General features: G+C 37.3%; 1 protein-coding gene and 3 long non-coding RNA genes across 17 annotated transcripts; all 4 read right to left on the bottom strand.

The window, feature by feature from the left end:
• Window positions 1-30246: 30246 nt before the first annotated feature.
• On the bottom strand, window positions 30247-37148 carry LOC122194431 (uncharacterized). Of its 4 annotated transcripts, none has more exons than XR_008224838.1 (6): window positions 36304-37148; window positions 36022-36098; window positions 35863-35945; window positions 35123-35210; window positions 34836-34903; window positions 30247-30431 (listed from the first exon to the last, which is right to left on the bottom strand). It is a non-coding gene; the product is annotated as an uncharacterized LOC122194431 (long non-coding RNA). The 4 variants fall into 4 exon arrangements; XR_008224837.1 differs by having other exon boundaries at window positions 36022-36128; window positions 36304-37144; XR_006184424.2 differs by having other exon boundaries at window positions 36022-37139.
• Window positions 37149-37874: 726 nt separating this feature from the next.
• LOC111876951 (uncharacterized) lies at window positions 37875-41887 on the bottom strand. Of its 10 annotated transcripts, none has more exons than XR_006184425.2 (4): window positions 40690-41887; window positions 40496-40577; window positions 38444-40391; window positions 37875-38361 (listed from the first exon to the last, which is right to left on the bottom strand). It is a non-coding gene; the product is annotated as an uncharacterized LOC111876951 (long non-coding RNA). The 10 variants fall into 10 exon arrangements; XR_006184426.2 differs by having other exon boundaries at window positions 38464-40391; XR_006184427.2 differs by having other exon boundaries at window positions 37875-39210; window positions 39306-40391; window positions 40690-41886.
• Window positions 41888-42612: 725 nt separating this feature from the next.
• LOC111876950 (uncharacterized) lies at window positions 42613-44974 on the bottom strand. Of its 2 annotated transcripts, XR_002845151.2 has the most exons (5): window positions 44545-44974; window positions 44399-44466; window positions 44143-44216; window positions 43567-43651; window positions 42613-42814 (listed from the first exon to the last, which is right to left on the bottom strand). It is a non-coding gene; the product is annotated as an uncharacterized LOC111876950 (long non-coding RNA). The 2 variants fall into 2 exon arrangements; XR_006184433.2 differs by lacking the exon at window positions 42613-42814 and having other exon boundaries at window positions 42991-43651.
• Window positions 44975-45296: 322 nt separating this feature from the next.
• LOC111876949 (putative disease resistance protein At4g19050) lies at window positions 45297-55985 on the bottom strand. The gene is made up of 4 exons (XM_023873502.3): window positions 55958-55985; window positions 55716-55763; window positions 45696-49818; window positions 45297-45621 (listed from the first exon to the last, which is right to left on the bottom strand). The coding sequence occupies exons 2-3, from the start codon at window positions 55734-55736 to the stop codon at window positions 45718-45720; spliced, it is 4122 nt and encodes a 1373-aa protein (XP_023729270.2). The 5' UTR covers window positions 55737-55763; window positions 55958-55985; the 3' UTR covers window positions 45297-45621; window positions 45696-45717.
• Between the last annotated feature and the right edge of the window lie 16104 nt (window positions 55986-72089).

The following is a 72089-nucleotide window of genomic DNA, read 5'->3' as shown; positions in this document are numbered from 1 at the left end:
AGGATTTTGAGAGCATTGACCTACTTCAAAGGTTTTTATGGGTATTTCATGATGAATTGGTTGAAGAGTCACAGTGCTTTTGACGATAGTCTGTGGTAAGGAAGATTTGACTACCATAGAGTAAGTCTGAGTTGAGACTTTTGTGGAACACTTGATGATAGGCAATTAAGCTGATTGTGGTCCATGACTGCATTGAGAAACACTACGGTATGATAGTAAAGCGGGAAAGTCCATTGAGACTTCGGGACCTTCTATGACAATTTCCTCATCGACAACCGATGAAGTCTGATAATTGGGATAGATTGTGCCACTGATAGGGATTTGGTCACTTAAGTGACCGGAAAATTCAGGCATAATTTCCTCAATGACACAATTGTTACTCAGGTTATGAAGTCTACCGAAGTGAGCTCTGATATCTTCGGGAAAGGTTTTGTCATTTATTGGGAAATGGAAGTCTCGATCAGGAGGGACATAAAGTTGATCTTTGTTAAACCAGGGTGAGGAAACCTTTGCGGTAGGATATCCATTGGACTAACCCCAATTATAGGTGTTATCTACGGTTCCATTGTTCACAAGATTTTTAATAGCTTCACTTTCATTGAACAATTTTTCTATTAAAAGATTTAAACGTACAATCTTACTCTGAGCTAAGTCTCTTTGGTTCAAAGCTATTTCTAATTGTGTTTCACTCAACATTCTTGCATCTTTCTCTAACTCTAAGTCCTTTTCTAACATAGCTACTTTGAGTCTTTTATTATCCAGTCGTCCTCTTACGTGAAACATCTCTTGGGATGCTATGTTCTTCTCATCTAGAGCTTTGTTATAGTCTCTAAGGACGGCAACACATGTGTCATTAAGATTGTCTATGAAGGGTTGACAGTCATGCATGCTATAATTTAGAGTTTGAATCATGAGATTTACCTGTTCAATGATGCTTAGAGTCCCATCCTTTTCCATGCAATAGTAGGTCTTTTCCAGCTTTGTAGACCCATCGTCATCCGCAGTTTCCAGCATGCAAATTTTGCCTTTTCCCTTGACATTGCTGATGTCTTCATCTTCATCTCCGGATGACCAAACTTGATGGTCCATTTTTACATGAGCTACGTTTGCCCTTGCTTTTTCCTTTCCCTCCAATTCTTGAGCCATTCTAAGGTAGAATGTTATATCTTTCACAATATTAGCTTTGCAGTCTTTTGCAAAGTGATTATCCTTGTTGCACTCGTGACAAATTACAACATCACTTTTATCTTCTGAAGAGGTACTGGAGTCAGTTGAATTAATGGGCTTCGGTGCCTCTTTGGGTTGAGTGGTCTGAGGTTGTGATGGTGGATGAGGTTTTTTGGGATATCTAGAGTGATTATTCTGAGGGATGAAGTAGCGGTTGAATGGAGGTTTGTTGAACTGTTGATTTTATGAAAAGAAGGAGGTGGTGGCCGGTTGAGTTGTTGGCTAACAAGAGCAATAGCATTCTGAAATTCTTCTTCATCATCATTCTCTGAGTCAACTTCGTATGACTGCGGAGGATTGTTATATGAGGGAGAGTAAGATTGAGTATGTGGAGCTTGTGCTATAAGAGCAAGTGGTCCTCCGAATTCAGCACATTTTTTTAGTACAATGGATTCTGGTGCTTGCAGTTCACCGTAGAGCTTATAGAGAGATAAAGAATGGATCTTTCTATCTCCTTGGACTATCATCTTAGCAGTCATCTAGTGTCTTCCCAAACCATTGAGAAACTGAAGATTTATCTCATGGTTGCTTCGGATCGTGCCAGCATTAGATAACTTAGTGACAATTAGGTTGAAGCTTTTGAAAGAGTCTTCCAAACTTTCGCCAGTATGATCTTTGAAATTGTTGAACTCATTGAGTGCGGTTGTGAACTTCTTATCTTGTGCTTGTTCAGTACCTGATATAAGTTTTTGAGAACATCCCAGATCTCTTTTGCTGATTTGCAGTTTATGATGATGTTGAAGTTGCCAGGAGCAACTCCACAAGAAATTTCATAAAAAGCAACAGCTCCATTTTCCATTTATCAAGATCGTCTTTGGTGGGACGATTCAGGGCTGGTTGTCCTCCTCCTAGTCTAGCTGTGGCACTGTCGGTTTGAACTGGTGTAAGAATAGGGACATGTGGCCCTTCTTCTACAGATTGCCATACATCTCTTCCAAGTCTCCTTAAGTATCTTTCCATCCTCTGAGACCAGTGATGATATTTGTTTGCCACCAATATTGGGGCTCTATTAGAACCACAAACACTGTTGGAAACATTGAGAGATAATTCTTGTGCCATATTTCCTTGTTTTGAAAATGTTTTTTCTTTTTTTGAGAAATGAGCTTCAGTGGTATAGAAGGCCTTTTGAAAATCAGATTTTTGCTTCAAAAAGCAACCACTTTGGCTCTGATACCAATTGTTGAGAGAAAAACTTGAGTCACACTTGAACAAACGCTAGAACAAGTGATAATGCGGAATAAAGTTTAACTCAAAGGATCGTTAAAGCTCAACAATAATAATAAGTTAGAAAGTTAGAAAGTTAGAGAGTTAAATGCGGAAATATAAGAAAATATAAAAGACAGCAAGTATTATATAAAGTATACACCTAAGTTGATTCGTAACAAGGAATGAAATCATACCAAGTTAGTAAGTGAGATCAAACTTAGTGATTAAGTCAAGGAAGAATTGCTCCGAAGAGAGATTTCAAATAGTTAGGATTATATTTAAGTTATGAGTAAGAAGAGAGTAAGATGAGAGATAAGATTCAAGATATGTAGAGATGTATTTTCATTTAATAGAGAGAACTCTATTTATAGAGTGTTGAAGATTACAAAATTCCTATATGTTAAATGTTGCCACGCAGGGCACATTGGATAAAAGAAAGTACTTCTAGAAAAACAGATAAAAGACTAATACTAAGTGTTGATGACAGTGGTTGCGGTATTTGCCTGCGATGCTGAGCTTTACTGTGGTTATTGAATACAGCTTCAGATCTCTTTTAAGTTTAAGAGGGTCACTTTTATGTTTCAACAAGCATTCTTAAGTACATGCGGAGGACTAAGGAGTGGTTCCTTATCCTCGGTGGGAGTGATGAATTAAGAGTGTGAGGATATAGTGACCCCAGTTTTCAGACCGACCGAGACAATTTCGGCTCCCAGTCGAGCTGGGTCATTCCCCTGGATGGAGGAGCAGTGACTTGTAAAAGTTCCAAGCAGGAGACCGTAGCTAATTCAACGTGCGAATCAGAGTAAATAGCATTGAGCAAAGCGTCGAAGGAGGCAATATGGAAAAAGAACTTTGTCGGAGACCTTGGAGTTGTACCTACCATAAATGAGCCTATGGAGATTTTCTGTGATAACGAAGGTGTGGTCGCCTTAACCAAGGAACCGAGGGATCACGGAAAATATAAGCATATCGACATAAAATATCACTTCATCAGACATTAGGCAGAAGAGGGACTCCTCGTAGTGAAGAGGGTATCGTCGGAAGAGAACCGAGCAGATCCCCTTACGAAGGGACTGAGTAGCGTTATGCACTTGCAGCATGCTAAGAGTATTGGGTTGACGGACGATATTAGTTATATTGATTAGATAGCTATTTAGAAACTTGTAATTGATAAAATGTAATTGACACTTGATGATGAAATAAAGTAGTTTTATTTATGTGTAAAGTTACTATCATGTGTCAATTTTTACTATTGTTTTGTTTTGCATGTTTTGACATGCAGAATAATAAGATTATTCAAAACTAACCACAGTCGATCATACTTTGGAAGTAGGTATTGAGGCAAGGATGTCATGAATTGGCTTGTAGATTGTCTAAGCGTTTTGACATAGCAAAAGTTTGCTGCAACGTTCATGAGTGCTTTTGAAATAAGATTTGAGTATTGGATTAAACCCGCGCTCACATGAAGCATTTCATGGAATTAATCACGAGTGATTGTGAGACGATAATATCATATAGTCTTTAATCCGATATATATGATTTGTTGTTTACAAGTTGGTTGTGCATTGATAATGCGTAAACTCATCAGTAACTTGGTGTTATAAAATGCATTGTTGTGTACAATTTAATGAGTAAATAGTACAAGAATACAAGTCAAATTTTATATGTTCCTTTTATCCTAGGATGATTAAAAGCGATATCTTGGGCCCCTAGATGATTTTGTGTTGACTTATGTGCCAGGCCCGGTTAGGACACATTTGCCGCGTCATTGTTGCGATATATTTGGAGTTTAGCAATAATTGTTGCGAGCATGACACTCGACACCTTTGTCGCTTCCCTCTCATGAGCATCATATTGATCGATTTCTTCAGGAGTAGCAGTGTTATGGTCAATCTCCTTTAGCTCCTTGTCGAGAACATACTCCTTGTCCTTGTAGTGGGTGACCATTCAACTGTTGCAAATTCAATCATTAAAATTGGATCCATCAAAGACCACCCTCCCACACAAGTTCATGAGAGAGAAAGAGCCAGAAGGGTTGGAGTTGTTTGAGGTAGACATCTAAAAAAAGAAAAGAGATGAGGGATGCTGCAATCCAATTGTAAAATATTTGAAGGTAGGTATATGACGATTTACCAATTTCCACAATGAAAAATGAAAAAGAATATTAAGTTTTAAATGAATTTGAAATTCCTAGATTCTTTTGAGATTCATTGAAGTTTTTAATGGCATGTTTAAATCTCGATTATGCCCTTCAAGTTTGTGACTGGGATACCGAGGATCACAAACAAGGTGTGAATAACCATGCAAATGTGCTTGGTACTCTCGATGTCATTTCTCACCTAATCAATGTGTCGGTTAACCACACACGCTCCATTGATCTATGATACATACCGAGCTACCCTTTTCCACTCTTGCTAATCCAAATTAGTGTGCTGGTTAACCACACATGCTCCACTAACAACTTGGCAAGGTGCGAAGTGAAATTTTATGGAATAGCATCAATTTCACATTTTTCCTATAGTAACTAAGATTGAGAATTTGTGAAAAAAAATTAGTTACTTTATAAATCATTATACTTATTAATGAGGAAATAGTTAGTCCTATCCTACCCGTTCGGATAACGACCATGCACTAGTCACGAGTGCGGTGGGTAAGAGTGGATACCAAATGACAGTCATTTTACATGCCGCTTCTTTAAACACCCCTTATGGATCAGCTTCGTGAATGATGCCTACTAATAGTAAGACTGACTTGTCTTATACATATATATAATGATTAATCTTTTAATATTAAAATAGTATAAGGGTTGAATTTTAAACTTTTAAAATTCTAGAGTTTGGAATTTTAATATTTCAAAATTAAAACTTTTTAATTAAAATTTAAATTCCAAAACATGAGGGAAATTTTTGAAACTTTTCAAAATACCTTTTAGATCAAATTTGAAAAATAATTAAGTAATCATATAATTAATATTTAGAACATAATTTGATCAAATCCACTTTCAAAACAAGATAATTCAAATCAAATAATACAAATAATTAATTTTATCATATAAACTAGAAAATTATCTTATAATATGACAATGATCTTCTAATTGGATGAGGATATTCATTACCATATAATAAAAATCGAATTTTATTTGTTAAAAATATTTTTGGTAATTATCTCAATCCAATTCTGGTCAAAATCCTGAAAAATCTACCGACTGACGAGCCAACTCGCCGAGTCAAACTGTGGACTCGTCGAGTAGCCCTGACTCATCGAGTTCATTAGAGGAATCGACGAGTTCATCGGTAGATTGCAAGATTTCGACTTTTCCAGCTATGAAAAATTAAGCAATGCATCAAATACAATAGAAAAATGACCTAGGCTCTGATACCACTGATGGGTTATGAGCAATGCATCATTCCAATGGTGCACATGTAAGTCTAAAGCTTTGCATCTAGATTTTTCTCTAATTGTACATGCAATAATCATCCAAATCTATAACCCTAATCTAGAATGCATAAATCAAAATTTGTATTCAAAACAAAGTTAGAATCTTACCTTTCAATTGTAGCTAGCTTGATGTTCAACCTTTGAGAACTTAGCACCTCAAATGCGATTCCTCTAATAGATCACAAACACCAAGAGCAAGTTGGAAGAATGAGAGAGAGAGAGAGAGAGAGAGATAACAAAAATTGGCTAGTACTCTTCTTAGGGTTTAAGTGCCGATTTTAGGAGTCCCATGGGCTCTTTATATAGCTGAGCAACTAGGGTTTCATCCAAAACCCTAATTCAGTTGCTTAGTCCTTAATCAGCCAATAGGATCCTTCCAGAAGGCCCCTTGGATGAATTTTATGTTCACTCCCACGTAGATTTGGTCCATTACTTCCTTATGGATCCTAAGCCCAACTTTGTAACTATCTTGTAATTACATTATCAGTCCCCATAATTTAATTAAACTCTTTTGACCACAAAATTGATTCTAAATTAATTCTTGACACAAATTAATTAAATAATATGATTTCTCCTTCAATATATTATTCCTATAATATATTGATAAATCATAATTAACCTCTTTCTCCATAATTCATCCATTCAAGTTGTTATGGTGAAGGCAACCCAAAGGACCATGCTACTATCTGGTCAAGTACATACCAAATATAATTTTGAACTTAGACACTAATCCAACAGTCTCCCACTTAGATAAGTCTAATAACAATAAATGCAAGTACGACTTCAAAATCTGGTTAGCAATCGTATCTCTCAAAAGCTATTGTCAAACACTTACACGTCCTATAGATAAGGGATCATGTAGTCCTCCATTCTTAAGATATCACGCAAAAAAATACATGGAACATAGTCATACTTATTGTCAAGCAATTTGTTTCCCGATTTCTGATTTGTCTGACATAGAACTTAACTGAACACATCAACTTAGCCCTGACCGGGTGAGAACTATTGGATAGTGTCTATGTTCATAACTATATTTGGTATGTACTTGACCTGCTAGTAGCATGGTCCTTTTAGGTTGCCTTCACCATAGCAACTTGACTGGATGAATTATGAAGAAAGAGGTTAATTATGATTTATTAACATATTATAGGAACAATATATTAAAGGAGAAATCATATTATTTAATTAATAATTTTCAAGAATTAATTTAGAATTATTTTCGTGGTCAAAAGAGATTAATTAAATTAAGGGGATTGATATTATAATTATAAGATAGTTACAAAGTTGGGTTTAGATCCATAAGGAAGCAATTGATGAAATCTATAAGGTCTTTAAACGGATCTTTACCAATGATCAAGCAACAAACAATCAATAGCAATCACAATAGAAGTAGAAGAAGAAAAGAAATCATGCTTGCACACGTTTATTGCATAAAACGTCTAGTACAACTCGATAGAATGGACCGTGAACTCTATGGCATCAACAACTAGACAAAGACCTACAACTCCTCTATTTATACAAGACTTGAGCCGCAAACTGGGTTTACGGCCGTAAACTCACTCTTGGCCATAAACTGCTAAACAACTCCCAAAACACACTAAAAACTCATGATGAACTATTAAAATTAAAGCATATACCAAACCATTAACTGGACCCTTCAATCTCCCCCTTGGTTTTGTGCTAGCTTGGACTCAATCTTTTTATCAATCACCAGCACATCAGATTTTCCCATAGCTCCATACCACATCTCTTTTCTGATAATGTCAGCAACCATGGCAGTGTACTCCTTAGCAATTGGCTCAAAAATGTCTTCAGCAACCTTGATCTGATGAAGAGAGAGCTGATGTATATCCCACTTTCCGAACCGCAGCAAATCTCTCTTATCATATAAGCAGATACAACCCTCTTTAAGCTTGATGACAGCAGAAGCTGTAGTCTCATCAAACACCCAGTATTGCATGGATTGTAGAGATCCATCTGGATGGTTCTGAAGGACAGGAATCTGCTTTACTTGAGTAGTAGCGGGCCACATCACTGACCGAAGTGGCTGATTTGTTTTGGGATCAATGACACTCGGGTAAATCTTGATGATAGACTCTGCATTCTTCATTGAGGGAAAGCCCTTAGCCACTTGATCTTCCAAAAATGTCTTGAACTGAGTCGCCTTGGGATTATTTGATGGATTTGAGAAAGGAGCATTAGACAACTCCATAAGAGCAATCCTAGTCAAAGAGTGAAAATCGTGAGCATCTTTGTACAGTTCAGTATTGCCACTCTTTCTTTTCACGATCCACATGTTCATAGTGTCATGGAATCCCCATGAAATGATCCCTGACCTATCACCATAAAGGTCTCTGAAACGATTTTCTCCCAGATCCGTAAAGGTGATCTTTGGTAGATCCCAGGGAGCATTCTGATCTGAGCTCCTTTTGAATAAAAATTGACCCTTTTCAGCTGACTTGGCCAATTTAGCACGTTTCAATGCCACTACATTTGGAGCCTGCGCCGGTTCCTTGTCAAAACAATCAACAACGGTGGTTGTTCTTGTAGGTTGTGGAACTATGGGAGCATCTTGATTAGGAAGATAGATCTTTGGCTCATCGACAGATGACTTGAATTTGTCGCCAAAATCTTCTTCCAACTTCTTCTTTAGATCGTATTAGCTGGCGGTCAACAAACCAAAATGTGTCTGAAGATCAGTAATCTGCTTCGTCTTCAGAGCTTTATCTTCAAGAAGTTCGACAACTTGAATATTGAGCTTTGCATTTTCAGTTTGAAGGTCTGCAACCTTGATATCCAGCTCAATATTTTTCTGATCTAAATCAGCATTTTTATGATTCAGTGCATCGATCTCCTTCTGAAGTCCAAGTATTGAAGGATTCTCTTTTCCTGAGCTGCCATCCCCAATAGAAATTCGTTTGCCACGTGAGGGAGGCATTGTGAATTGTTCTTTGGCCAAATGCCTGGCTAGCCTCACAGAAGCAGCATCATGGTCTGGCATGGGAGGAGAGAAACCTGTGGGGAAGGAAGAGCCACCAGCTTAATAGAAGGTGCTAGGACCTTCACTAACGGGTTCAGATGAAACAATGGCGGAGTAGTTGTTGGTGGAGTTGTAAAGCTTTGAAATACACCCGAATCAGGAATTCCCTGTCTAGGGTCAAGTCTTCGTCTCTTTATTGGAGGTTGAGAGGCCTGCGAGGTTGTGTGATCACTTTCCAATGGCTCAGATGTAGGTGGAACAACATCAAGGGGAGGAATCCCTAACACTGTCACCATAGGAATTGCTATTTCCGCCATTGGATTGGTAAGAGGAGGCGTGGCTTCGAGAACATCTTCATTTTCCCTTATCTATGTTGCTGGATAAGCAACTTCATCTATATTGCCAAGTAGCGTGTTGAGGTTTTCACCGGTCATGAAGTCTTCATTACTACCAAAATTTAAAGGAATTTCATCCTTATCGAACCCAGTAAGATCGAGGTCTTCATACAAATCAGTCTCCGTTCTGCTTTTTGAAGACCGCTCATTATAATCACTTTGGACCTGAACAAATGTCAGTTCATGTTCCTCAGCTACTTGTGCATTAGGAGCTGGAGTTTCTTCTTCTTCAGCACAATCCGACACTGTAATAACATCATCTTCCGAAATTACTCTCTCAGAAGAAGTAGGCTCAGATGACATTTTCTGAATTTCACAAGAGGATGTAATCCTTAGAAAGCGACCTCGCTCTTGCTATTCTGCTTAATAAGACCAATATTGTGTGGGCCTAACGACTTCATATCTAGTGTGTCTCCCTCTTTGACAATCTCCGGAAATTGGGTGTTAATGAACAACTAAACAAACCTAGGATATAGCAAGAAAGAATCTCTGGTCTCCCGGTTTATAGCATTGATGTTTACTATGAACTCATCCAATATAAACTTTAAGAAGTTGAAGTCGATTCCTGCAGCAAGTGAAACAACTGCCCCTGTGTTCCTCTGCGAGATCTCATCAGCACTTGACCTTCTGCCCGAGATACAGCTCACAAATACATGAGCCAAGAATCTCCAGCAGGGTGGCAGAAGCTTTTTCACAGTGGGAGGATAGATGCCTTCATACCCCATCTTTTTGAGAATCTTTTCCACATCTTCAATCCCGATTTCAGTAGGAAAACCAGGTTGATCATTAATCAGCAATGTTTCTATGATGTACTGCTCAGTGATCATAATCTTGCATCCTTTCACAATAGCTCCAACGGTAACTGCTCCATTGTCTCTTGTCATCTTAGTAGTCTGCCAGAACTCCCTGACAATCTTCTGATAGATGACTGGGTTCACAGTAATGGCAGAGGCTTGGCAGCATTCTCTCAGCCTGTAGATCATCGACCTGAAATCTCCATAAGCAGCAGGAGGATCATCCAATACAATAGCCAAGTTATGCATGTCAGCAAACTTCAAACTTGCCATTGATCTTTGATTTGGACTAAACGATTTTGCAAAAACACACAAAAAAATTTCGAGGATGAGAGAGAGTAGAGAGGGTTTGTGGCCGGAAGGATGAAAAGTGAGGTGGAAAGGGTTTCCAACAGTAAACTCCACCTTTTATACCACTTTTGAATTTTACCTGTCTCCCACACAGTATAAGGCACATTCCAAATCCAAATTAATTTTTCAAGAATAAAGCCTTTTGAGGATTTTAAAATTAAAATAAAATTAAAATTAAACTAAAAATAAAATAAAATAATTTCTAAAATTTAAGAATTAAAAAAAAATTAAATTTTTGACAATTATAAAAATAAAATAAAATAAAATAAAAATGAGATAAAATAAATACAGACAAAAATTTATCTCAAAACTCACTGAAAATAATTTTGTGATACTGGGATCAAAGTTGTTACACAGCCTTAATTCACTTGTCGGTACCTTCGTCTTCACGTATTTGTTTGGTCGATCGCCAGTATTGTGGTCCACTTAAACAAGAAAATTTGTGAAAGAATTAGGACATACCATTAGTTACAAGACAAAGTGATCCGAAGTTCCTAGATAATATTTCTTAAGGACCATTCAGCTGACGACGACCATGGATATTGTTGTCCACCTAAATTGAGCAACGAGATCTATAGACAATCTGTAAGTGTTCAATTTAAATTGTGTTGGATCATGTTTCCCACTTCCTGATATGCTCCAGTAATCAAGGACTTCCAGAATACTCCTTACATCGGGTGAGCTGACAATTATTAATAGAGAAGATAAATTTAGAATGCATATGCTATACACCCAGGTCGGATCTCTTTCAATCACGCAGAAGGTGAAACATATGACTAACTGAAGTCTTAGAGGGATTGAGAAAAAGAATGATGCATATACTGTGTACCAGGTCGGATTGTGAGTCACACAAAGGAGACAATATATGGCTAACAGATAGAAAGAATTGCATAGATAGAAGATGCAGAGAAATAGAGTTGCATATGCTACAGTCCAGGTTGGATCTCTCGATCACGCAAAGGAAGCAACATATGACTAACAGACAGATAGAGAGAAAACAATTTTCTACAGACCTAATTTATCGGAATTCACCAGTCACCCCATCAATACCAGAATTAAGGACAAAATCCGCACATCGAGGAAAAGTTAATCCACGGTTCCAGATACAAGTTCTTTTAATGTGACAAGTATATTCCCATATATATCTCCCTGCTCAACATATCCAAGCGTCATATTGTCAGGCTAAAGGGATTTAACTAGGTCAAGATTTGTCAAGTCTATGAATTCCTTAAGTTCAACTTTGCCTAGTCAAGTCCATTTAGAATCTTTCGTGCCTACCAGCGCATCAAACACAGAGCATAGACAATTTAATTTTGGGTACGTTATCGGATTGCCTGTTATCACTTGATAATATCACTTCCCGACACATCACCTATAAACAACACTATTAGCAACATATTTTTGATTTTCTGATTTTTAATGTTTTTGGATTTTTGAAAAATTTCAATTTTTTTGGTTTTTGGTTATTTCTCCCCCTAAATTTGTGCATGGTTGAGAATGAAATTAATAAAATGCGCAAATTTAAACTAACATAAAACAAAAATTTAATCCTCAACACGAATCATTTTCAAAAATCTCACAAGCACATCGAATCGAGCTTTGTTAAAAGGCTTGGTGAACAGATCCGCCATATTATTAGCAGTGGGAACCTGTTCCAGCTGGATGAGCGAGCGCTCATAACAATCTCTGATAAAATGAATTTTGATATGAATGTGCTTGGTTTTGGAATGTTGGACATGATTTTTAGTAATTTGAATCGCGGCCTCATTATCACAGTGAATGGGGGTTTCTAGATAATTCAAATCGTAGTCCAACAGCTGATGTTGGATCCAGATAACTTGAGAGCAACAAGCAGATGCAGCAACATATTCCGCTTCTGCTATTGTGGAGGAGACGGTATGTTGTTTCTTGCACTGCCACGACACCAGCCTATCTCCAAGGAATTGGCACCCTCCTGATGTGGGTTTCCTGTCAAGCTCATAGCCTCCATAATTACTATCAGCAAAAGCATATAAATCAAATTCAGAATTCTTCGAATACCAAAGACCCAATTTTGGGCTGCCTTTGATATACCGAAAAATCGTTTTGACAACAATAAGATGTGAAAGTTTAGGATTAGCCTGATAGCGAGCGCATTGACAAAGTGCAAACATGATGTCGGGACGACTTGTAGTAAGATACATCAATGATCCGATCATCGAACTATAGTGTGTCTGATCTACGGATTCGTTATCAATATATGGATTCAGCAGGGGTCTTTCAGCCATTCATGTCGATGCAGGTTTTGCGTCTTGAAACCCAAACTTCTCAAGAATATCGTCCACATACTTAGCTTGATGGACCGGGATTCCAGTTGAATTTTGTTTGACCTGAAGCCCCAGAAACATGGTCATTTCTCCCAATGAACTCATCTCAAACCTCTTTTTCATCACGCCTTCAAACTCTTTGCATAGCTGTGGTAGACCCAAAAATAATGTCATCAACGTAGATCTGGACTAGAATCTGATCATTACCAACATGCTTGATGAGTAAATTTTGATTGATAGTGCCACAAGAGTATCCATGCTTGAGTAAGTGCTTTGTGAAAGTCGCATACCACACTCCAAGAGCTTGATGTAACCCATACAAGGCCTTGTCCAACTTGTAGACATGATTAGGAAGCTTTGAATTAACGAACCCAGGGGGTTGATCAACGTAGATTTCTTCCTTCACCTTACCATAAAAGAAGGCAGTCTTGACATCCAATTGGTAAACCGTGAATTTCATGTAGGAAGCATATGCAAGGAAGATACGAATAGCCTCCAAGCGAGCCACGAGAGCATAAACCTTAGTATAATCAAGACCCTCAACTTGTTGAAACCCGCGAACCACCAACCTTGATTTATTGCGCACTATTACACCAGAATCATCCTGCTTGTTTCGATAGACCCAACGTGTGTCAAGAGACCTTTTGCCCTTTGGTAACTCAACCAATTTCCAAACTCCAAGCTTTTCAAATTGATTTAGCTCTTCATGCATCGCATCTACCTAGTTGGGCTCATTCAAAGCCATTTCAATGTTCTTGGGCTCTATTTGAGATGTAAAGCAAGAGTACAGACATGCATTGACATCTCCACTCTGACTTCTGGTTTTAACTCCATCACCCAGTTGACCAATGACGTTTTTGATCGGATGATCGCGTTGAATTCCTAAGGGTGTCTCTTAGTCGATATCATTGAATGAAACAGGAAGGGTATGAATGTTGAAACCTCCATCATTTGCTGATTGATCCACATTAGATGAATCTACTACAAACTCATTAACAATTCCTTCAGGAAAGAGTAGTTCCATAAAAGTTGGAGTGACAGTGGAATCATTTCTAGACATGAACTCTCTTTCAATAGGGGTAAGAGGTGTAGCGTCAGCATCAAGAGTTTCCTTTTGAACTTTAAACTCTGGAATATCAAGTCGAACAGAGGGCTCCCCCTCAGATGGAGCAGAGGACTCCCCCTTAACCGTTGGAGGTCTGTAAACAACTTCTTCGTCTTCGTCTTCAGAAACAATCTTCGAACCAGAAGAGGATCCATTTGAACCATCTGAAGACACATTTAAGGATTTGAAAAGTGATGTGTAATCAAATAACTAGTCAAGACCCACTCGAGCATCTGTTTCATTCTCCTCCAACCAGCGCACGTCATAGGATTCGACAATCTTCTTAGTCTTCTTGTTGTAAACCCTATATGCGGTGTACGTAGCATACCCTACAAAATAACAATCATCGGCTTTGGCATTGAATTTAGGGTTGGATTCCAGGTGAAGAAGGGTGCAAGGGCAGCCAAATACATGGAAATGACTGAGTGAAGGCTTGTGACCGTATAGAATCTCGTACGGTGTCTTCATCTGAGCTTTGTTGATTAAAACGCGATTCTGCACGTATCAATCTTTGTTAATCGCCTTGGCCCAAAAGAAAACAGGTAATTTAGAATCACATAGCATTGTCCTTGCAGCATCTTTTAAAGTTCTATTTCTCCTTTTAGCAACACCATTTTGTTGGGGCGTATGAGTTGAGTTGTATTGACGCACGATCCCCTTTTCTGCGCAAAAATGGTCAAGAACCGCATTCTTGAACTTAGTTCCATTGTCAGTATGAAGCGCCTTCACCTGGTTGTTCGTTTGATTCTCAATCATCACAAAGAACTTCTTTATCAAATCAGCAACCCCATCTTTGTTAGATAAGAAGAAGACCCACGTAAAACAAGAGAAATCATCGATCACAACTAGACAGTATGAACTTCTGTTGATGCTCAGGATGTTGACCAGACCAAATAAGTCCATATGCAATAATTGGAGGACCTGACTGATTGAGTTGACTTGCTTTGGCAGGTGTGGTTTTCTATGATGTTTTCCTTGGGCACAGGACACACACTTCTTAAATGTAATAATGTCTCTGACAGGTAAGCCTCAGACCATCTCATTCTTAGCAAGGCTATTTAGGTTTTTCGCATTAGTATGATCGAGTCGTCGGTGCCACAGCATTGCGTTTTGTTTGGAGACTTTTGAAAATAGGCAAGTGACTTGTTCAGGAATGTTAATGTTCATGTCAATAATGTAAGCAATCCCATCCTGCTTAGATTTGATGAGAATCCACTCTTCCGGGATGACAATGCCTGGCTTGAGAATCATGCATTCTTTATTGGGAAAATGGGTAGAATAGCATTTGTCGCAAATTTGGGAAACACTCAACAAGTTATGCTTTAACTCGGGAGAAAAGTTGTCATTTTCAAAGCTTAGCACTCCATTTGTAACGGTTCCTCTCTAAGTGATATTGCCAACATCTCCGTCCGCGAAGGAAACATATCCCCCATTAAAAGATTGAATGTCGTTCAATTTGGAGATGTCTCCTGTCATATGCCGGGAGCAGCCGATGTCGACGTACCAAGGTCTAACGACATTCCTCCGCAACTGTCCTTGCAAAATGAGCGGGATCATTTAGATTTGGGAATCTAGGTCATCACTATCCTAGGTTGCCTTTTCACTTTGTTTGATGTATCTTTTAAAGTTTTCAATTTTGAATCCTCATTTCTGATCACTTCAGAGGACGATGATGATGCATTGGAATTGATTTGGGAATCCAATGATATTTAGGTTTTATAACATTCTCAGGTGGTTTTCAAATAGGTTTCTTATTAGTTTGCACTGAGCCTCTGGATGTTCTACTAGAAGTGGTTGAAGATCTAGAACTGCTCTTTGACGAAACCAATCTTGGCGAAGCCTTGTTCGGTTTTGGAAACTATTTGGATCTTTGTTATGAAAAAGCTTTTTATTCTTTTGAAAAACAGCCCTTTTTCTACTTCGATCATCTTTCCAATCATCATTTCGAGAACGAGTTCTTGAGGATTTTCTAATTAAAGACCTTCCTCGAGATTCGTTCTCTCCTTTTGGTGACATATAGTTCACAAAGATCCTATTTAGACAATCTTAACTATATGACCACCAACACCACAATTAAAACAAATCTATTTATTATTTGAACTTCTACTACATTTCTCAAATTTATTTTCTTGACAGACACTCTTGCTCTTCTCAGAAGAACATGCATGAGAAATAGGTTGTGAGATAAGTGAGGGTGCCTCAGATGGTGTGACTTGTGTAATTGATGGGTTTTCATGAGAATCACAAGCATCAGAATTACCAAACAGTTCATCAAACATATCAAAGAAATTAAATTCAACGGTAGCAGATATGGAAGCATCACACGAAACATTCTCAGTTTTAATATCAGAAACAAAAACTTTTTCATTTGAAACAAAAATATCAGAATCATAAACAGAAACAGAATCTCCAACTTCACGCTTTGCCTGATCTAAGGATTGATCTGCAGGGGAAGTAGAAACATTAGTACTTTCAACATTAATAAATCCTCTCGAAACAAAACCAGATGGCTTGCCGTAAACCATGAATGGTTTGTTGGCAATCTCATCTTTGGATAGGGGTTTATACTGATATGTGTGATTATAAGGAGGAGGTACACTATCGTATCCTAAACCCTTTTGTTGGTTTCGTTTGAACTGCATACAGTGATCAATCATGTTGGCAACTACCTCGCTTGATCCATCAAATTTTCTAAAATCAAAATTTGTAGTTTCAAATTGTCTCTTTAATGTATCAAGCTCAGTAATTAAGTCATCATTTTGTCTCATAACGTAATCATAAAGTTCACATTTTTCACTGTATTCTGTCTAAATTCTCTTAAAGTCCTTTATTTTTGTTTCTAACTGAGCCTTAAGGGGTTTTGTTCTTTCCTGTGTTGATAGCCCTAATATCCAAGGTCATCTACTTGTCTACGTAATAATTGAATTTCATCATGAAGAAGTTTAACATATTCATTACATGACTAAGAACAAGAAGGTAGATTTACCTCACTCTTCCTGGGCTCGGAAGTAGATTACACCATCCGAGCAAACTGCAGCTCCATCATTTCTGTGTCAGGATCAGCTGCATCATTCTTCAGGGGAGCATCATCAATTTAAGCTAGGTGAGCATTTTCTGGTCGTGAAATATTCAAAGCCTAAATCTGGTCCTCCCAGTCAAAGGATTGGGCGACCATAGCAGTCTCACCATTAACCACAGCACTTTCACGATTGTTTCCCACAACAACCATTGTCCTATTGTTGTTCATCCTATGATCTGGTTTTGGACACTCACGAGCAAAGTGACCCGGCTCGTGGCAGTTGAAACATCACAGCATGCCCTTGTTGAATCCCACCTTCTTGTCAGCATTCATGCCCCAGTTGTTCTTCCCTTTCTTTTTAGCAAACTGCTTGGCCCTAAAAATAGCCATCGCAATCTGCCATTTAATGCCCATCTCTTCCACGTCTTCTGGTTGAATCTGATCCAGGTCAGCAAATGATGGCTAAGGTGGAAGCTCTCCAGCTACAAAAGCATTGTAACAGTTAACAAGCCCAGTGGCTAGAGCCAGATTTTCATCAGTGTCTTTTGACTTTGAGGAAGAGGCTACAACTGGCACATTTGGAGGGGGAACAACTTGTGTAGTGACAAATGGCTGGATTTGAGAATGAGGAATGGATGATGCAACAGCGAAGGTCTGAATCTGAGGTTGTTGAGCAACAAAAGCTTGACCTGAGGAAGACATGATTGATGAGAGAGAATTGTTGGATGAGATTATAAGATTTGCAGTTGAGTACGAGTTCACATGTTTAATCTCTCTCTCTTTGTCATCAATATCACAAGCTTTGATGATCGTCATGATTTCAGCAAGAGTGACGCGATTCAGATCCTTGGTCTTATTAATCACAACAACATTCTTGTCCCATGACCTAGGAAGAGCATTCAGAAGCTTCTTGTTAATCTCTGACTTGGTCAAGAAAATCCCAGATATATTCATGTCAGTGGTGAGAGTTATGAACCGCTACAGCTGTGCCTCAAGAGTCTCTCCGGGAATGTAGTTGAACATATTGAACTTTTGTCGCAACATGTCCTGGCGACTCTCCTTCATATCTTCATTGCCTTCATATACCTTAATTAGGGCTTCCCACAAATCTTTAGTTGAAGTATACTCTCGGAAACCTTGAGCAATATCAGGAGATAATGCCATGGTTAGAGTGGCTAAAGCCCTTTCCTGTTCTTCCACCTTTTCAAACTCTTCATCTGTGTCGTTTTAAACAGCTTTGTCAATCACTTGTCCTCCAAATGTCATAGTGATTCTAACAGGACCTCTGATGATGCTTCTACAGAATTTAAAGTCTTTCATTTTAATTTACTTTTCAATCCTGTATTTCCACTCAAGAAAACCATCTACAGACATCAGTCTTGGAATACGCGTAGTTGTGCCCATGACAGTATCAAGTTCGTGAAAGTGGGTTTGACTTTGAGATTCCATTAGAAATTAAAGCAAAATAATGTCAGAAAGGAGTTTACGGTTGATGTGATTACGACCGTAAACTGCATTTACGGTTGATGAGTTTACGATCGTAAATCACGTTTACAGTTGATGTGTTTAGGACCGTAAACTGCGTTTATGGTTGATTTGTTTACGGATTGGATGTTTACTGTAACAACCCGAAGTTGTTCATCGCCGAAAAACCGTTCTACCCGATTAACTCGTCGGAAATCGAAATGTCCCGTTATCGTTTTTGGGCTTAGTTAACTAAAAATTATATATTCATTTTCATTCAATGAGGGTCCAAATCATCTAGGAACTCATGAATTTAGCCCAAAACATTTATTTCTTAAGTTTTAGAAATACCCTCGTTGGGTGACAAAAACTCAATCGGGTGCGACCCAAAGCATCGTTTAAGACCGGTATCGGGTAGAATTCCTCCGTGTCCAAGTTTTAGGGACTATATAAGAGTGTTTAAACACTCATTTGAAGCTTTTTCCTTCTCTCTCTACTCTCTCTCTAACCTCTCTCCTAAATCCAAAGATTAAGTGTCCAAAACTCAATTTTAAGGCCTCAAATCCTTAAGGTACCTTCCTAGCCTTAATCTATAGCATGTTTAGCTTCCAAATTTGACATTTAATCAAGAAATTGGACATTTTATGTGAGTTTACGGCCCAGGAGGCAGCCTAGGCCGTAAACACCATTTAGAAGGGTTTTTAGCCCTTAAACTCCTTCCTAGACTTGTTTGGACTTTAGATATGGCTAAGGGACTTCAAGATATGGACTTAGAACACCTAAAACTATAATTTTGTGGACTTTGAAGGAGTTTACGGCCAAGGCATAAGCTTGGGCCGTAAACTCAAGTTAATGGGGTTTTTCATGCCCTTAAACCCTTCCAAATCACCCCTACAGCTTAAATATGAATTATAGGACCTTGGTATTAGCATTTGGACACTTGAAACATGAATTTTGAGGGATATAGATGAGTTTACGGCCAAGAATAGTGCTTGGGCCGTAAACTCCCCAAAACTTAGCATAAAATCAATTCTAAGGTGTTAGAAAGCCATCCAACACCACCAAAAGCCTTGGAATAAATCAAGGGACCAACCAAAAATACTTTGAAGGCCTTAAACACATATTTTATGGGGTTTATAAGAGTTTACGGCCAAGACATGTTCTTGGGCCGTAAACTCCAAAAATTTTAGTGTTAGAATGCAATCTACACACCCCTAAGGCCCTTAGATGAATTTTAGAAGTCCATTCATGCATGTTTTAGGCCTTGAAACACCTTATAGCACCATATAATAGAGTTTACGGCCAAGGAGCCATGCTAGGCCGTAAACTCCCATATAAAGGGTCTATTTTATGTTTTAAAACTATTCCAAGTCCCTAAACCAAGTCTAGAAATTATTCCCTAAGTGTATGAAGTCATTTAGCACCTTAAACCACACCCACCATGAGTTTACGGCCGTAAACTCATGGGGAATGGGTGTTTTGGACCAAAAACTCTTGTATAAGTTTACTCATGGGGAGTAAACTCAAGTCCCAAGTCCCTAGTGTCATTTCTCATCCTTAAACGCCACCCGGGTCCCTCCAAACACTCGTATCGGAGTGTTTTCGCGACTTGAAGCAATTATCCCTATCCAACAATTAATCTAAGTCCTAATTAGATACAAATGTGTATCTTTACATTATAATTAGGAATCTCGTGTATTTGCAAGCCCCGGATCAACTCTTAACATCCAAATCGTCCTACTTCTCGTCCGGTGAGTTCATACCCCTACGCCTTTTTCACTGTTTTTAACTGTTTTCAGGGGGGGAATACAAGCAAACCAAAACTGTTTTCAAAACATAACTTTTATGTATTACAAATAATATCTGGCAACCTTACAAACTCTTTTACTCCTTATGTATTATGTTGAGCATAAGGAATGATTTTCAATTACAACTAAATGGATTTTAGTTAAGAAAATAAACAATCTAATCAAATTATTATGGGAATAATTTGGGGTTCTATGTTACTCTTTATATCAAGTATTGATACCTGTATTAAGTCATTAGATAAACTATGTCTGGTTCAGTTTATCTCTACACCATTCGAATGTTTTGCCAGATAGTCTCATTGTATGTAACTATTTTCACTGAATCGTGTCTTAAAGTCTTTGTATGTTTGTTATCGTATGAGAATCCTGTGAATAGTTTAATACTAGTTTGTGAGATAGTCACTACCCTTTATGGATGATCAAGTAAATCCTCTCCGGAAGTGTAACCAGAGTCTCCTGGAGGGAGAGCGAAGAGTTTGTGAATAGATCTATTCGGGACTGACAATCCCACACCTTAACTGCTAGCTACAGTTAGGCGGGCACGCCTGGGGTGACAAATTCTGGATATCATTCGACGTCTGACTAACGTCAAGGAGGTCTCGTTGTCGTATCAGTATGGTTACCCGACTCACAATACGTATTAATATAACTTATTCACAGCTAGGGTTTGTTTAGAATTTATATCTTGTTCGGGATGGTAATCCCATGGTCTTGTATCTATATCTCATTCGGGATGGTATTCCCATGGTTTTATGTCTATATCTCGTTCGGGATGATAATCCCATGATCTTGTGTCTATATTTCGTTCGGGATGGCAATCCCATGGTTTTGAAACTAAATCTTATACGGGATGATAATCCCATGATTTTATCAAGCTATCTTATATCTACTTTCGGGATAGTAATCCCATGGTTTTATCGAATTATCTTATAACTGGTTCGGGATGTAGTCCCAAGGTTTTCAAAATACTTTCTATTTACAGTTTGTCTAAATTATAGTTTTGTGTATTAAGCTATACTATGTGCTATCTAATCAATCTTACAATTAGGAAAATATGGGATTTTCCTGGGGTTAACATTATATCTGTAACAGAACTGTAACGAAAGGTAACTTAACTACTTTACATAAGAAAATATGGGATTTTCTTGGATATCAAATCTTTTCAGAAAACTAAAGGAAATCGATACATTTTCATAAAACAAAACCGCTTATGAACTCACCAGCTTTATGCTGATTTTCAAACCGCTTGTATTCTCAGGTCCAAGTTAGACAGGTATCCGGCGATATCTTTTGGTGAAGTCGGAGTGCTCTGAAGACTCGTCTCTTTTGTTCATATGATATATGTATAACTTTTGTACAATTTACTTTTGAACCAAATGTAAACTTTCATATATATGTAATGTAATGGTTGTTTACTATGATTACTATGTACATTGGATTTGATACACAACATGGAGTCAACCCCGGGAACGTTTCCGCCTTTGGTTTTCGGGGTGTGACAGATTGGTATCAAAGCCCTTGTTTATAGTGAACAGAGTATACCAAACCTTACATGGTATAAAACTATAAACATTAAGGGGCCTAAGTGCTCTGAACTAAAAGTATCCTACAATATATAAGTATTTTCAAAAGTATTTAAGTATGCCGAGCCGTTGAAATCCATAACTATAAGTAGAACAAAACATAAGTAAATGGGTGTTGTAAGCTGCGGTTAAACCTGAGCAGTTATGTAGTCGTGTCTAGGGTCAATATAGCCTGGCCAACTATATTCATTCGAGACACGGCCAACATGTGTTTGGGAGTAACTGTGGCATGCGGCATACCTAAAACTTACCTAATATTCCAAACAACAAATCGTCGCTGCAGCGAACCATGAAATACTATGGGAGTATTTCTCGAGCCGATCCTTTGTAGAAAATCCTCGTATACGCGTTATTCCTTAACCATTCCTCTAGCGATAAAATGTTCTATCTTGGTAACTTCTTCCTGCTTTATCGCTTAGTATGATGCTATATTTGCCATGATAAGATATCTCCTGTCCCATATCTCTTGATTCAATTCAGAGGACTTATGATCCTCTCTTTCCTGATCTTGTTAGATCACGATGCCTCCAAGAAAGAGACCCAGCTCAACGAACAACAACAATCCTCCTTTTCAACTTGATCTTGCATCGCTTTAGACAGTTCTGACTGCTGCAATGGTAGCAGCCATGTCGCAAATGAACTCTAGAAATTCAGGAAGTGATCCCCAAAATCCAGAAGATAGCCAGGGACACCAAAAAGGGGGTTCCTATAAGGACTTCATGAACGCAAAACCGACATTCTTCGATGGCACAGGGGGTGTCATTGCTTTAACCCGATGGTTCGAGAGAATCGAATCAATCTTTGAGATATGTGGCTGTTCGGAGTCTGATAGAGTCAAGTTTGCCGCCTGTACCTTCCTAGACAAAGCCCTGACTTGGTGGAATAGCCGAGTCAAATCCTTAACTTTACCTGTAGCCAATGCTATGGGTTGGGAAGCTATGAAGGAGCTTCTTCTCGCAGAGTATTGCCCTCGGGGCGAGCTTCAGAAGCTAGAACATGAACTATGGAACCTTAAGATGAAGGGTTCTGACATAACTGCTTATACCTCAAGATTCGACGATCTGGCCCTACTTTGTCCGGGAATGGTTACCCCGGAAAGTAAAAAGATAGAGAGATTCATCTGGGGGTTGACCCAGCCAACAAAGGGGAATGTCTTGGCTGCGAAGCCAGACACTTATGACAGTGCTAAGTGCCTTGCGAAAATCCTGATAGATCATGAAGACGACTCTGATGAAGAAGCTACTACCCCTGAGCCAGTCACTAGTGGAGGAGGAAGTAAAAAGAAATCCTGGAACAAACGGAAGGCCCAGAGTACGCAAGGGTCTTCTAAGAAACAGCAAACGGTAGCAGTCCATGCTGCTACTGCCCCTGTTGCTGTTTCAGCTGTAGGTTCCACAGCTCAAACTCCCGCCAGTGGATACACTGGTACCCTTCCTTGGTGTGGTAAGTGTAACTACCACCACCGCACTCCTGGACCATGTCGCGAAAGGATCTGCGACAACTGTGGCAGTAAGGGCCATCTTGCGCGAACCTGTAGAAAACCAGCGAAGCCAACGAACCAATCATCCGGAGCGGGAATCAGTCCGGCTTGCTATAATTGTGGTGAAGCTGGGCACTTCAAAAGGAATTGTCCCAAGACAGCTACAACCACAGATCCCTCTGCTGCCGCAGGTATATCTCTCTTTGAAAATTCTTATACTTAGAACTCTTTTTGATTTTGGGTGCAAAAGGGAAATCTGTTATCTATCTATTCGAACGTTTTCTAAACTCAATCCTTCGTATGTAATCGAGACGACTAACTAGTGAGATAGAGAACACTAACTTCATATTTATAGATTGAATCCTTGGTCCGGAGGACTGTTCTGTTTCATTCGATTTATAAAGGGGGAAAAACTTTCCATGAAAATACTTTGATGCCATGTTTAACCAGAAATGACCGAGTTTTCGTTCGCGTTGTTATCTTTACTTTCGAAAGGACCACTCGTTAGATCTTTTTCTCGACCCGATTCTCGTGATCTTCGGCATCAAACTTTCGTATCATTCTATGCATTAGAACTCAAAAGTTTTCCCAATGTAAATTATCACGCATCCCTTGTTTCTGTGATTATTGAGAAACGGGAAGTTAGCAACTATTCCCTCTAAATGTCTATCCCGAAGGATTCCCGGGAGTTTCTTCCGAGCACCTAGTTAGTCTCACCTCAAACCTTTCGAGATCTTCGTAGAAGATCGATTCAGCAACTTTCAGGTTTCGGAAGCCCTTTGAGCTTGGTAATATCTATCTAGACCATCACGTCTCGAATCCTTAGAAACGTCGGCCCAACGAAACCCTAGTGAATCCTTTGAGGAAACCGAAGTCATTCAGGGTTGGAACTTCCACGGGAAAGCAGATTGATATCGTGAATTAAGAGAGAGTCAAGCAACGAAACCAAGACATGTTCCGATAATGAGAATTCGTTAGAACGCCCAACAGAGACCTGATTCCACTTGGGGAAGTGAAGATCCAAGGCAACAAATCCATTCGTATCTCATTCCAATCCATGACCTGTATCTTATCCTTTGAATTTCGGGACAAAATTCCCTCTAACGGGGGGATAATGTAACAACCCGAAGTTGTTCATCGCCGAAAAACCGTTCTACCCGATTAACTCGTCGGAAATCGAAATGTCCCGTTATCGTTTTTGGGCTTAGTTAACTAAAAATTATATATTCATTTTCATTCAATGAGGGTCCAAATCATCTAGGAACTCATGAATTTAGCCCAAAACATTTATTTCTTAAGTTTTAGAAATACCCTCGTTGGGTGACGAAAACTCAATCGGGTGCGACCCAAAGCATCGTTTAAGACCGGTATCGGGTAGAATTCCTCCGTGTCCAAGTTTTAGGGACTATATAAGAGTGTTTAAACACTCATTTGAAGCTTTTTCCTTCTCTCTCTACTCTCTCTCTAACCTCTCTCCTAAATCCAAAGATTAAGTGTCCAAAACTCAATTTTAAGGCCTCAAATCCTTAAGGTACCTTCCTAGCCTTAATCTATAGCATGTTTAGCTTCCAAATTTGACATTTAATCAAGAAATTGGACATTTTATGTGAGTTTACGGCCCAGGAGGCAGCCTAGGCCGTAAACACCATTTAGAAGGGTTTTTAGCCCTTAAACTCCTTCCTAGACTTGTTTGGACTTTAGATATGGCTAAGGGACTTCAAGATATGGACTTAGAACACCTAAAACTATAATTTTGTGGACTTTGAAGGAGTTTACGGCCAAGGCATAAGCTTGGGCCGTAAACTCAAGTTAATGGGGTTTATCATGCCCTTAAACCCTTCCAAATCACCCCTACAGCTTAAATATGAATTATAGGACCTTGGTATTAGCATTTGGACACTTGAAACATGAATTTTGAGGGATATAGATGAGTTTACGGCCAAGAATAGTGCTTGGGCCGTAAACTCCCCAAAACTTAGCATAAAATCAATTCTAAGGTGTTAGAAAGCCATCCAACACCACCAAAAGCCTTGGAATAAATCAAGGGACCAACCAAAAATACTTTGAAGGCCTTAAACACATATTTTATGGGGTTTATAAGAGTTTACGGCCAAGACATGTTCTTGGGCCGTAAACTCCAAAAATTTTAGTGTTAGAATGCAATCTACACACCCCTAAGGCCCTTAGATGAATTTTAGAAGTCCATTCATGCATGTTTTAGGCCTTGAAACACCTTATAGCACCATATAATAGAGTTTACGGCCAAGGAGCCATGCTAGGCCGTAAACTCCCATATAAAGGGTCTATTTTATGTTTTAAAACTATTCCAAGTCCCTAAACCAAGTCTAGAAATTATTCCCTAAGTGTATGAAGTCATTTAGCACCTTAAACCACACCCACCATGAGTTTACGGCCGTAAACTCATGGGGAATGGGTGTTTTGGACCAAAAACTCTTGTATAAGTTTACTCATGGGGAGTAAACTCAAGTCCCAAGTCCCTAGTGTCATTTCCCATCCTTAAACGCCACCCGGGTCCCTCCAAACACTCGTATCGGAGTGTTTTCGCGACTTGAAGCAATTATCCCTATCCAACAATTAATCTAAGTCCTAATTAGATACAAATGTGTATCTTTACATTATAATTAGGAATCTCGTGTATTTGCAAGCCCCGGATCAACTCTTAACATCCAAATCGTCCTACTTCTCGTCCGGTGAGTTCATACCCCTACGCCTTTTTCACTGTTTTTAACTGTTTTCAGGGGGGGAATACAAGCAAACCAAAACTGTTTTCAAAACATAACTTTTATGTATTACAAATAATATCTGGCAACCTTACAAACTCTTTTACTCCTTATGTATTATGTTGAGCATAAGGAATGATTTTCAATTACAACTAAATGGATTTTAGTTAAGAAAATAAACAATCTAATCAAATTATTATGGGAATAATTTGGGGTTCTATGTTACTCTTTATATCAAGTATTGATACCTGTATTAAGTCATTAGATAAACTATGTCTGGTTCAGTTTATCTCTACACCATTCGAATGTTTTGCCAGATAGTCTCATTGTATGTAACTATTTTCACTGAATCGTGTCTTAAAGTCTTTGTATGTTTGTTATCGTATGAGAATCCTGTGAATAGTTTAATACTAGTTTGTGAGATAGTCACTACCCTTTATGGATGATCAAGAGTTTGTGAATAGATCTATTCGGGACTGACAATCCCACACCTTAACTGCTAGCTACAGTTAGGCGGGCACGCCTGGGGTGACAAATTCTGGATATCATTCGACGTCTGACTAACGTCAAGGAGGTCTCGTTGTCGTATCAGTATGGTTACCCGACTCACAATACGTATTAATATAACTTATTCACAGCTAGGGTTTGTTTAGAATTTATATCTTGTTCGGGATGGTAATCCCATGGTCTTGTATCTATATCTCATTCAGGATGGTATTCCCATGGTTTTATGTTTATATCTCGTTCGGGATGATAATCCCATGATCTTGTGTCTATATTTCGTTCGGGATGGCAATCCCATGGTTTTGAAACTAAATCTTATACGGGATGATAATCCCATGATTTTATCAAGCTATCTTATATCTACTTTCGGGATAGTAATCCCATGGTTTTATCGAATTATCTTATAACTGGTTCGGGATGTAGTCCCAAGGTTTTCAAAATACTTTCTATTTACAGTTTGTCTAAATTATAGTTTTGTGTATTAAGCTATACTATGTGCTATCTAATCAATCTTACAATTAGGAAAATATGGGATTTTCCTGGGGTTAACATTATATCTGTAACAGAACTGTAACGAAAGATAACTTAACTACTTTACATAAGAAAATATGGGATTTTCTTGGATATCAAATCTTTTCAGAAAACTAAAGGAAATCGATACATTTTCATAAAACAAAACCGCTTATGAACTCACCAGCTTTATGCTGATTTTCAAACCGCTTGTATTCTCAGGTCCAAGTTAGACAGGTATCCGGCGATATCTTTTGGTGAAGTCGGAGTGCTCTGAAGACTCGTCTCTTTTGTTCATATGATATATGTATAACTTTTGTACAATTTACTTTTGAACCAAATGTAAACTTTCATATATATGTAATGTAATGGTTGTTTACTATGATTACTATGTACATTGGATTTGATACACAACATGGAGTCAACCCCGGGAACGTTTCCGCCTTTGGTTTTCGGGGTGTGACATTTACGGTTTAAGTGTTTATGGTTATTGAATTTTAGTTTACGGTTAACGAAGTTGCTCTGTTTACAGTCCAAGAACACAGTTTACGGTTGACTAATGTTCTTGAGTTTACAGCCGTAAACTGAGTTTACGGTCGGCAATAAACTCCCAGAAGTTCTTCGAAAACACGATTTTGGAGTAGATTCAATCCTTTTAACCACAAAAACACCAAAACCAATCTCGAACAGTAAAGAATGTCAGTCTAAACAACCGAAAACTCGATTGAATGAAGCATTGCACCGGTTTCGCTCTGATACCAATTGTAAGGTCCTAAAACGGATCTTTACCAATGATCAAGCAACAAACAATCAATAGCAATCACAATAGAAGTAGAAGAAGAAAAGAAATCAAGCTTGCACATGTTTATTGCATAAAACGTCTGGTACAACCCAACAGAATGGACCATGAACTCTATGGCATCAACAACTAGACAAAGACCTACAACTCCTCTATTTATACAATACTTGGGCCGCAAACTGGGTTTACGGCTATAAACAGGTTTACGGCCGTAAACTCACTCTTGGCCGTAAACTGCTAAACAACTCCCAAAACACACTAAAAACTCATAATGAACTATTACAATGAAAGCCTAGACCAAACCATTAACTAGTCCCTTCAAAATCTATGTTGGAGTCCACATAGAATTTATCCAAGGGGTCTTTTGGAAGGATCCTATGGGCTGCTTAAGGATTAAGCAAATGGATTAGGGTTTTGACTGAAACCCTAGTTGCTCGGCTATATAAAGACCCCATGGGACTCCTAAAATCGACACATGTACCCTAAGAAGAGTACCAATCGATTTTGTGATCCCTCCCTCTCTCTCTCTCTCTCTCTCTCATTCTTCCAACTTGCGCTTGGTGTTTGAGATCTATTAGAGGCATCACATTTGTGGTGCTAAGCTCTCAAAGGTTCAAGATCAAGCTAGCTACAATTGAAAGGTAATCATCTAACTTTGTATTGGTACTAAATTTCGATTTATGCATGCTAGATTAGGGTTATAGCTTTGGATAATGGGTTTTGAGCATTACATCAATCCTATGGTGTATATGCAACCCTAAAGCTTTGGTTCTAGGTTTTCTCTAATTGTACATGCAATAATCATCCAAAGTTATACCCCTAATCTAGCATGCATAAATCAAACTTTGTATTCAAAACAAATTTAGAATCTTACCTTTCAATTGTAGCTAGCTTGATCTTCAACTTTTGAGAACTTAGCACCTCAAATGTGATGCCTCTAATAGATCACAAACACCAAGAGCAATGGAAGAATATTGGAGAGAGGCTAGGGATCACAAAAATCGGTTGGTAATCTTCTTAGGGTTTAAGTGGAGAAAATAAGAGTCCCAAGGGTTCCTTATATAGTTGAGCTGCTACGGTTTCAGTCAAAACCCTAATCTGATTGCTTACAATTTAAGCAGTCCACAGAATCCTTCCAGAAGGCCCCTATGAATGATTTCTACGTGGGATTCGTCATAGAATCCGTCCATCCCTTCTTTAGGGATCCTAAGCCCAACTTTGTAACTATCTTATATTGACATTATCAGTCCCCTTAATTTAATTAATCTCTTTTGACCACAAAATTAATTATTGACCAATATTATTTAAATAATATGATTATATATATATATATATATATATATATATATATATATATATATATATATATATATATATATATATATATATATTATCCCTATAGTATATTAATAAATCATAATTAACCTCTTTCTCCATAATTCATCCAGTCAAGTTATTTTGGTGAAGGAAACCTAAAAGGACCATGCTACTATCAAGTCAAGTACATACCAAATATAGTTATGGGTTTAGACACTAATCCAACAGTCTCCCACTTAGATAAGTCTAATAACTATAAATGCAAGTATAACATCAAAATCCAATTGGCAATCATAGCTCTCAAAAGTCGTTCTCGACTCTGACACCTCCTATAGATAAGGGATCATGTAGTCCTCCGTTCTCAAGATATCATGTGGACAAATACATGGAACATAGTCATACTTATTTTCCAGCAGTTTGTTCCCAATTTCTGATTTGTCGGACATAGAACTTAATTGAACACATCAACCCAGTCCTGACCATCCTGACACATAAGTTAACACAAAATCATCAAGGGGCCCAAGATATCGCTTTTAACCTCTTAGGATAAAAGGAACAGATAAACTTCGACTTATATTCTTGTACAATTTACCCATTAAATTGTACACAACAATACCTTTTATAACATCAATTTACTGATGAATTTACATTTTATCAATGCATAACCAACTCTTAAACAACAACTCATATATCTTAGTTTCAAGACTATATGATATTATCGTCTCACAATCACTCGTGATTAATTCCATGAAGTGTTTTATGTGAGCGTGGGTTTAATCCAATATTCAAATCTTATTTCAGGAGCACTAATGAACGTTGCGGCAAACCTTTGCTATGTCTAAACGCTTAGACAATCTACAAGCTAATTAATGACAGTCTTGTGTCAATACCTACTTCCAAAGTATGATCGACTGTGGATAATTTTGAATAATCTTATTATTCTGAAAGTCAAAACATGCAAAATGAAACAATAGTAAACAATTGACACAAAACAGTAACTTTACTCATAAATAAAACTCCTTTATTTAATTATCAAATGTCAATTAGATTTTATCTATTACAAGTTTCTAAATAGCTATCTAATCAGTAAAACTAATATCGTCCTTCAGCCCAATACTCCTACCATGTTGCAAGTGCTTAACCCTACTCAGTCCCTTTGTTAGGGGATCTTTGGGGTTCTCCTCTGACGATACCCTCTTCTGTAACGACCCAAAAATCATGACTAAAAATTTCTTTTAAAACATTACTAAAATAGATTTATAACAACATATCATAAGTCAAACATAACTTTTGAGTATTAATTTCAAAACATAATATCATTATCAGAGTCAAACATTCCCAGGCTAACTGACTATGGTGTGTGCTCTGCAATCTTCCCGAGCTCCTCTGTTGAAAACCGAGTACCTGAAACCAAAACTGAAAACCGTAAGCACAAAGCTTAGTGAGCTCCCCCCCCCCCCCCCCCCAATCTACCACATATCACACATAAACATATAAAGCACATATTGGGCCTTGCCCACTGCATCGGACCGAAGTCCGGACTAACGGGGCCTTGCCCCCTACATCGAACCGAAGTCCGAAGCTGACATCGGACCGAAGTCCGAAGCTAACTGACTGGGGCCTTGCCCCCTCCATCAGACCGAAGTCCGAAGCTGACATCGGACCGAAGTCCGAAGCTAACTAACTGGGGCCTTGCCCCCTCCATCGGACCGAAGTCCGAAGCTAACTGAACACAGCATATCATAACATATCAACTGGCATAAACTCACATATACTGCATACTACATCGGGCCGTAGCCCGGAACACATAACACATCAATCCTGTTTGAGCCACAAAGGCATCAAACATACTAACTACTGAATCAGATCAACATCCGAAAACTACTGCTAGCTAAACGGGCCGTCATTGTGGCCTTAGACCCGTTCCTACTGGAAGGAAACTCACCTGAACTGCTGAGCTCTGCTGATAAACCTCTGGCTGCTACTCAACAATCCCCTGAACCACTGCTCCTCTAGCTCTCCGAGCTATCAATATACATATAACACTTAGTCTGACAGTCAACTAAGTCGACCCTGGTCAAAGTCAACCTTCCAGGTCAACCCTACTCGCCGAGTCACCCTGCTGACTCGCCGAGTCCATAAATCCAGAGTCCTTCCACTCGCGACTCTACTCGCCGAGTCAGCCCCTGACTCGCCGAGTTTACTGATTCTCGATTCCTGTCCTGACCAACTCACTGAGTCCTGGCTTGACTCGCTGACTCGAGTCTTAACTCGAAGGGTTTGGGACCACTCGACCTGACTCGCCGAGCACACGACAAACTTCATCCAACTCGACGAGTTGTTCATCCAACTCGCCGAGTTCACGACAAACTTCATCCAACTCGACGAGTTGTTCATCCAACTCGCCGAGTTCATGCCCATCTTCATCTGACTCGACGAGCTGCTCATCCCACTCGTCGAGTTCCTCCTCATCTTCAAGCTACTCGCCGAGTCCACTCGAAGGACTCGTCGAGTCCACTGAGATCCACCTACATGCAGAGGACTTCCGAGTCATGCATGAGCTCCAAACTATAGATCTACCCTCCCCAAGCCTACTTCCCACGTAAAGTTGCAACCTTTACGTGTAGAGAGTGAGATCTAGGCAAAAATACACCCATAGCTAGGGTTTAGAACCAAGAGACTCCAATTTCCACCCAATGGCTGATACTTTATGGGATTACATACCAAAATAAACATGGATCTGAGGTAGCAACCTCAGATCTGGACCTCAAGCTCAAGATTGGTCTTAAACATGGCTTAAAAGCCCCAAAACTCATAACCAAGGAAAAATATGGAGGAGGGCAACGAATTGATACCTTCCAATGCTCTGAAATGCTTCCCAAACTTCAGATCCAAGGCCACTCCCTGATGCTTCAAGGATTCTCACTCCTTCTTCTTCCTTAAACCCACTCAAAAATGGCTAGAAGCTTGAATGAACACAATGGGGGCTTAAGGTGCGGCGTTCTGGGTGCAAGAGGCTGTAAAGGAGCCCTAGGAAGAAGATTAAGATGCTTAAATAGGCTCCAAGCCCCGGATTTAGGGTTTTCCTCGCACAGACCAGACTCGCCGAGTCCACTTGGCCGACTCGTCGAGTTGGTCACTTTCTTATCGACCCGGATCCCGCTCCGACTCGCCGAGTCCTTCCTTTGACTCGTCGAGTCCCTCTTAAATTTAGGGTTTCCTTTACTTTCTTGGCTTTCAAAATCCTGGGTGTTACATCTTCACTACGAGGATTCCCTCTTCTACCCGATGTTTGATGAAGTGGTATTTTCTGTCAATGTGCCTGGATCTACCATGATCCCGCGGTTCCTTGCTTAAGGCGACCACACCTTCATTTCACAAAAAATATCCATAGGCTCGTTTATAGAAGGTACCACTGCAAGGTCTCCGATGAAGTTCTTTATCCATATTGCCTCCTTCGACGCTTTGCTCATTGCTATGTGTCACAACTATCATTTTAGCTAGGAAATTCTATTCCTGTGTAACCATTCAACTATTATAAAATTTATATTCTAAGTAAATCTCACTCAATGCACATTTAGATTCACCATTCATGTTCATCAAAGAGTCTGAAGCCCTAAGATCCATGGTGTAAGACCATATTTGACTAGGAGTTCCTTATTGGTCCTAATGGACCAATAAGCACCCAAATTCAACTTCAATGGACTTAGAAGCCCTAATTGGATCCTAATTGGACCCAATTCATAAATCTAAAACATTTTGGACCATTTGGGTCTAGAATGATCCATTCTAACCCTAATGGGCCTTATTGGGCCATAACTAATCCAACTAACCTTAGTGAGCCATAAGCCCATTCTTTTACTCTAACTGGGCCGTGAATGCTTCCAAGAGCCCAATGGGTCAAAAAACCTTGTGTTTACGATCCAAATATCCTAGCTAAAGTTAATGGGCCCAAGTTACTCCATCATTTCTTCTTGGCCCAAAATGTCGGCCCATGTATGAAACAAAAAAGGGGGCAAGAAGAGACTGGGGGGTTGACTTTGGAGTGCCACCTCCATAATATCCAACATATATCAAGGTGAAGACCTCCCATGCATCCATGCTTGTCACCCCATCTCTCTCTCTCTCTCTCTCACATCTCTTCTTCTTCTCGGCCGAATGCAACACACACACACACTACACCAAATTCTATCCATTCTCTCAAGGATCATCCATCTTCTTCTTCCAAAATTCTCAAGATCTAGCTTAGGTTTCAAGAGGATTTTCTCAAGATAATCATCATTCTTGGTAAGCCTTTACACACTCAAGTTTTATAACTCCATCTTCATGATAGATCACTCTTTTAAACAAAGGTTTTTGGTGATCACACTCCTAGAAATCTTCTTAAGTTCGAGATCCACTCAAGGGAGTTGCTAGGGCCGAAAATCACTTCATCCTTCCACTTCTTCTTCCAAAAACCGAAACATCAAGTAAAGGTGAGTTCATACCCCCCTTGTTTTCGATTTTCATATGATTTTTCAGGGAAAATGCAAGGAAAATGTGTAGATCTATGTGTTATATGCATGTATTGTGTGAATTCTTAGTTTATTTGGTGAAAATAAGTTAGATCTTAGTGAATCTAGAAATTTTAAGTATGATGTAGCATAGATCTAAAAACTACAACACTATATACATCATATTATCAAGCCAAAAGTAAACACATGTTTAAGATGCAAAAGAATTCAACAAAAACCTTGTTAAAGGTCAAAATTGTCAAGAAAACAAAAGATAAGGGTAAAAAGTGAAAACTCTGTTTTTAAAAGGGCCAAACAGGTCCTACATGTAATAAAAGGTATTTTTATGCTAAACATGCTTTTAAAAGGGTCAAAAATAAAATTTTAAGTTTACTGGGCAAAACTTTTGGCCCTCACGGCCTTTGGGCCCAATTTGCGAAGAAAATGAAGATTTAAGGTTTAAAAATGTTATTTGGCTAAATTTTGAGTCATAAATGTAAATAAACCAAATTTAGAGTAAAAAATATCAATTATTTTCAAATTGGACCAAAAATATAAAGTTTTCCAAAATTAGGCCGAAAGTGTAAACTTTTACCAATAAGGGGCTGAAAATGTATTTTTCTGCGAAACAGGGTTTTAAATGTGAAAATATAACATTTTTGGTTAAAACCGTAAATTTATAGATATTTGGGACAAAATTGCAAACTTTTATAAATTATGTACTAAAGTGTCATTTTTACAAAACTTTGGGCCTAATTTAAAACTTGAGAATTATTGGCCAAAAACGTCGTTTTTACAAAAAGAGGATTTTTATCAACCATCTATTGAACTGCAAGTCAAAACAAACAACAGAATAAAACAAAACGAATGAAATACAACAATAACTATTTATTGGGCCTAATATACACGGTACTTGGCCATTAGACCCTAAGGGCCCAATTAAGTGTATATTGAACCCAATGCTTTCCATGATGTGTTTATTGGGTCTTGCAACCCATTTACATGTTAATTTGGGCCCAAGCTATTAGATTACATGTTATTGGGCTTTTGTGGCTCATTTACATGTCTATTAGGCCTAAATTATCCTTTTACATGTTATTGGGCCTTTGTGGTCCAACTACATGCTAATAGGGCTTGGAATGGAAATTTCACATGTTAATGTGGCCGTAACTATACCTTTGAGAAATCATTAAATGTCGAATACTTCTATATGTACCTTTCGAATACAAAAACAGACTACATATACGTAAACGTTAAACATAGAACTTTAAGCTATAGATATTATTCAGTTTAAGAGTAAAGTAATTAACTTCACCTGTTCAATGCAATTGATGATGTCGTCGTCTGTTAATTTGTTTCCACCCAAATCAGTCACATCCAAGACTACAGAAAGTAAGATTCAAGATGTTGAATCAACAAACAATTTTAAAAAGAAAAAAAAAATCATTGATTCATATACATAATTATTAAAGGGTTAGTCAAAAGGCGTCATTTGTAAAAGCATTTCTGCATATATAAAAACCAAAAGGGTACAAAAGTCAAATCGCAATGAAGTTATCTTGTTAAGATTATAAAAAAAATGTGTAAATAGTAAATACATACATGCTTTTAGAATAGCTATCCTTGTCTAATATCTTCACTGAAACTTTTGTTCCATACTTCCATTCCATTTACCAACTTGATAGGTTCCCTGTTAAAATGACCAAAATGTCCATATAGTATCATTAATATGATGAAAATATATAAACTTTGAACTAAATATGAAGCACAAATCACAATCTTGCTTTTGAGATGCCATCACTTTTGCCAAATTGAAGCTCTAGGGGATTGAGTTCCTACTCTGGAACTTCTCTAGGGTTTGCAAGAGTCATTGGGGTCTTTCTAGTTTTCTAGCCGAATTTTAATGTATTAATTATATGATCTCACATTAGAAATTTTCAATATATAAAAGAATTTTAATGGGAAATATCGGAACTTTGGCTCCTCTACCCTTCAATATATTGTAAGTTTCAACGTTTCCATAGTACTTTGCATTAGCACATGCCTGTCATTATGGAAAGTTCTTGAACAAATAAGTAAATAATCATGAAAAAAACTTATTGTTTTAGGGTAGAAAGTAGAAGGAATAGACATATCATATGTGGGAAAAAGAGGATCATGATTTGTCTAACATTTAACCTAATAGATGTCAAATTTCAAACTTTCACCAAACTAATTGGACAAAATTGATGATCGAAAACAAAAATGGAGAGGGGAATTGGTGATTGTTTTGATCAGATTGTTATTATTTGAAATGAGTTGAACATGATAACATGATTTCAGTGATGAAAGCATGGATATACCGTGCTTCCCCACCGATCACGGTCATCAATGTTGGCCTTGCGATTCAACAGAAGCTAAACAACCTCAACATGCCCTTCATAAGCTGCAATTTATGGGCATTCGTTCATCAAATAAAAATTATAAATTGAAATTTGTAGAAGATAGGGGTGAATACATACCTCTGGTATATGAATCATGGAGAATAATCCAACCGAAGTAAAGAGGCCAAAAATCATCGTCCGACTGGTTGATGCTTCTGGATACAAATAGGTGAGGCGGTGATTATCTAGATTGCATAAACAAATGGAAAGCTTTAGTAGGGATGGACTAAAATTGAAATCCCCAAAATAAAATCCTTACCTACCTAAGTCTGAAATCAGCAAACAAAACCCAAGAATAGAAACAAACAAATCGCATAAATCAAAACTACAGAATGAAAACATAGGAATTCAGAAACTAACACAACTCTTTCTTTATACTCTCTAGCTTTCAAGAATCGTCCATCTTCGATATCTCCTCTGTTTCGAACTGGGTCACAGAGGAAGCCGAGAGAGCAGGTTGGTTGGAGGGCTTCTACGGTGAGGATTGGTGGGTGCAATGAAATTTGTGAACAACTAATTGGGAGGTCGAGAAGGCAGAAGTATATGAAGCATGAAAAATGAATAGTGATTAAAATAGGAAAAGGGGGTACCGGCACCTGAGATGTTTTTTAAAACCAGAATCGAGCCCTAATCTGACACGAACTGAAGCAGACGTAGCGATGGCGGTGTTCAATCGCTTCTTACAAACTCTCGGAACAACAGAGGGTGGTAGCGGAGCCGATCGATGTTTTTCAGGAACATCAACATGCTGAAGAGGTTGGAGGTGGCAGAATCGAGCCCTAATCTGACATGAACTGAAGCAGACGTGGCGATGGCAGTGCTCAATCGCTTCTTACAAAGTCTCGGAACGACAGATGGTGGTAACGGCGTCGATCGATGCTTTTTAGGAACATCGAAATGCTCAAGAAGTTGGAGGTGGCTCATCCCACCAAAGGTTAGTGGAGTTTAGATCGTGTGTGGTTGATGGCAAGAAAGGTACGAAGATAAAAAAAAAATATATATGAGAAGAATCCAGAACATACCGATCTGATCTATTGAATATAGTGGGGGAAGATAAAGATGTGGTGGATTGCTAACACGTATACACAAAGAATATACCTAATGTCAAAATATGCCCCCCTTACAAAAAAATATACATAAGGGACCATTTTTGCCAAACTGTTCACCAGTTCACTATTCATGTTGGAAGCCAAGTTTAATATATATATATATATATATATATATATATATATATATATATATATATATATATATATATATATATAATAATTAGTGATTCTTAAAAAATAAAATTTGTATTCTTTAGAAAATGTTATTATTGATAATATGTTGTATAGTTCTTTAAGCATTTAATTTTAAAAAAATATATTGAATGTAACTATATTCAGCAAGAATAATTTAAAAAATATATATTTACTAGCTTATGATAGTTTTTTTTTATCATTCTGACAGAATAAAATCAGTTATTATTAAAAATTATATTTTAATCAAATTTGAATTAATTTAAAATATTCAGATTTTTAAAAATAAAGCAAATAATTATCCCTAAAAATCCGAATATTTTCTTTTTTAAAATAGTTTAATTGACTAAAATGTCCTTATGCTGAAATTTGTGTCATTATATGGTAAATGTTATCCTATTGTAATATAATAGACCCTCATATCATGACCTTTGATTTTATTCTATTTGGTGGTCCAGATCTGTGCCTATATATATATATATATATATATATATATATATATATATATATATATATATATATATATATATATATATATATATATATATATATATTAAAAAAGAATACTAATAAATAAAAGGATGATGCCATTTTTAGAAAAATTTAACACTACTTATAAAATAAAAGATAAAAATATTGTATTTGGAATACTTTTTATCCTATTTAAAGTATTAAGAAGAGTAACAAAAATATTAGAAAAGAATTTAGTACATTTCATCTTAAATATAAGATTTTTTTATATAAATGTACCGTTCAAAAATTTCAATAAAACAGGAAATATTTTTTAAATTTGAAGTGGAGTGCTATTCACTACATCTATAACCTAAAAATGGAAAAGTCATAGTCTCATGGTGCCGTCAATAGGTACTTCAACCTTATATCACGTTGCGGATTATAGACTTGGAATGTCCCTTGCATTCATCCAAAGTTTAGATGTCTCTACATGGAATGGAATCAGTCTTTACATTCCATTGTAAGAATGGGATGAGTTTCTTGTATTAAATATATTAATAGCAATGAGCTTTAGCTAAGGATTAGGGACATAAACATTCCCATCTTTGTACATAAGCCAGGCGGAATCATCAATTCCGAAGGCTTGTTGCTGTTGTTTTTGTTGTTGTTGTACCATGGGAATTGTCGTTGCAGGAATGGTGTTAGCCACGTGAGAACTAAATCCCTGTATGGAAAAAAAACACACAAATGATCAATTATCAAATCAGTCATTTTTTTAATCAAACCATCTACATTTTTTATTTTACCCATAAATCCAATAAAATACATTTTGGTGAATTTCGCTTCACGCTGTCAGCGACTTCATTGAAGGCGATGAACAGACACCGGAGATTTGGGAGGAGTTCTATCGTTACTCCTCCCGCCACCCTAACGGAAAATTGAGGGTTGCATTGGCAGCGAACTCGATATCCCAATTGGCGAAATTCCATCCTCCCTAATAAATAAATTTTTTTTGCCACTTGTCAATTTCTTAGATTTTTTGTTCGGTTTATTCTCTGTAAATATTCTTTCATAAACTATTTGTTTATACTTTGAACACGACATTAGGTTAAAGAGGGTGTTTTTGTTTGAGCATCGTTCTTGAAGGAGATTTTTAATGATTTTGTCCTTAGTCATTTGTGCACACCCAAATAATGGACCATTCATCTTGTTAGTACTTCAGTTGCACGATCGAAGAACACATCGGTTAGCACACACATACATCACACATCACACAACACACAAACAACAGACAAATAAAAAATACCAATGTACTTTGGATATTATAAATGAGGTGCGGTGGTTTGCAGTTTTGAGTATATACCCATATATAGCACTATACTTTCATTTTTCAATATTTGACAAAATAGAAAATGAAAGTATGGCGTTATATTTAACAAAAAAATGAAAGTAAATTGATATTGGTAAAATAGGAAATAAAAGTAGGTTGCTATTTATTCCTGATCTTGTTCCTATTTTTTGATGTGATTCTCATTGGAAAAAGACATTCTTGGGCTTTTGCCACGGTTTTCACCTGATGCAAATAAAGCACAAGAGATGTTCAAAACAGTCCAAAATGGAAACTTTTTTTTATCACTATTATTAAAAAAGAGGGGAAAAATGTTATACTTTTGGGTTAATAGATCCTTTGGATTTGATCTGGAGTTGCATAACTTTCAAATTAAAAACTAATTGAACTTGGTAAGAGGTCCTAAGAAAATATTAAATAAGAACATATATAACTAAAAAATTGAAAAATGGTAAAAAGCTATGAAACTGTGTAATATGTAATCAGATTTTCCAACCTTGAAATAAACAGACAAATATTGAAAAGCAGATATAAAATCAATGAAATCAAGGAATAGAAAAAGTAGGTTGCTATGTGAGCAATGTGAGCAGATGTACCCTCTTCTTTACAACATGAACAGAACATGAATATTAAATTTGGAAACTCCAATTAAACATAAAACTGATTCATAATCTCTTATTAAAAAAAGGCTTTTGGTAGTATACCGTACTGTAATGATAAAAGTTATGGAAAGCAGCATCAACTGCCATTCGTGGCAATCATATATTGGAGTCCTGTAGTGTACGAATGAAGAAGGATCTGATTGAAAATTTGTTCCAAAAGAAGAAGATGATGAAGTCGAAAACATTAAGCTTTCAAACCAGGTAATTACAATGTCATCATACATTCATATTTAATCTAGACTAGAAAGGTGCTTACCTGTTCAACATAGGAAAAACTGGAACCTACGAAATCAATAAATAAGACTCGAACCTGGGAAAGAAGAATAACATAATGGTATGAAATCAAAAGAAAATAAATATCAATTGGTAGATAGAAATCATGAAAAGAAGAACCTGACATGATCCATCTTTGGATATCGACCCTAAAGAAAGATAGCACAATAATTCAATAAAGGAAAAGATTAATCCATTTTGAGTCACTCCTTTTCGATTTCCCTCTTTCTGCTTGATTTATGTCTATTGAAAAATAGAAGGTTGTTGATGGTATATAAGTAATTTTACCTGTTCCTGTTGCTGGATTACCAAGGAGGGACATATGAGGTGGTCTACAGGTCCCAACTTTTAACCCAATGGCTCTTCGCCTTTCATCTAAAAGCATCCCTTTAGCCCATTTTCTAAGTTGTAATTTAAGCTCATGACGCCCCACTAAATTGGATAATTCATTTTCAAGTTCATCCATTTTACCTTTTGTTTGACAGCATATGGATGATAAAGATTAATTTTTTTAATCAAGCTTAGATTATATTAAAGTTGTAATGCTCAATAAATGACATAGACAAAATACATACATTTGCTTTAGCTTCGGTAGAAGCTCCATGAGAAAGAAATTACAACCGTTTTGGTAGCCATATGCAATGGTGTTTCTCCGTACTGCAAAGTCAAATATAGCAAGACAATAAGTTTCCATTTTTTGAAGCGAAAATCATAAATAGATTATATGAATAATCAAATCCGATAATGAGTGAATAAAGATTTTACACACCATGTTCATTGTTCCAACTCAAGTGTTTCAAGTCCTGCCATGTTCAACAGAAACTTAACTACTTCAACACTGTTATGAGCAGCAGCAACATGAAGGGATGTATTTGCCATCCGCATGAATAAAGATTCATGAATGTAAATAATCAAATTAAAAGGGTCATGTCACCACATAGAGAACACCAAGAATCACTAACTATGACATTAGAAGAACAAAATTATGTCAGCATTCCACTCAGGCAAAACATCAAAAAGGTGGTATGCAATTATGACCAACTTAAAATAGGTTCCTCAATTATTGTCAATTATGTTTAGTTTCCAAGATTCACGAATAATTAAAAGCTTATGGTGAACCAAGGCTGAAAACAGTCTGAAAAATAAGAGATGACGGAAGCATCATCAACCATGAAGACAGAAAATCAAATGAGCAATGAAAAACAGTGATTAATCGACCTCTGATACGAAAAAATTAATATTAACAACACAAACACTGCTCCTGTTCCGGGTATTTTAGTGGGTTGTGTTGAGGAAGAAACGCAACTAAAGAGAAATACACAAAGTAATCAGCAATAATCCGAAAACTGGGGTATTTTCCTGTTACATGACGGAGGCGGAAGTGATCACAGATTACCTGTGGTCCGGAGGAGCTTCGATTATTCCAACCTGCTGGCCGATTGCGGAGATAACATGGAGATGTGATGAGAAGATGCGATTCGTAGTGAAAAGCCAAATTAATATCAAGGGAAGGCGTCGCCAAATCCATCACAGCCATTGAAGCAAAGGTAGTCAAGGACCAAAATCGGGCCAAACAACAGACAACAGTGGAGACGGTCGATGTAGATGGAGTGAAGAATTTTGACTGAAACGTAAATGAGTCGAAGAAGAAGTGACCCAAAATCGGTGGTGGTTCACCGTCGCCTCCACATCGGCACCTCCAGATGACCGATCTCGGCGTCACCAAATCCATTGCAACCATTGAAGCCACCGTAGTAGAAGGAGCAAAATCATTCGGTGGGGTGGTTTTAGGCCTTCTAGACGATTCTGATGGGAGAAGAAAAGGTTGGATAAGAACAAAGAAACGAAGGACCGATTAACCCACAACTGTGGAGATAATACAGGTGTGGCCTGTGGGGATACAATGGAGTTTGGATAAGAAGCAATGGAAGGAAATAAGTGGACGATTAACCTATAGGTGTGGGGATACAATGACCGGGAACTGAATCTGTTACCAACACATGTCCACAAACTATATGGATATTGACATAAAATGACCCTAAAGACGATTTGAACACACATACATAAACCGGGAACCATTTCCGCCAAAAAAAGACCCAGGTTCACTATTCAAAAAGATGGCCATCTTTAATATATATATATATATATATATATATATATATATATATATATATATATATATATATATATATATATATATATATATATATATATATATATGTTCAGTGTGTGTCTTGGACCACTACTACAAAAAAGAGCATTACCGACAGTCAAAACTCTCGGTAATCTGTTGCTAATACTCTTTACCGACAGAATTATTACAGACCAAAATATGTCGGTATATTCTTGTCGCTAATTGTTTGTAGCGGATATCCGACGGCTACGTCGACGGATTTTTCCATCAGAAATAGTAACGGATCACCGACTGAATATTTTTTGTAGCAGATTACCAACGAAATTTGTTTGCAACGGATTATCGACAGAACAATTTACTAACGGATTACCAACGAAATCTCGGAATGAGTCACTAACGGATTACCGACAAATTATTTTGTGACAGATTAGCAAAGGATTTTGACATTTTTAAAAAAAAAATTATAAATTCATGAAGAAATTAAAAATTAAAAAAAAAACTACATATTCAACACATAGTTTTTTAAACATACATCAAATCTATATTTTAAAACCAACAAATATAAAAGTAAATCCATAAATTTGAATCCATTACATCCATATTCGACATACATTAAATCCATAAATTTCAATCCATATTCGATATTTAAAAAGCATCAAATTAAAAAATCCATCTATAATTCTCTTGACCTCAACAACCAATGGAGAGTATCCTTCTTGATTAGCTCGTGGATTCCATACGTATCATTGAGAGTTGTTAGCTAGAGAGATATTTATCTATTGTCAAATACCATAAATGCCCTCCAATGTTGACCATAAAGGGGAATAAACAAGTAGCAATTATGATAATACGTAAAACAAATGTGATTTTAAGTACAATATTTCTCCACGTGAAGTTTGAATAAAAAATAGTTAATGATGATAAATAGCAACGTACTTTTATGAAATTCTTCATTATAGTTTCATACTTTCAAATAATCATAATAGAAACCATTTTCAGTTTTTTCATGATTATACAACATATTTTGTTTTTTACTCATAATAGCAATGTACTTTTGCCATAATTCCCAATTACAACTTATATGAAAGTAGATTGCTGCTTCGTAATGTATGATGCCATAATCGAGAACTTTGGTAAAATACGATTTCATGATTCAAGATTCCATTCCACTGAGCACTTGGTTGTCAATGAACGGAACTCAATTCCAATTCAATCAAAATCTTTCAGATTTCAAGATTCTAATCCAGGTTGTGTTTGGTTTCGAATGGACAGAATCCAATTCCATCAGAATAATGGAATGTGCAAGACTACTTTAATTCCAATTCCATCCATTCGATTTCCAATTCATTTTAGTGATTCTTGGTATGGGGAGTAATGAAGATGATTCAATTGAAGGACGGGAGAGAGAAGAGAAAAAGAAAGACCTCCTGATCTCTTTTTATGCTAATCATATCCAAATAAAAGCCAATAATAATAAGCACAAATATAATTATAATAATAATCAGAACATACTCATCATGGCCAATCATCAATCTCTTTTGGACGAAAGACCTCCTGATCTCTTCATTTGAACTCCTGGAAGTTGAAGGTTCCTCATCTGCATATGATATGAGTTAAGATTGAATGGAATAAGGTAATAAGCACAAGCTAAATGAATGAATCGTTATATCCATAATCACATTCAGTTGTCCAGATGCATTTTAACTTTTTATTTTATTTATCCATAGTTTCAACTCTACTCAATACATTGTTCAACTATTTTGCTTACTTTTGCTTACAACTATATATATAAAAAAAACATAAATTGAACATAACAAAAACCTAAACCCTTGTTGTAAACCATATTCATAAATAAAAGATCAACAAAATTTCTTCTCCAAAATCCATGGCGTTTTGCTAGCTCTATAAGCATCAAAATTATGGAAACCATACCAACAAAAAAATAACAAACATTTGGTGGGCAACATTTACAGTTGTTAACAAAAAAATAACTGAGACTTGGTTTGGGAGCAACATAAAAAGGAATTTGAGAGACTTATTATCATAGTTTTTCTTGCTCTATAATAAGGAAAATTACCAAAACCATACCTTACAAACAGCTAGTGTGCCACTTCAAAAGGTAGATAAGTCCTGATCTTCTTCCTCATGTGGTTGCAGAATATCTATCTATGCAAAGCACACAATGAGTGATTGAAAAGAAACAAAAAAGCTATCAACAAATTCAATGAGTTGATTGTGGATATGGATAAATATATCTGCAATCTCGAAAAGCTAAGCCACAAAATTTGACAAAATAAAAAATCCACCAATAAATTTCTAATCTTGGGTTCCAAGAAGATTATACGTGTAATTTGATGTCTGTTGCTAGTCCCGAGGAGATGAAGTCATTATCGGCTTATTCGAAATCTCGTGCTAAGAGAACAAACAAACATCATTTGAGTAATGTACATAAAGAATCTAATAGAAAAAAAAGTTAGGGTTTTTTTTTACCAAAACTTGGAGAGAAAAAAAGTGAAATCTGATCCAATGGTATGGTCCACCGGCTACAACAGCAATTTTAACGGTGGCAGTGGTGGCAGCGACAAAAGAGTGAGGCAATGTTGGTCGTCGTTCAGATAAATGGGAGAAATTTTACTTAGTGAAGGCCTAAAGGGGCAGTGGGTTGCAGGTCAGACCGGGAGGGAGAAGGCATGTCACGTCGATGAATTTGGAGGAGATGGAGGGCTTTGCTGCCGGCGCGGATGGCGGACGTGACGTTGTTGACGGAGGCAGTGGCCAGAGAAGAGGGAAAGTGAGAGTAAGGGAAAATCGGTAGACGACGTTCTTTTTTAGTTCAGTTCAGACTTGTTCAGAAACGCCCTTTTAACACTCGTATATTTACGATATTGCCCAAGCTATTTAAAAATTAAAAAAAAAAACAAATTTCGCTAACGGATTTCGGGCAGAATGAAAAATTAAATTGTTGATTTCTGTTGGTGAAGCGTAACGGACTACCAACAAAAATGTATAGTGTTGCTAAACCGTCGCAAAAGTCGTCACTAAAATCCATATAATTAAATTTTTTTAATTTGACGAAAATCCGCCGGTATTTCGTCTCTGTTTCCGACGGATTTTTTCCGTCGCTAAATTCTGTCCGTAATACCCTATTTTTTAGTAGTGGGCAGTATTCCAAACTGATAGATAAAGCATAATACACATCGGCTAATATTTTGATTGTTTGCGGCACACAATTTTGAAAAAACTTCTATAAAAGAATCGATTGATAACTCAAACCATATTATTAAACAATCAAGATGCATAATAACTAATACATGGATTTATTGTTCTGTCACGTTTTCACGCACATTATTTTACAATGAACAAAGAAAGTGATACCTTTTTTCTATGGATACACAATAGCACAACAGATTAATTAACATACATGATCCAATCAGTAATTAAGCACACACATTATTAGAATCCTCACAAATATATCCAATGCATGACACAGCTTTTATTACCTTCACGAACTAGTAATTTTCTGTCATCTTTTTCAGGAACAAGTAATTAAATGCCACGATATGTAACCTGAGTATCAAAATACCTAGTCAATAATTTCATTATTATATAATTGATGTTTTGATGAACTAGATGATACGTACCATGATGCATGTGGAATCATTGCTAGTCAACAATCGTGCCTTTGAGATTCAAATTTGGGCATTCGTAAGTAATTATAGTTACTATTGATGGGAAAGTGACGCCAATCTTTTTCAGCATCGGTAGATCTTCAAAATGGAGTGTGTCTAAATCTGGCATATAGTACATGCGTGTAAACAGAATCTGCAACTTCTCACATGACTTTATCTCGATGGTTTTAACAGAGTCCAGAAAAGAGGCAACATATTCAAGCATCGGGCAACTTTCCAATATAAGAGTAGAAAGAAATCTTAAACATGAGATTCCATCCAAACTCTTCAAACTAGTCGCACCAGTGATCGATAATGTCTCCAAAGTATGGGATGATTGAAAGATGCGCTCAATTTGCTTCACTTTTGGACATTCCCAGATTTTGAGAGTTTGTAACTTTGGAAATGAGAGGCCAATGCTCTCTAGTTCTGATAGTTCCCATAAATGCAACGTTTTTAAGCTTGGAAGTATACCTTGATCCGTTTGATCAAAGAGTGATACTATCTTGTCACAGTGTTTGATTTCAAGAACTTCCAAGTTCTTTGGTAGCCATGACGATTGAAATACGACTGAAAGCTTTGGACAACTTTCCAAATACAAACTCTTGAGACTATCAAAGCTCCCAGATGCCTGTTTCCCATTATATATACTTTCCAAACGACGATTATTCGAAATTCCAAGATTCTCTAGGAAAATTGGAGAATTGGAACTCTCATCTCCTTCCTTTTCGGTAAAAATGGTGATTGTTTCATCACACCTGTCGATCCAGCATCCCTTTACTTCCTTGAGCTTAGATACATCAAACTCAGATGGCAAACCATTGAACTTATTATCAATCAGAAAGACCATGTTGACTTTACAGATGATGTTTTCGATACCCTTTGGGAAATGGTTAAAACCTCGAATCTGCAACGACTTGTTTCCCTTGTATTGAGGAAACCCGCATGCTTGGAGGTAGACATCTCGAAAAACAAGTTCATGTCGTTGAAGATATCGATCTCCTATTTCACCTTCCACCATGTAAGGAACTGCACATAAATGGCTCTTCTCTTGCAAAGGGTTTTCCTTGAGAATTTCAAGAAACTGAGAACCACTAGTAAATATGGGAGCTTTGTCATCCTCGGACAACCGACAAATGCTGCATTGTTCTTGATTCGTTTCTTTTGATGAAGATTCTTCATGGCTGGTGTCATAATTGACATTTGGAAACTCGATGTGGTCAAGATGACTTAATTCAGACATCGCATCAGGTATTTTTGGGTTGGATCCCAAGAGATCTTTAAACTCGTCATCTTTAGAGGACTCCGCTATAGAACAACCTTGAAGTAGGAGCTTTTGAAGGGTGTGAGACCCAGTGAGGTTTGTCAAACGCTTGATGGATGATCCTGAAAGATTCAATACTTCAAGCTTACTTAATGGCTTCAAATCTAGTTCTGCGTCTGAGCATGAGCAACCAGCAAGAGAAAGACGAGTAAGGTTTGTGAATTTTGAAATGGAGGGAATCTGTTCGAGGGAAGTATTAGAGAGGTCAAGAATTTGAATGTTGCTCATATCCTTCATGAATTCAGCTCCATTAGGTTTCAAGGTGACACCAGAAAGATTTAACTCCTCAAGATTCGGCAAGGATACATTTAATTCAAAACTCTTCAAGGCTTTGCAGTTCTTTAGTAGGAGCTGACGGAGATGGCTTGGATTTGAAAGAGAAGGGAAGGACTCGATCTTTGTTTCAGAAAGATCGATCTTTTGAAGGCGAGTTTTTCCCTCAAAAGATTGATTTCCAATATCATCTAAACCAATACACCATGAGGCATCAAGAATCTCCAATTTTGTAGCAGATTCTAGCGAGGGTAAACGTTTTAAAGATGGACAACGTGATAGGTACAATTCACGAAGATTGGAAAGCCATGAGAGGGAAGGAAGATCTACAACATTAGTTTCTGAGAGGTTGAGGACTCGAAGATCTGTGAGTCGATCAAAGAATCCCTTCTCGAACTCTTTAAGATTCTTTGAACCTGAAACATCAAGTACCTCGAGGTCTCGAAGGGATTCGATGCATGGAAGTCTTTCTAACAGAGGGCAACTCTTAAGATAAAGAGAACGAGGGTCGGAAATGTTAGAAGGAAGACGATCAATTGCAGTTTCGGATAGGTCAAGAGTTTTGAGGGATCTTAAGCTTTGTAAAGATGAATCGTGGAACTCTTCGAATTCTATGGAACCAGAGAGATCAAGAGTTTGGAGACTGGTTAAGGAAGTTAGCCCTCGCAATCTGCCTAAACCTTTACATCCTCGACATAACAAATGAGTGAGTGATTCAATGTTTTTGAGCAATGGGGTTGTGGAAACCAAGGTATTAGAAAGATTAAGGCTTTGAAGATTCTTAAATTTCAAGAAGTTTTTATCGACAGTATCCAAAACGATATTACCCGAGAGGTCAACAACCAAAAGATGTTCGAGTTTTGAAAGGCTCTCAAGCTTTTTCAAACGCCGACAATCCTTAATGACTAACCAACGTAGTTCAAGAAGATTATAAAAGGCCTGAGGTAAATAACTGATTTGAAGTCCAGATAGATGAATACTTTGAAGATTCACCATGTTCTTGAAAAATATCGATTTTAACGACCTCAAAGACCTTCCACCAGAGATCTCAAGAACACGCAAAGCTTTTAAAGGGAGCTTGACATCTTGCAAAAACTCACAACCTCTAAGCACAAGAACACGAAGCTTCTCCATCATATCCAACGAATTTGGCAAAGATTTGATGGTGGGATTGAATAAAGCTAGAACTTGAAGTTCCTTTTCGGATTTAAGGAAGTTCATCATGACTTGATCACTAAAATGGGTCCCGTCTAATAATAAAGTCGAAAGATTCTGACCAACTTCCTTTGATGATGATTCTTTCTGTTCTTGATTCTTCACTTTCGTACGTGTCCTCCGAGGTGTTTTCAACATTCCATCTTCATGCGTGATTCGCCCAAAACCTTCTACATCAGAAGTAAACACAGTCGCCAAACCAAGATTTGCATTTTGGTCAACGTACTGATAGAGATCATCAACGTTTATAAGTGATTTGTCCATGAAAACATAATCACCCTCTAGCCCTTTGAGTACGCCATAATCCATAAGCTCCATTACAATCCCATGACCTTTGTTATACAAACTCGTCATGCTACCAAAACCCAAATACCCTTCCAAGATCCAGTAAGTTATCAGCTCATTGTAGTGAACACTTGCTGAATCACGAAAGAAATGGTGACCACTCCACCATAGATCTTTCAAAATACTAATGGGCAACACATCATGCTTCATGCACAATAACTTGTTTACACTGTATTCGCGAGATGTTTCTTCCAACTCCTTTTCAAGAATAGACATTCTAGATTCATCTACACCAAAGTAATTCAAGGATTTTGCTATCATAATAACTGTACCAGGAAAACCGTCACTTTTTTCTATCAATGTTTTTCCTAGATTTAGGATTCTTTCCTTTTTCCTCAATTGAGCATCAAGTTTTCCTATCAATAAAGCATCAGACTCTTCTTTAGGGAAAGCTTCAACCTCAATAGCATCAGAAATATCTTCATGTTCCCTCTTTAATCTTGATATTAAAAGAGTTTTGAAGTTTTCATTAGGAAACATTTCATTCCATAGTGACCAAAATTTTGTTTCATTCGAATCATGTTCAGTTTCGTGATCTAGGTGAACATCATCTAGAATTAGAAGAATTTCCTTTTCTTCAAGTTTCTTCTTTATCTCTTTAATCAAAGTTTCTGAGTCTTGAACCTTATCATCATTGTCCTTTAGTTCCTTATTTTCATCCCCATCCTCCCACTCCTCATAAGTAGTAGGAAGTAAGCATAACTGTTGAGCAATACTTTTGGAGAGAGACTCTTTCGTATACTCTTTGCACATAAACACCCAAAGTGTGACATGGACAATTTTCATCCTGGTGGCAAGCTCACTTACTCTCTTTGCCATCCATGTTTTCCCAACTCCTGGAGGCCCAAACAGATTTACTTTCTTGTGATCTTTTATGCTTGCACATATTTTGCTCACATGCTGAATTGAACTGAGCACCTTTTCCTTGCCACTATTATTCTACAATTATAATGAATATAAAATAAATTTAGTACTTTAGGAATGTAATCAAAAGTGATCAAGTTATATGATGGTCATTTAAAACCCATGTACTAGATGATGGCATTATTCTTTCAATTGACACATAAAGGTGTTTAGTATAATCCATCAACTTTAATAAAATTGTGGATACTATTTTCTCCCTTTTGCACAATTTTTAAAAAACACAAAGGGTGGTTTTAGAGCGTGATCAATAGAAGACCATATATCCCTAATTTCTAGACTTTTGACTAAAAGAGATTAGTTAGAAAAGAATTTATATATACATTGTCGTTTTGAATTTATTTACCAAACAAAATAAACCCTACCAAATATATACGATGGCGAAAATGCCTATTTGTGTTCCCTTTAATTGTCACACACTAAAACTCTTACCTTGTATCTAGGATAACTTCATGTTAAGAAAATCTCTACGTGATTTTTCTCCTCATAGAGATGGGAAAAGTATTTAGTTGTAGTAGTGAAAGCACTATATTTTTTTAATTATTTTAACTCGATTCAATCGATTTGGAAGAGAAGGGAGATGGGAAATAACCATCCATGGCACTAAAATTTTAATGAATCCACCTCCACATAGAATTGTTAACTATTTGAAAACATGTTATATAGATTGTTATAGGATGTGTGGATTCCTAATTTTTTTTCTCCAAATGCGGTATTGGGTAGATAAGACTGCACTCCGGTATATATAAGGGAAAATGACTCTTGAGGGTAATTAACTTTTGCGTTTGTACTCATTTGCGTTTGTACTTATATTGAATACAAAAAAGGGAGCAAATGAGTACAAACGCAAAAGTTAATTACCCTCAAGAGTCATTTTCCCTTATATATACCCGAGTGGAGTCTTATCTACCCAAGACCGCATTTGGAGAAAAAAAAATTAGGAATCCACACATCCTATAACAATCTATATTACATGTTTTCAAATAGTTAACAATTCTATGTGGAGGTGGATTCATTAAAATTTTAGCTTTTATATATATATACATATATATATATATATATATATATATATATATATATATATATACACATAAGCTAAGTTCAAGTATTCTAACTAATTATTGTGCGGATATCATATACTATGAGAATTACTAAGATAATAAGTTGTTTAACAATGTAAATACATTCAACCTTACAAAAATATCGTCATTTTTATGCATTCTCGCTAACTATTATTTATTTTTGTTTTCACATACAGTTTTTCACTCATTTTCATTCTGACAAAATACGACCCAATAAACATTCTGACAGAATTGAGAATAATAATAATAATTGTATAATAATCTTATAGACGATTTAATTAGTGAGAATGTGTGTAAATGACAATATTTATGTAAGATTTAACGTATTTATATTATCAAACAACATATTTTCTTTATCATTCTCATAGCATATGATATTCGTACAATAATTAGTTAAAATAGAATAACCTAAGCTATATATATATATATATATATATATATATATATATATATATATATATATATATATATATATATATATATATATATATATATATATCTCAAAGCTCACATGTTTTGACCAAAAAAGTTTGGAGTAACACTGATGGTACAAAATTTTTATTTTCTTGCGAGGTTTGCCCAGTGTGGTTTGAACTTTTTCGTAAAAACGATTTTGCTTTCATTATTTAATTTTCAATTTTTTATTTTATTATCAGCTATTAAAAAACAATTAAAAATGAAACAAAAATAAAATACCCCTCTTTCTCTCTCTCTCTCACCAAAGCTTCAATGGCATGTGAAAAAATTATACATATGAAAAATCGATGTTCTCTTTCTAGCTTTAATCAACAGCTTCAATCAGAGCTCTAATGATTGCTAATGGGTTTGTTATCAATACTTTTGGGGTTTCTTATTCTAAAGTCGAAATCAAATCTAATGAAGGGTTTCTTGTTCTAAAGTCAAAATCAAGAGCTGAAGAACGTACACACTCACATTCATGAACCCCATATCTGATGAGCACACACACGCACAAAAATCTCTTTCTCAAAAGAAAACCCATAAATCCAATCTATAATCGATTTATGTATGTGTGTATGTATAGGTTTCCTTCTTGAAATCGATTTATGTATGTTCATCCCTAAAGTTCGTCGGATATCCCAGAAGATCTAAATCAAAAAGCTCTACTTGCCTCTCTGAAACTGAAATCGAAGCCAACACCCACTTATCATCCTTCATATCCACTTCTCCTCTTACTCTGAACCCACAGAGAATGAATCGATGTCGCCATTGAAGAACTTCAAGTGGGATTTTCAGAGGATTTTTTTGCTATTGCAGGTTGGTTCTTGAGAGATCGACGGTAGTTAAACAGTGATTTGAAGCTCTCTCGAGTAAGATTCGTACACCCTTCTCGTTTCTATAATCATTGACTATATATGAAAATCAAAACCTCTGATCACTTCAGATTCAGTAAATGAAATATTTTTAGTCTTTATAGCTTTGAAGTTTTTCTGATTTGGGTTTTGTTGGAATTTTTTATTCGTCGATCATGATCTGGAATATGGGGTTTAGATTTAAATATTGATCGTTTTTTTATTTATCTTTCGTTTTAATTTGGTGAAGCAAATGTAATAACTGTTGTAATGGAGTTGAATCTCAAAGAAGATGGAGATGAGTTTCGAAGTTGTTGTGCATATGAGGAGGAACTCGATGTGGAAGAGATTACGAAAAAATGTTTAAAATATTGCAGTGATGACGCTTTCTTGATGAATTTTTTGTACGAATTTTCTTCAAGGGTTCCTCGATTTCAAACTTTGATAACAATGGCTTCAATATCTTGTTAGGGTTGTAATGGAGAGAGAGAGAGAGAGAGAGAGAGAGTGAGAGAGAGAGAGAAGGGGGGGGGGAGGAAAGGGGGAGGGTATTTTATTTTTGTTTTATTTTTAATTGTTTTTCTAATGTAGTAACAAAAAAAATGGAAAATTAAATATTAAAGAAAAACTCGTCTTACAAAAAATTGAAACCAAATTAAACCAAGCTCGTAAGAAAATGAAACTTTTGGACCACTAATACTAGTCCAAACATTTTTGGCCCAAACATTTTAGTTTTGACATCCTACATAGACTATTCTTGCAAATTTGTCTAAAATATATAATATTTCATTTTTTTATAACAAGAAAGAAAGGTAAATTTAATATTAAATAATCAATACAACAATCTAAAACAAAATAAATTACAACCTATTACCTATTATCAAGGTTGTAAAAATCGTTTGACGCTAGCTAGTCAGTGGACTATGGTTAAGGGATTAATCGGCTAGGCGGAGATTAATCGGAGGATTAGTCGGGGACCATTAATTGCTAATTTGTTGAATATAAAAAAAAAAAATTAAATGACTAATATTATATAAAAGTTCATAAATACCCCTAATATCATAACGAAATAGGTTATTATGATTAATAAAAGAGTAATCATACTTTAAATAGTTTCTATTGAGATATAACTTCTTCAAAGTGTTAAAATTTCATCAAGTTCCACAGCTTCACTCATTGTGTATGAATGAATTAATCGTTAGGCGCCCTCTAATCGGTCGAGTATCGCCTAGGGATTAATCGAAGATTAATTAGGACCTAGTCGGGATTTTTACAACACTGTCTATTACCAAAACCTAAAATAAATATTTTTCTATAACTTAACTTATTTTTTAATATAATTTTCATTTTTATTTAATATATATATATATATATATATATATATATATATAAACACTTTTTTTAATAAATTTATTATCAAAATCATTTCTTGATTAGTCTCAGGGTAATGTTATAAAAACCATCAAATTTTTAGGGTTTTATCGGTCTTGCCTAAAGTTGAACTTTATGTCTGTTTTTACCTTAACATTTTCGATTTACCTTTTTACCGGTGATAACAGGTTTTTCAGGTTATCATTATATTAAATTCGCAAAAAAAAAATCCTTAAGTTTACCATTTTTTTGTGTTTTTACCCTTAAATTTATAATTTTTTTTACACTTTTACCCTAAGTATATTTTTTTTTTCATAATATACATATTCATATGATTTTTCTGCTTGAATACATATAATATGAAAAAAAAATACATAGGGTAAAAGTGTAAAAAAAATTATAAACTGAAGGGTAAAAACGTAAAAAAACTGTAAAGTTAAGAGTTTTTTTTACGAAGTTAATATAATGGTAACCTGTTATCACCAGTAAAAGGGTAAAATCGAACATTTTTTGGAAAATGATAGGGTAAAAACGGATATAAAATTCAACTTTAGGCAAAACCGACAAAACCCTGAAAACTTAACGGTTTTTATGACATTAGCCCTTAGTCTCATTTCCGTAGTTTCTTTCTCTTTTAAAAAATATGTTTTCCTTGTAAAGTTTTATCTTTCTATTTCAATGAACAGTAAACATCACGTTGGATAGACATACATTTTCGTTGGATAGACATACATTTTTCTTAACTGAAAAATCAAAAATTGATTATAATTTGTCATGTTTGGGTTTATCATGAAAATATAGGATCGGATAAATATTTTTAATTCGATTATGCAATTAGATAAAGAAAAATAGTTTTATCTAATTTCTCTTATGCAATTAAAAAGAATCTAAAATAAAGAAAAATAGTTTTATCTAATTTCTCTTAACAAAAAAATAATATAATATCTAAGAAGTCAAAAACAAAAAAATAAATAACGAAAATAAAAGCCTGTTCTGTCTTATGTTCAACAAAACAAGAAGTTGGATTTTGTAATATGATCGTAAGTTACACAATATTAAATATTATCATAACTTATAAATTTGTATATGCCCTAAATCGACATTAGTTGTTTTCCAATCTGTTTACAAACATTTTATATAAAATTAATTATAATTAACGTATATAACTAATATTACCATAAGAAAAAATAATGGCCTATAATTGATATTTCATTTTTATAAGAAACTTAAACAAACCTACTTATTATTAAACTTTTCAATAATCATTTTAAAAAATTTAAGAGTACATGTTTGCTTATTTTTCTTCAATAAAGTTATATTAAAATTAGGTACCAATAATATGTATTATTGAGATAATTTTGAAAGTATTAAATGTTGATGATTTTAGTGTCATCGATATATTTATTGTAATTGGGATGTTATTCAGCTCAAGTTGAGTTCGGTTCGATTATATTTGGAGATAAGAGATATAGATGCATTTTCAGACAACTACTTAGGACTTGAGAACGTGGGGGTTTAAGGGTACATCCCCTACTTGGGTTGCAAGGCGCATTGAACATTCGGAATTTTCCTACCAAAAACCTAAGAAATACGCCTTATCCAAATTGCGGTCATTTCACCTTTAAAAACGGTCATCGTTTTTATATTAAATCAAGGTGTTGGCGTAGAGAAAGATAGAGACCATTGGAAAATAAGTTCTTATTCAATCTACAAGATTTGTCTTAACATAACACAAACAAAGCAATGTATTTTGAGTTAGGATCTTAAATTTTGCGTAAAATTTGGATTTGTTTTTTCTTTCGTATCCCAAATCGGATTTCATGATACTCCAACACAATATTCAAAAATTACATAGTATTTTGGAAAGTGTATTACGTATATGATCTTTAATTATCAAAGTGTTTTCATGGATATTTGAAACCCAAAATATAATGTTAACTTTGCGTATAAATCAATAGGATACATGGTTAAAGATTTTTAGTTAATTAAGTTGAGATATTAAAAACAAGGCATGTAAGTGGATTCTTTTCTGTTTTTTTTTTCTTTTTGTTGATGAGAAATGTGTAAATAATATATTGCAAGTAACTATGCACAATAAAGTACTATATAAAATATACGAAACATAGTAAAGTAGCCAAAGTGTAAGAAAAACCTGAGAATTTAGGTCTTCCATTTTGACGTGAATATCCAACGTACAAATCTATAAATTAAAGGAATTGTTAGATAAACCTCAAAAAATAAAACAAGGGCTACAAATTCATGTCAAATTTGCGGCAAATCCTCTAAATAAATGTTTGGGGATTACCACTGATGGATTATAAGAAATGTTCAATAGATTTATGAGAAAATATATGAAATATTAGAAACACAGTTTGATTTTTGAGAGGGAATAACCTGGGAATTCGATGGTTTTTATTTTTGGTGATTTGGATATTTGTTGTGGGGGGTATTTATAGTGCTCACGCAAGGCGTCAACAAGAAAATTTTAGTGACGAGTATATATCAAGTGTTGGGGAATAACTTCTTTGCTTCCCGGTAAAAAAGGAGAAGTGAACGGAATAAAGTTATATCTATGCATCAATAGACAATAAATAGACACTAGTTGTACTCTATGCTTCAAACATTTGTACCAAATACACTTATTTTATGAAATATGGAAAAAAAACAAAGAATTTTGTGAGGATAACTTCAAATATAGGTAAATTAGATGGACACTAGTTGTACTATATGCTTCAAACATTTGTACCATATACACTTAGTTTATGAAATATGGAAAACACAAAGAATTTTGTAAGCATAACTTCAAATATAGGTAAATTAAGAGCATATTTCTATGTAAGTTTGATCGTGAGAGTTTTACTATATATGGTTGATTTGTAAGACATTATGGGTGGATCTACTGTAACATCTGGACTTTCAGGTATACTGCTTATTTATATATTTCTGAGGACTATTGAGCAACCGTACGAGTTGGTGCTACAACTTGTCGAGTAGAGTCGTGTTGTGTCACATGGGATTAATGATCTACTCGACGAGTCAAAGAGTCGACTCGCCGAGTAGACGATGTGAAGTGAAAACCTAAATCCCAGGGTTTAGGGCCTACTTAAGGGCACTTATAGCCTCATTTGTGGCTCATCAATTGCTTACCTTCACTGAGAGAAACCCTAATTGCCCTTTGAGCTAATAGAGAGAGTGTTGAACTAATATTGAGTATCTTGGTGCATCTTTGGAAAAGAAGAGAAAGATTTTGTAACGCCCGTGTTTCTGGGCTAAACATTAATATAGTGATGTAACAGTCAGGTCAACCATTGTAACTTATTTTGAAGTAATAAAGATAAATTATTTTAGTAATACGTGAATTATGTGAATTTATGTGCTTATTACTTGTTTATAATGATATAATAAATAAATGATAAAAATAAAGTGTTAGATAAACCCAATATCGATGAAGAAAGTTGTATTGTTCGTGACAAGGATTCCGAAATATAAAGAACGCCGAAGTCCGAATTATAACGAAGAAATTATGACCTATCGAATTTTCACGACAAAACCGATACGACACTGTGTGATGTAAATAGTGAATTTACGATATAGGACTTTTTGGCCTTAGTAATCTAAACCAAAGTTGTAGTATACGTTAAACCGAGAGCATGCATAAAAAGAACACCCAAATCTGACTTCGTATGAGAAAGTTAGTAATCGAGTGGTTTTTAGCCTACGCGACCTAAATGAGAATTGAAGATCTCATTAATAGAAAATCAACGGTAAAAATACAGACGAAAACGGAGTCCATATGTAGAAGTTATAATTTCACGCGAACATTTAACAATATAATCTCATCGTACTGTTAAATTTAAGATCGGTCGAGAATTAGCCGACGGAGTCAAAATGAAAGTTGTAGATCTTATTTTTACATACGCGTGGATATAACAAACGTAAAAAACAGAGCTCGTATGTGAAAGTTACGGATTTTAGAAGTCTGAAGTATACTCTGCAAAAATGGATGACGTGGCACTATCTTGGCCATTTATTTTATGATAGGATTAAGCAGATAAAATATTAATATATTCTTAATTTTCCATTTTTAGGTTTAAGTTTTTCAGTACAAATTAAGTCGTAGTTTGTTAAGTTGTCCTATTTATGATATTGGTTAAGTGATTGACGAAACCAAATGTATTAACGTGATTTTGCAATTGCGTTATATTGACTCGTTGAATAATCTCAAGTTTATTAGTTTTTGACATTTTTTTACCATGGTTACTCGTATGCTAATTTTATAAAAGTAGGTATCCTTATGTTCACGGATCAAAGTAGAACAGTCATATTTAAGATCTTTAATCTTGACATCTTGTGGCCAAGCTTAAGACCGCCATGCATTAATGATGTTCTCTCATCTTGTACGGGAGAAAAACATTGAAGTGGGTGGGGTGTGACAAGGTGGATACACAAAAAAGGAGTCGGGAGATATCCCAAAATCGACCTTGCAATCAGAGTTCAGCGGTGGATTACTATATAGCACGGGGTAGTACGGGCTATCCTTCAAATTTTATTGTCAAATGTAAATTTAAAAGAAATTTGTCAAAACTATCACAAATCTGTCACGAATCCATTGGTAATCCATAACAAAGTCTAATGATTGTGAATTTTGTGTAAATTCGTCGGTTTATTGGCTATTTTGTGACGAAAACTACATTCACAAATGAGTTTTTTCTAGTAATGCGACCCCTAGAAAATTTGTGCAACATCTGATTTTTCTTTCTAGATCCGCTGCTATCGAAATTGTCCTTAACTCCTAAGTTACCACCTTGTTTTTATCCTTTACAGCTGCGATGGGTTAATGATGATCGTGTTGAACCATAAAATGTTTTGGAAAATGAAGTTTAGTGTACTATTGTGGTTGGGGTTGTGTGGGGTTCCAAGTGGCAAACAAGAAAAAAAATATGTGGAAAAGATCATAATAGGGAAATAGAAAGGTTACCCCTGCTACGCGGGGGCCAAAAGCTTTCAATATTGTTTCTGAATTGATAAATATGACAGACGTAGAAAGTGCAAGGATGACAAGTTCGGGCTTTGCCCCGAACCATTTTGTTCATGTTTTTATGAATAAATGTAAAAGTTTTGACTGCAAGGACCAGAAGTGTCAAAATGGCTAAAGAATTAAAGCGGTAGGAATTAGCAAGTTTTTAGAAAAAATGGATCAAAGTTGTCGAACCGTTAAAGTTTTGTGGCCAGCCTTTAAATGTTAAAAGGTTCCTAAATAGAAAAGGGATCAAAGTTATGAAACCGTTAAAGTTTTGTGGCCAAACTTTAAATATTAAAAGGTTCCTAAAAAATGTAAAAATATCGATTATAAGGACCAAAAGTGTCAAAATGGCTAAAAAATGAGGACCAAAGTTGTCAAACCGTTAAAGTTTTGTGGCCAAACTTTAAATATTAAAATGTTCCTAAATAGAAAAGGGATCAAAGTTGTCAAATCGTTAAAGTTTTGTAGCCAAACTTTAAATATTAAAAGGTTCCTAAAAAATATAAAATATCGATTACAAGGACCAAAAGTGTCAAAATGGCTACAAAATAAGGACCACAGTTGTCAAACCGTTAAAGTTGTCAAGCCATTAAAGTTTTGTGGCCAAACTTTAAATATTAAAAGGTTCCTAAATAGAAAAAAGGATCAAAGTTGTCAAACCGTTAAAGTTTTGTGGCCAAACTTTAAATATTAAAAGGTTCCTAAAAAATGTAAAAATATCGATTACAAGGACCAAAAGTGTCAAAATAGCTAAAAAATGAGGACCAAAGGTGCCAAAGTACAGGGACCAATTCTGCCAAAAAATCGAACCGTTAAAGTTTTGTGGCCAAACTTTAAATATTAAAAGGTTCCTAAATAGAAAGGGATCAAAGTTGTCAAACCGTTAAAGTTTTGTGGCCAAGCTTTAAATATTAAAAGGTTCCTAAAAAATATAAAAATATCGATTATAAGGACCAAAAGTGTCAAAATGGCTAAAAAATGAGGATCAAAGTTGTCAAACCGTTAAAGTTTTATGGCTAAACTTTAAATATTAAAAGGTTCCTAAATAGAAAAGGGATCAAAGTTGTCAAACCGTTAAAGTTTTTGTGACCAAACTTTAAATATTAAAAGGTTCCAAAAAAATGTAAAAATATCGATTACAAGGACCAAAAGTGTCAAAATTGCTAAAAAATGAGGACCAAAGTTGTCAAACCGTTAAAGTTTTGTGGCCAAACTTTAAATATTAAAAGGTTCGTAAATAGAAAAAGGGATCAAAGTTGTTAAACCGTTAAAGTTTTGTGGCCACTTTAAATATTAAAAGGTTCCTAAAAAATATAACAACATCAATTACAAGGACCAAAAGTGTTAAAATTGCTAAAAAAAATAGGACCAAAGTTGCCAAAATACAGGGACCAATTCTGCCAAAAAAACAATATAAAGTCCAGTGACTAAAATAGACAAAAATTATGGAAGTTTACTATTCATAAGAAACAATTTTCATAATATATATATATATATATATATATATATATATATAAGAATAATAATAATAATAATAATAATAATAATAATAATAATAATAATAATAATAATAATAATAATAATTCATAGTAAATTTTAGACTAAAACTAGTGGTAATAATATTAGGTTTTGTCGAAGGAAATTATTTTTAAGAATCAAAGCGCTGTCTGAGTTCGGAATCACCATTTTTTAGGTGAGTGCATAGTCACTTTCATTTTACACATAGATACGAAGTATTTTATATAAATTACGTGTTATGCGTGCATATTATCTTTATGCTTGCTATTTATCTTGGATGAACGATTTTTATATATGTTTTAAATAATTTAAACTGTTGTCACAACTAGAAATTTTTGTGCCTTGTAACTACAACACTTAAGCCAAATTATGAATCAAAGACATGAGAGCATGTATGATGCATACTCTATAACAACAGAATTTCAATCAAACACCTCATACAAGCATTTCAAGTAGTCAATAAGCAATTGGAAACCCCAGAAGTTCTTGTTTAAGTCCATTTTGGACTAGGACTTCCTTATTGGGCCCAATGGACCAATAAGCTTCCAATTTGACCATATTGGGCTTATAACTTTTAAATGAACTCTAATTGGACCCACTTCCATTTATTTCAATATTTTGGGCCATATTGGGCCTAGAATAAAATAAATTAATTAAGTGAACTATATTGGGCCATAATTAACCCAATTTAGCCCTAATAGGTCATAAAAATCTCATTTATATTTATTAGGACCAAAAATCACTCAACATAACTATGAAATTGGGCTTAAGCCTTTAAGGACCAAAAACTCTCTCTTTTCTCTCTCTATTCTCGGCCCAAGCCCAAAGGAAAAAAGGAGTTGACTTTTCCTATGCCACCTCACAATTGCCTAAAGGATTTCTATGCAAAATAACCCATACATCCATGCATTTCCCATACTTCCATGCAAGCACTCTCTTCTTCTCCCTCTCTCTCTTGCTCTCGGCCGAATCCAAGCACACACACACACACACATTTCACTCTCAATTCTCTCAAGAAACTCTCTCATATCTCCTCCATATTTTCGAGATCTAAAAAGTGTTTAAGGGGATTTTTACATAAAAATCATCATCTAAGGTAAAATGTTGCTTAGATCCATAAGCTAGTTATTTCATTCCATTCAAGAATCACCTCTTAATCCATTCAAACTTATGATTTAGCACCTTAGAAGCATCTAAGTTCGAGATCTTCCAAGGAAGGTTGCTAAGGCCGAATTTTCTTCACATTTTCCTTCCAAAACCGAAACCACACCCAAGGTGAGCTTCATACCCCCTCTTTTTCGGTTTTTATAAGTTTTTGTGGGGGAGAATACAAGCAAATGTGTAGATCTATGAGTAAAATGTATGCCTTGTGTGATTTTTATGCTTATATGTATGATCTTATGTGATTTGTGATGAATATGTTAGCCAAAAGAACCTAAAAACCGAGATCTACAATACGAGGAATGAAATAAACATAACTTATACCATTTCACACTAATTAAGCGTAACGACCCAAAAATCACGACTAAAAATTTCTTTTAAAACATTACTAAAAATAGATTTATAAACAATGTATCGTAAGTCAAGCATAACTTTTGAGTATTAAATTCAAAACATAATATCATTATCAGAGTCAAACATTCCCAGGCTAACTGACTATGGTGTGTGCTCTGCAATCTTCCCGAGCTCCTCTTTTGAAAACCGAGTACCTGAAACCAAAACTGAAAACCGTAAGCACAAAGCTTAGTGAGCTCCCCCAATCTACCCCATACCACACAATAACATATAAAGCACATACTGGGCCTTGCCCACTGCATCGGACCGAAGTCCGGACTAACTGGGGCCTTGCCCCCTACATCGGACCGAAGTCCGAAGCTGACTGGGACCTTGTCCCCTACATCGAACCGAAGTCCGAAGCTGACTGGGACCTTGTCCCCTACATCGAACCGAAGTCCGAAGCTGACATCGGACCGAAGTTCGAAGCTGACTGGGACCTTGTCCCCTACATCGAACCGAAGTCCGAAGCTGACATCGGACCGAAATCCGAAGCTGACTAGGACCTTGTCCCCTACATCGGACCGAAGTCCGAAGCTGACTGAACATAGCATAAACATATCAACTAGCATAAACACATAAATCCTGTCTGAGCCACGAAGGCATTAAACATACTAACTACTACATCAGACCGAAGTCCAAAGCTAACTGGGACCTCTGTCCCTTACATCGGACCGAAATCCGAAGCTGACTGAACATATCATAAACATATCTACTAGCATAAACACATAAATCTTGTCTAAGCCACGAAGGCATCAAACATGCTAACTACTGCATCGGATCAAAATCCAGATACTACTGCTAGCTAAACGGGCCGACATTGTGGCCTTAGACCCGTTCCTACTGAAGGGAAACTCACCTGAACTGCTGAGCTCTGCTGATAAACCTCTGGCTGCTACTCGACAATCCCCTGAACCGCTGCTCCTCTAGCTCTCCGAGCTCCAATTGGTCTGAAATGTCATCTCAATCTCGGATCTACAGTCCCTTCTTGCACCTCCAAGGCTTTTCTTCCTTCTCCAAGCTTTAGTGCACTCTTCAAGGCAAGATCTAGCTCAAAAACGGATATGGAGGCTAGGGTTTGGTGTTCTGGGGTAGAGAGGCAGTAAAGGAACCCTAGGAAGGAGAATGAGACGCTTAAATAGGCTCCAAGTCCCGGATTTAGGGTTTTCCTCGTTCAGACCCAACTCGTCGAGTCTCCTTGGCCGACTCGCCGAGTCGGTCGCTTACACCTCGACCCGGATCCCGCTCGGACTCGCCGAGTCCCTCCTAGGACTCGCCGAGTCTCCCCTCAAAAATTGAGGTCTTCTTTCTTTTCTTGACTTTCCAAACTTTGGGGTGTTACAACTCTCCCCCACTTAAACTAAACTTTGTCCTCGAAGTTTGCTATGACCAACTGTCCTGCGAACTACCTCCAACTCTCTACCTGGAAAAACTAACACCCTTTTGTCCATCACTCCAGCCACTCACAGTGCTGGTCACTAATGTTGGAACATACTGAATTCTTCTCCTTTCCCTAATTTTGCTCAATGTTAGTTCCTCCGACTGAGAATTCTGTACCCCTCATCCGCCTACTGGATGCACTGAGACCACTTTGGTCCAACTAATCTACCGATATCTGAGTTACCGGACTCCCACCTGTCACTACACTCCATCGCAATCTCCTAGTCGCTTCCAGCGACTCCTGAAGATACTTCGATTATCTATAACTGTTCTGTCCATTCTGCCGCTCATACTGAAACGATGCTGCTAGAATCAGCTTGCTTATATCTCATCTGATTACTTAATTCCTACTAACTCGAGCCTTCCCTACTGAAAGAAAAGCTACCTGCCTAGCTATCCTTACAGATCACTTACACTTGGCAGAAGGCTCAACTGATCCTGATGAGAGAGACTTGCCATTTCCAAATCAACCAACTATACCGTCAGCACTTGCATTCCAACACAAATACTAATACTGACCCAAAACTCTGAAACCTTCCAAACACTGAACTGCCTGCAATACTAAACATGCCTGAAACTCTAAACTACCTGAAACGCCGAACCAACTGAAACGCAAAATGGCCTAAAACACTGAACTGACTGAAACATTGAGCTGTCTGAAACACTGAGCTGCCTGAAACACTGAACTGACTGAAACACTGAGCCGCTTGAAACACTGAACTGGCTGAAACACTGAGTCGCCTGAAACACTGATCTGACTGAAACACTGAACTCCAACCCAACTGTGGAGTCAAGGGACTCCTCACTTAGTCGCTTCCACGACTTCTGAACGAAATCTTCCTCTAGGACTAGTTTCCACTAGTTATCCTGTCACTGTGGCTCTAGCAACCTTCCGATCCAACCGATCGGGTCCATACGTCACATCCTGACATCATCAATTCCACGACTAACAACATGATGGCTCCCAGACTGACGGTAGCCCTTAACATACCCAAACCCCAACGGTCCACTGCTACCCTGATCTCATAACTGATGTGACGATCTATAGCCAAAATTGCTGACTTAGCCATAACTGTACCATTTGGGAAATCCGAAATCTAACCCGTGGATTCCCATATCCTCACTGCTGCACCCGAACTGGTGGGAATTACTACGTTCCCGCGTCCAACACGCGCTCATGCTACCTACAAATCTGATAAAGGCTGCGACTACGCTCGCGGACTTACAACTCTCTAATACTATCTGGCTGCTAGTGAATGCTACGGCTACCCCCGCAGACTTACAACACTACTACTACTATCTGACTGCTAGTGAATGCTACGGCTACCCCCGCAGACTTACAACACTACTACTACTATCTGACTGCTGGTGAATGCTACGGCTACCCCCGCAGACTTACAACACTAATACTACTATCTGACTGCTAGTGAATGCTACGGCTACCACCGCAGACTTACAACACTACTACTACCTCGAGGACATCCTGACTATCCCTAGTCCCGCTAGTGATTCCTCATCCCGATTTCCCAAAACAGCCCTCAATCTTTGAATACTGCATCATCCTCGACATCTTATATCCTTGATATACTTAGCGCTTCGTCGAGGAACTCTTCGGCTTGGTTCCCAACCAACCGTATACTAATCCGAATACAAGAAGCTTTCGTTGGGAAGTTTCCAAACTCCCAACTCCTGAATCCACGCAATCTGGCATGCTAACTTTGCCACTGGCTACTAATACAAAAACATCTCCTGCTATCCGTTCTCAGGATCCCCATACCGACTCACTTGAGCCTCTACAGGTGGTCCTCCAATCCTGGATTCTCAACCAGCTTCTAATCATCTCGATTACATGAACTAATTGCTGGGAAGGTCCTTAAACACCCAAATCTGAACTCCTCAATCCATCGATCACTGTGCTACAATCATTTCAGAGGCCGCGCAATCATTCTGAGTCTACACGGATCTTATTCTTGTATACTTGGAAGGGTTCTCCCCCACTTGGATTCGACTAGAACCTTACTGCTCACTGGTCGAAAGGATTTCCAACCTTCCTTTCATTAGAAGGGCGATATGCTGACCGCCGACGTTTATCCTTGCCAGCGCTCCAACTAGCTCTTACCAGATCCGCACCCTTCCTGCTATCTGACTGAGCACCCTTCGATCCTTAACTGTAATTGCTTTAGGGACTACATCCCGAGAATCTGCGTTTGGGGTGCACCTCCCCAACCCACTTTCTTACTGACCGCTAGCTACTCCACTAAAAACTCTGAACTATCACAACTGAGAATTTAACTGATCATTACTCGACTAACGCCCTCCGCAAGTAGTAAAGCACTACACATACATGCTACAGATACTGAATCCGAAATAACCTGATCTAGAGGGAACGACCTCCAATTCACTATTCGAATTCCAAGGTATGCAGATGGCATAAAACTCAACCACGAGCAGGTAATGCAGCAACATAACAATAATATCACAATAATAGATGACAGAAAAGCAAAAGATACATACCTCCATCACTCAGTGCTGCTCGAATCCCTGCTGAAATCTACCGAAAAACTCGGCTCCGAGCCGTAGGCGCCCTTGCCCGGCCCTGATGTCCGTTGGGCTCTCGAAGTCCCAGGGGCAGGAGCTGACACCTGCCCTGCTGTAAACAAACTCGGACAGTGGGCCTTCTTGTGGCCTCTCTGACCGCAATGGAAACATATCGGGTCAAGTCCTTGGGCAATGGTAGTAGTACAATCCCTGTTGATATGACCCATTCGACCGCATCTGAAACAGCCCAAATCATCACCATTTCTACGCCTGCACACACCCATGTGCGTCCTTCCGCACTTCCCTCATTGACTGCGGTTCTGATAGTTCCTCGCCCTCAAATCCGAACCCTTGGGCCTCTTACCCGAACCTGAGGCTACCTGAGTCTCATCCGCTTTCCTCTTCATTTCCGACTCCCTGCCCGCCGACTGAACAACAGCTGTCTGATCCTGGAGCCTCTCGATCAATCTATCAGTGATCCTCACGACCATGTCGGGCAGATCCTCGCGAATGGCTCGCAAAACTTCCTCAACTATCCAATCACACAGAGGTCTCTCTTGGAGACAGGGTGCCCCACTCACTCCTGTCCCTTGATGGCAGAAACTAGAAATGGGATCTCCCTCCCTGATGGATCCCTGAACTCCATAAGGTTCGGGACCTAGACGAGCCCCAATCTGTCCTGAAACTATCCCGACCTTAAAGGCCTCAAGATGACTGTCCATGAGTTCCATAATAGCCTCCCTAACTGAACCAAAAATCACTGGAGTCTGATCAACGATGTTGCGCATAATCTCTGCGGAAATGAAATCCCTCATCTGATCATCAAGCTGCCCGGCTCTAAAGCCCGAGCCAGACCCCTCCCCGGCACCTGAACTGCCAACTGATATCTCGCGCAACGTCACCATCCTGAAAAATATAACAATTCCTAATCAATTTACACACTACTGCTGAGGGATTTCTCACTCACTCCACCATTCCCTGGTTTCGTCTTGGCCCCTCTTGAATCGAGTGCGGATCCTCTGCTTTCAGTATTATGGGCCCCTACTACCTTCCACATCTATCCACACTTTCCTCAAGAGTTACCTCAACTCCACCAAATCACTTCTACTGATCGCTACTACTCCCATCCTAGGCTTGCCCTAGGGAACCTCTGACTTTACCCAACCAGTCCTCAGCTGCTGAAGGCCTCCTTGTAATGCCAATTAGCCACCACCTGAATACCATCACATGCAATGAGGCTCGGATAATCCTTCGAGTAAAAGTCTCGTCCCTACAACGGTTAGACTCAAACGAGAGCTGCGCAGTAGGGCCAAATCCAGCACTCTGAGATTATTCAACCCTGATCACATGTGATGTGACGTATTCACCTAATGGCTAACTCCCATCACTCAGAGTCCCACAAAGCACAAAGCAAGCAGCATTCGGACAAAGGAACATACTCAGGCAAAACTATTCTCATAGCAAGAAACTGCACTAGCACACAATGCTAAGCTCACACTATCAGGCATCACCTACACAGGCGATCCTACTACTGTCTACTCAATACTAGCATACAATTCTCATCAAGCTGGAACACATAAAGCAGGCACATAAGGCATCATCCTAGATCCTTAGTCCTATTCTAGCATGCTGTTCTACTGAAGCTGAAACTGAAACTGAAACTGAAACTGATACTGAAACTGATACTGATAATCATAACATAACTTGTATGGGTAAATTGGAAGTACTTACTTGAGCTCGGCTGATTTCATGCACCACACCCTTTTCTCTTTTCAAAACTCTTTTTGCTTTTTCTAAAACTCTTTTCTTTACACTTTTTCTAAAATTGTTTTCTTTTCTCAAAATTCTTTTGTAACTACGATTTTTCTTTTGAAAACTCCATACCACTTCCTTAGTTTGAGTTCAGACACACTCAGGAGTGCGCCCGAATCCCTCAAACCAAGGCTCTGATACCAACTTGTAACGACCCAAAAATCACGACTAAAAATTTCTTTTAAAACATTACTAAAAATAGATTTATAAACAACGTATCGTAAGTCAAACATAACTTTTGAGTATTAAATTCAAAGCATAATATCATTATCAGAGTCAAACATTCCCAGGCTAACTGACTATGGTGTGGGCTCTGCAATCTTCCCGAGCTCCTCTTTTGAAAACCGAGTACCTAAAACCAAAACTGAACACCGTAAGCACGAAGCTTAGTGAGCTCCCCCAATCTACCCCATACCACACAATAACATATAAAGCACATACTGGGTCTTGCCCACTGCATCGGACCGAAGTCCGGACTAACTGGGGCCTTGCCCCCTACATAGGACCGAAGTCCGAAGCTGACTGGGACCTTGTCCCCTACATCGAACCGAAGTCCGAAGCTGACTGGGACCTTGTCCCCTACATCGAACCGAAGTCCGAAGCTGACATCGGACCGAAGTCCGAAGCTGACTGGGACCTTGTCCCCTACATCGAACCGAAGTCCGAAGCTGACATCGGACCGAAATCCGAAGCTGACTAGGACCTTGTCCCCTACATCGGACCGAAGTCCGAAGCTGACTGAACATAGCATAAACATATCAACTAGCATAAACACATAAATCCTGTCTGAGCCACGAAGGCATTAAACATACTAACTACTACATCAGACCGAAGTCCAAAGCTAACTGGGACCTCTGTCCCCTACATCGGACCGAAATCCGAAGCTGACTGAACATATCATAAACATATCTACTAGCATAAACACATAAATCTTGTCTAAGCCACGAAGGCATCAAACATGCTAACTACTGCATCGGATCAAAATCCAGATACTACTGCTAGCTAAACGGGCCGCCATTGTGGCCTTAGACCCGTTCCTACTGAAGGGAAACTCACCTGAACTGCTGAGCTCTGCTGATAAACCTCTGGCTGCTACTCGACAATCCCCTGAACCGCTGCTCCTCTAGCTCTCCGAGCTCCAATTGGTCTGAAATGTCATCTTAATCTCGGATCTGCAGTCCCTTCTTGCACCTCCAAGGCTTTTCTTCCTTCTCCAAGCTTTAGTGCACTCTTCAAGGCAAGATCTAGCTCAAAAACAGATATGGCGGCTAGGGTTTGGTGTTCTGGGGTAGAGAGGCAGTAAAGGAACCCTAGGAAGGAGAATGAGATGCTTAAATAGGCTCCAAGTCCCGGATTTAGGGTTTTCCTCGTTCAGACCGAACTCGTCGAGTGTCCTTGGCCGACTCGCCGAGTCAGTCGCTTACACCTCGACCCGGATCCCGCTCGGACTCGCTGAGTCCCTCCTAGGACTCGCCGAGTCTCCCCTCAAAAATTGAGGTCTTCTTTCTTTTCTTGACTTTCCAAACTTTGGGGTGTTACATTAAGTCTAGAAAAATAGTTTAGTTGGTTAGAATGAACATTTTTCGATTTAAAACCCATTTTGGGCTCAATTTGTCAAAAATATAAAACGAAGGGGCCCAAAACGACAAATGATAATCTCTGAAGGTTGAAAAGAGTCCAAACAGTTTCTAATATAAATTTTCTGAATATCAACACTTTTGAAGGGCTAAAAATGTAAATTTTGAACATAATGGGCTAAAATGGGCTTTTCGGCCCAATAAAGCCCCAATTTGCGAGATTTTTGAAATTAAGGGGCTAGAAATGCTCATTTATGTAAAACAGGGGATTACAAGTATACTAAAACCATTTCAAAGGTCAAAAATGCTTTTCAAATTCAAAAGGGACCAAAAATGCAAAAAATTTCCATTTTGGCCAAAATTGTAAAAGTTGCGAAAATGAGGGTTTCAACCGAGAATATTTAATTTGTGAAGGACTTAAGCTGTTTATCAAGTAAATTTGGGCTGAAAATGTCTTTTCAACAAGTTTTGATACTAAAGTGTCTAGATAAATGGTTTAAGGACTAAAATGGAATTTCTTTTATATAAAGGATTAAAAGTGTAAATTTTATCCAAGAAGGGGCATAAAAAGGTAAACTCTAATTTTTAAAACAATAAATCCCTTAAGATAAAATACGAGTACCACGGCTACCGGCGAAACGTAATAACAAATACACTTTCAACACCAATATCGTTACCAAACGAATTGATTCGGTCTCGAATCAATAACAAACCAAAAATCAATAAACAATCGTACATCAATGAACACGCGAAATTTATGAGAAGTCAATATTCAATCTTTGGGCTTGAAAGTTTCAAATCGTGCTTGTTGGGCCTAGCTAGCCCAATGACATGATCTTTAGGCCCGAAGGGAACGCGCTTACATGTTATTGGGACTTCTATGACCTAATTCCATGTAAAAGGACTTTCAATAGCTTTATTGTGCTGTTGGGCCCCAAAGGTCCTTTGGTACTGCTAGCAAAGTTGGGAAGTCAAATGCGAGTCGGGCCAACTGCCTTTCGCATTCACGATAGCCTTGAACGACTTATGGAAATAACGGGGGCTTCGTACCCTCCTTTCTCCTCGGTTGTGGGGCTATGAGAAGTTAGGGTGGTTGGATTAAGTGAGTAGTACGGATGACGCCTAAGGGATTGTTGTATTTGGTAGTTATAAACTAGTCATTTTCATTAATGCGTGATTATAACAACTCACAACCCATAATTAATCCAATGTCACCTGGAATTATCGAAAACAATCGTCGTATCGGTATAACAATAAATAAGACACGTAATTTGATGTATTAGGAAAACATCTGGTTTTCCTGGGGAGTTCAACACTTTTACCTATGTGATGTATACAAAGTCTAACAATTATTCACGTTTACAAAAATCAACAAGCATACTTACGGATCTTCACACTTTTTCTTATATACAATACTCTTTTCAGAAAATATCGGATTTTTTGGGTTTTCAAACTTCACAAAAATCATTTTTGTTTCAAACATTACTTATGAACTCACCAACATTTCATATGTTGACGTTTTTCCAAAATACTAGTATTCTCAGGTAACAGGTAAACCGAAGAATATGTATCCAGTGATGTCATGATGTTTTGTTTAAATTAGTATCGAATGGGTTATGTTTTGGAAATGTAATGTTTAAAAAAATGTACTGAATGTAAACAATATCAGTTGTAATATTTCAATGTATGGTGATGAATGATGTTATGATTCATGTATAATCATTGTGATGGTATTCAATTAAGTCAAAATAGCCCTCGGACGTTTCCGCCGTCTGGTTCGGGGGTGTGACAGGTTGGTATCAGACGTCTGCTTGTAATGAACTAGCATATCTAACCACACATTGATATGCAACTATAAACCAAAAGAGGGACTAGCACAACTCTGAACAAAACAAGTAAAACATAACAATAAAACACCCTTGCTTGTATTAGGAACAAGAACCTAACACCGAACCAAACAAGATAATGCTAGTATCTCGATTAATCCAGGACTGTTCTTAGTCGTATCAAGGAGCGGATGTAGCCTGATCAACTACATTCCCTCCAAGGTATAAATATCACACGTCCTGAGGAGATCGTGATAGCTAGGGAACCTAAAAACATACCCCTTTATCACAAAAAAAAGAGAACATTTGTTTAGTCTACACCATAGTTGCAGAATCATAGGAGTAACGATGATTCATACCTTCCCCCAGTCTTCATGGAAGGAGAGCAGCAGGGTATCCAGTTTCATCAAGTCCTAGTGGCTCACGGGATGCTTGAAGATGAACCCGAAGGGAATCAGGAGGGAGCACACGACGTCGGACCTGACGAATACACGGACACCGACTATGAGTTCGAGGAGACTGATGAGGACATAGAGGAAGGACAAGACTTGGACGAAGATCACGTCACGTCGTTTGTTAGTGAGGCGCAGCAGGACCACCCCGCCCCACCAGTGATCCCCGCAAGGGATCGCTCCCCCGAAGCTGAGATTGCCGCCCTGCGGCAACAGCTGTTCGCCATGGAAGCACGTGCAGTGCGAGCTGAGCAGGAGAGGGATGAGGTCATTGGAGACATGGCGGAGATGGCTCAGTTGTTGGCTCAACACTTCGGCATATGATTTCACCCCCCCCCCCCCCCCCCCCCGGCCTCTTAGGGTACTCCGTGGAGTACTAGGGATAGCAGTATTAGTCTTTAGCACTATGTCATTAGGATCTATGCTATGTACCCCGACTCTATGTTTAAGTGACTACACTACTCATAGAGTCGTTATGCTGTCGAACTAATATCACTTATATATGCTCTTTCGAGCAAAATTTTCATGTATCAAATGCGGATAATATTAGTGAACTTTTATGTTTTTTATTATGACATTATAATCTGCTATGTGTTGCGAATCCATGATTGTATGCTAATTTGTAGAAGTACTTAAGTTCGTACCATGCACCTAGTCGGTAGGATCACAACCTCACAGAAACCACATACACTCAACATCTTTCCGTTTCATGACAGAAAGATGCCTCGCCGACCTACTCGCGGAAACCCTGGACCAACCCCACCCGAAGTTGACTCCACTGCATTC

Source organism: Lactuca sativa, chromosome 1 (assembly GCF_002870075.4).
Source record: "Lactuca sativa cultivar Salinas chromosome 1, Lsat_Salinas_v11, whole genome shotgun sequence".
NCBI classification, from domain to species: Eukaryota; Viridiplantae; Streptophyta; class Magnoliopsida; order Asterales; family Asteraceae; genus Lactuca; species Lactuca sativa.
Note: the sequence above shows the minus strand (reverse complement) of the source record. Positions and strands in the feature narration are given on the sequence as shown.

What these genes read in the sequence shown, in the direction of transcription:
- LOC111876949 (XM_023873502.3), bottom strand. Translation starts at nt 55,736, where the DNA reads ATGGAAGACCTAAATTCTCAG. An exon ending in TGGAAGACCTAAATTCTCAG is followed by an intron (nt 49,819 to 55,715) that starts GTTTTTCTTACA and finishes TTATAATTGTAG; the next exon opens with AATAATAGTGGCAAGGAAAA.